General features: G+C 57.7%; 1 protein-coding gene across 1 annotated transcript; it reads right to left on the reverse strand.

Annotated features, from left to right (window-relative positions):
• Positions 1-9,505: 9,505 nt before the first annotated feature.
• Positions 9,506-13,351, reverse strand: LOC116572276 (serine/arginine repetitive matrix protein 1-like). Its single transcript, XM_032311152.1, has 3 exons — positions 13,293-13,351; positions 12,006-12,422; positions 9,506-10,958 (listed from the first exon to the last, which is right to left on the reverse strand). Exons 1-3 carry the CDS (start codon positions 13,349-13,351, stop codon positions 9,506-9,508), a joined length of 1,929 nt encoding a protein of 642 aa, XP_032167043.1.
• Between the last annotated feature and the right edge of the window lie 56,796 nt (positions 13,352-70,147).

Here is a 70,147-nt window from a genome sequence, read left to right on the forward strand (position 1 = left end):
CACGCCCACCCCACATGTGCACACTCCCGCACACACACATACACGCGTGCACACACTCACGCATGCACACACTCACACACACACTCAGAATGATCTGGGAGACGAAGCTCGAACGCCTGCTCATTTTATAGCACAGCAAGTTCTGATTTCTGCCTCCAGGTGTTCACGTTCCGAGCTGCGTCGGTGCGAGCAGGGCGGCCTCGGGGCACGCACCTGATGGCCTGCCGGTGTTTGTTGGTGTGTGCTTTGTGTGCGGGCACTTGCGGTGTGACTCTCCCAGAGCAGGGGCCTGGGGGGTATTTACTGCGTCATAGGATGGAGGGGGACAGAGTATGAAAATGATTTGTAAAATCAGAATGTAACAGTCCCTAAAAAAAGGGTTTTGGTTAAGTACAAAGTTGAATCAGAAATGGCACAAATGAAACTTTAAATTAGGCCTGAGGTTAAAATGCAGCGGTCAACCCCAGGTGTCGTATCCATAAGCTCCTGAAACGTCAAGTTTAATAACCTAATTTGATGCTTAAAAAAACAAAACAAAACAAAACTTTTATCCCAAGGCTCTACTTCCTCTGTTAAAACCGAAGAAAGGGACCTGTTACCGACCAAGTCGTTCCTGGTGGTAACTCACAGAAGCCATATAGATAGAGAAAGGCCTGACTTGATGGGATTGAAGTTTCAGTTAAACAAAACTGATACGTGACTTTAGAAAATGGGGTTTGCCAAAGCTTTTATTTTGCAAAGAGATTGATGCCTTGTCAAGGGAAATCGAGGTAAGCCGGCCTGTTCCCGGTTCCCCTGGAAACCGCAATCACGGCAGGCAGGAAGGAGACGACTTTCTCGAGTGCTTTGTGGGCTTGGCCATCGACCTGCTTTCTGAGTGCTTGTAGTGCGGTCTTAGGACGCCAAGCAGCCCAGGTGAAAAGGGTTCATTCAACCCCAAAACACCTTACAAGCCACCCGGAGGGCTCTGTCCCTGGAGGCGAGGCAGCCGTCTGTCCTGGCTCTGTCTGTGGTGCTGCCGTGGGGGCTGGGACCGGTGGCTGCTTGAGGCCCCTTGCGCGCTGGCCCTATTGTCCTGCCCCGTGGCTCTGGGGCCTTCCCTTACCTGCTGAGCCATGAAGAGCACACGTGAACTTCCAGCTATTGTGTTTGTTCCTGTGACACAAAGGGCCGTGGACGGGGAAGGTAGTGGCGGTGCAGGAGAGAATCACCACAAACCTCCTTTCTTACGGCCGGCGCGGCTGGGGCCCACGGCGCACCTGCCCTCCGCGCGGGAGGGGCGGCCTCGGAAGGGAAGGCACGCGCTCTCCATGACTCGTGACGCATGGTCGTGGCCGTGTCTTACGTGAGACGCGGGCTGGAAGTAGGTGCAGAAATTGGGGAGGCAATTTGCAAAGGTGAGAAGGTTCCTTCCGCCGCCAGTGTCTGGTCTGGCCGGGCGTGGTGTTCCCTGTGGGGTGATTTCGCATTACTGTGAAGGGCTGTTCTACAGGTTACGTGACTTTGCCTTTTTTTTTTCTTTTAAAGATTTTATTTATTTGACAGACAGAGATCACGAGTAGGCAGAGAGGCAGGCAGAGAGAGAGGAGGAAGCAGGCTCCCCGCTGAGCAGAGAGCCCGATGTGGGGCTCGATCCCAGGACCCTGAGATCATGACCTGAGCCGAAGGCAGCGGCTTTAACCCACTGAGCCACCCAGGCGCCCCCATGACTTGGCTTTATGAGAGACAGCAGGTTGGGCATGAGTGACAAGTGCCACTTTTGGGTGAGTCGTCATCACGGAACCTTCCAAATGCTGAGGACGTGGGAGCGCGCAGGGGCCAGACAGCGGGCTAACTCCTCGGTGCGCTTATTTAGAAATCAACTGATTTTAAAGGAGAAAAGTCTCAGTTAGTGAATATATTACCCCTTCTCTCCCCCAGGTGCTCCCACACATTAGGTGATACCGATGGGAAGGAAGTCGGGTCTGCTCACGGGACTGGGCATCCCCCGGGCTGGGGTCGAGGGTCGGGTCTGGCCCAGGTGAGGCAGGAGCTGGTTCTGCTCTTTCCTAGCGGCGGGGGCTGGGAACTGCGCCCGGCCCACCTGCTGGGAAGGCGCTCATGTCCGAGGAGCTGGCATTTCTGACGGGGTTTTGAAGACCCCGCAGAGCCACACAGACACGTGAGCCCGGCCCTGTCCTTTCCTCCTGAACTCTGGCGGAGCCCGCACTGCCGCCGGCCCACGGGCCTCGGTCCCACTCCCAGTGGGCAGGTCTTCCCAAGAAGATGTGCGGCTGTGGGACGCTCTGACCCTTTCCGGAAGGCGGACGCTCCGGAGGCGGTGACAGTGAGGGGACGACGGTCCCAGCAGTGAGTGCCGGACACCGGGTGGCGGCGGAAGGAAGACGTTCTTACAAAGGCTCCTCTAGCCTCTCGGAACGCGGACCCGAGCCTGTCCCCAGGACGAACTAGGTGGACAAACAGCGGAAAGTGGGGTAAGCGGCACATTCACCCGGGTTATTTCCAAGCAGCCACACAAAGGCGTGATGGAAATAATTTAGACATATGGATAAGAGCCTTCAAAATCAATAGTGCTGGGGGAGATGGAGCATATGCTGATGCAATCAAACAGAATTGAATTTCATACAAATGTTAGCAAATCCATATCGGATTATCACAGCAAAACTTCATTTTCATTGATTTATAATGTATTATTATTGCCTCCACCAAACTGCCACAGACAGCCGTTTAGCAGCTGCCGAGTGCCTTAAGGGTAAATAAAGGTTCTCACTGACGGGGAGACGCGGAGACGGTCGGGGCGCCCATAACTCACGGGGCGGCAGGTGCGACACTAACGGCTCTTGTTCCTGCCGTCCCGTCACGTCCTTCTGGGAGGCTCCGGGGAGCACGGGGCTGCTGGTTGGTCTGCGCGACTGGCCACGGCAGAGGGGAGAGATGTCGCGAAGCGTGGAAGCATGTGGCGGGGGCGTCACCGATGCAGACGGCCGGGCGCACGCACGCGTGTGTCTGCGCACACGCCCCGATCTCCGTGTCTGCCTGGGTGATGCGACAACATGAGGCGCCGGCCTTGCATTCGGAGCCCGCTTCCTGCTCCCGGGGAACCGTGCGAGTGGCCGTCTCTCGGGCGCCGGTGTTCCTTCTGGCGGCCGCGTCCCTGTGTCCGAATGGGCAGGGACGGTCTTCGGGTCGTGCAGCAGCAGCAAGGCTGTGCTCCTTGGAGCAGAGGATGTGGACAGTTACTTTGTGTCCTAACGAGCTGAGAACGAGTCGGTCGTGATGCTAAGCCTTTAGTCCTGGTGGTAAGACATGAACTAGACATCTGTGTATTAATTGGATTCCTTCTCTGAAAGTAGGTTTTCCAGTTGAAAGTGAAATAAGTGATTGTGTCTTGAAAGGTCACCTTCTTCCGATCACCTGTGTCGGTACCTCCATACTGACCGCCTACGACAAAACCCCGGGCTCACTTCTTCCCTTTCTCCTGCTTCACTGGGGGCACGAGGTTTTTTTTGCCAAAATTCCATCAGTTAAACATTCCTACTAGTATGCTTGTTATTTCTCACGTCCTGTGCCGAACGGCATTGTGGGCAGACACAGGCACAGCTCAGCTCCTGCATTCAGTAGGCGCTTAGTGCCCAGCCCTGACTGGCTCCCCCCGTGTGTGGACGCTGCTGGGAGAGGTGGTGCACACGGATGGCTGGGCCCTCGGGCGGCTGGGGTGCCCTATGCACGGACACACATTCCTGGTGCCACCTGTACCCGCAGCGGGACCAGTCACCGGGGCGACCTCGACGTGGGTTCTCATGGTGCCCCCGTGACCCAGTCCAGGTGTTGCTGGGTCAGCACGTGCTGGCTGGACGTGCGGATGTTCCATGGAACATCGTGGAGCAGATGCTCTGGGAGACCAGCCAGTCCCTCTTCCCAGCAGAGGAAACTGCAAGGGGAGACTCGTGACCCGTTCCTCCCGATTCTCCACTTCTCAGTGGGAGCACATGGCGTGGGGTGACCAGGCAGGGCCCAGGCCCAGCACGGGCGCCGCCTCTTCCCACGCCCCTCGGCCACAGTCCCGTGGCCCACCCAGGAGAGAGCACTGAAGGACACCACCGTCTCCGCCCCGTCTCAGCCAGTTCTCCCTTGGAAGAACACAGAGGCTCTCACAGCCGCGCTCACTGCCGTACTGGCCGTCTAGGGCCGAACTACTTGCCGCTGGTACCGTGGGCAGAGGGTTGGATTGCCACTCCTGGGAACTCAGGTGCTGTGCGCAACTCAACACGCTCTCCACGCAGACCCACCAGATCCGCGCTTCGAGCACACCCTCTGCCCGGGTGAGCGGGTCAGCCCATCAGGTTCTGGAGACTTGGCCGTTTTCGACTCGTGTTTGCTCAGTCTGGGGTCCTCTCCGCTCCCTCCTGCTTGTGAGTTCCCAGGAGCCCGGACTGCCTGAGAGCAGACATCGCCACTCCTGGTGGACCTCACTGCGCTCGCCATGTGCCCATTTTGTCTGTGATCGTGCACGTGTCCTTGGCCTGGCTGCCGTGAGCTACCGCCCAGCGCGTGCACGTGTGACCCGGGGCCAGAAGGAGGCTTGGGGTGTGGCTCAGTCTTGGCCCTCAGTACGCACCTCTGTGACTTTACGGATTGGGGGAGTCTGTCCTTGTGCTCCAGGTGGACGCCACCGCGCCAGGCGTGTGCCGACGGAGCTCACCTCCCCGAGCCCTGGGAGAACCGTAACCTCCACTCGGCCATGCGACTCCCTTAAATCTCGTGTCTTTGCAAGGACTGTAGTTTTTGGAGACCCCAAAGTCAAGACTTGGGTTATTTGCTTGGTTTCCATGTTTGAGGGTAAGACTTGACTCCAGCAAAGAGCACAGATCTCAAGAGATCGGTCCGAAGAGTTTCCACAATCTCGCGGGATCCGCTCAGAACAAGGATCGAACCTTCCTGCCACCCCAGAAAGTTCCCATAGGCAGCTTTCCAGCACCCCTGCCCCAAAATGCCTCCTGACTTCCGCATGGAGGCCTGGCTGGGCTGCCCTCGGGCCTCCCGGCACCACACAGGTCCTCTCCTGCTGACGTCTTCCAGAGAGCATGTTTTCGAGCACCGTCCTTGTGATTTTGTAGCTCAGTGCCTGTTCCTTTTTATTGCCAAGAAGTTTTCATTCTCTTCCCATTTTCCCCTCAGCCATGGGTGGACGTTGGGGTTGTTCACATACTTGGGTTAGAACCATCAGATCGCCGTGAGCCTCTGTGGGAACTTCACGTGGGAATAAATGTGTTCCTTTCTCCTGGGTTACTAGTCGTACGGTAATTCTTTTTTTTAAAGTTATTATTCATGTGTTAACACTTCAAGGACGGTGTATAGAAATGCCACAGTACGGTCATGCGGAAACCCCAGGTTTAACATTTCAAGGACCTGCCAGACCATTTTCCAAAGCGGTTGTGGCATTTCACCTTCTTGGGGGTTTACATAAGCCGGTCTGACGGCACGGCCACTGCCGGGGCTGCTGGGTCAGTCTGTCCCTGCGACTGGCGTGTGGAGCTGCCCCTGGCGGGCCGGCGGCCAGGGTCCCGCCAGGTCTCAGTGCGGGGATGTGAGAGGAAGCAGGACGCCATCGACAGCACCGATTCCCACCTTGTCTCAAGGCACAGACGCCTGCCCACCACCCACCCACCCCCGACCACACACAGGGCAGAGGCCCATCTGCGGTGGCGGGGGCGTCCCCGGAGTCTGAGCCCAGTGAGCGCTGGCTCTGGGGGTCTGTCCGTGGCCCGGCTGTCTCCTCTTCGGCATCGTCAGCCAGATTCCCAGGGGCTTCTCCAGCTCGGCGCCTTTGAAAGGGACCTGTTTTCTGGTCCATGAAACCTGTTCTTCCTTCAGAGTGTCCTGGGGCGATGGCTGGCGGCTCCGCGCTCCATTCCCTGCTTCTTCCTAGAAAAAGACCGTCTAGCTGGAGGCCCAGTTTCACTGCCCTCCTGGTGGCAATCCTCCCAGGCCAGGGTTTTCCCCTTGCCCTGAGGCTGACAAGGAAGCCCGGTGAGGATGTGGGCCAGCCCTAGCGGGGCACAGCGAGCGCGGTCCGCAGATGGAGGCGCTGTTCGTGGGGGCGGGTGCGGGGGGAGCTCGCGCCTGCTGCCCTGTAGCCGCGTCCACATGGGTCCACAGCCCCGCAGCCTCAGCCAGCGACCGGATGGGGCCGCCCTGTAGCCGCGTCCATGTGGGTCCACAGCCCCGCAGCCTCAGCGACCAGATGGGGCCGCCCTGTAGCCGCGTCCACGTGGGTCCACAGCCCCGCAGCCTCAGCGACCGGATGGGGCCTCCTCGTTTCAGACCCTCAGTCTTCACAGAGCAGACACGCGGGCTTGGTAACCCGTCACCGTGCAGCCCGCGCCTGAGGCTGGGAAGCCAGTGTTCCTCGTGCCCCTCGTAGCCTGACCCTTCTCACAGGACCGACTCATTGACACAGAGAACAGCCTCGGGGACCGAGGGCTGCACGGGACCAGCTTGCGGATTTGTTTAGCGTGGCTCTGGGGTTTCGTCCAGGTGATGCTCGACCAAGCACTGGACAACGGAGGCACAACATTCAACCGAGCCCAGGCACCCGCAGCCCCGGACCGGCCTAACGCCCCGCGCTGGCTGTGAGTGTGGACGGCAGGTGGCTGCACCAGCTCTGACGTGCCCTCCCCCGCCCCCGGCTTGGTAGAGCCTTGACTGGCGCCTGGTCTGCTTCGTGGGGTGAATGACAGCGGCGTCATATGAAGGCTAAAGGAGCCGTCCTCGCAGGAGACCTCGAAGTGGGACAGACAGCAGGGACTGGGGTGGGGGTTGCCCCTCCTCTGCGTGGCCCCTCCACGGACCACGGACTGCTAAGGCTGTGCCGCGTTTTCAGCGGGGGGCGGGGGGGGTGGTCCCCATTGGTAAGCTCTGCAGGACTTGTCCCGCGAGTGACCTCCCCCTTTCCACTCTGGCGGTGTCCTGAGCAAGGGCGGCGGCCCAGTCCGCGTAGCCACTCCTCCCTCTGCTTCCCCGGCCCGGTTTCTCCCCAGACGCGCGGCACGTTCCTCGCGGGGCTCGCCTCCGGCCTTCGACCTCGTCCATCTCACGCTGCCCCGTGGCACTTCAGGGTCCGATCGGATGCTGCTGCTCCGGGGCGAGGAGGGCCTGGCCGTGCGCCTGCCTGGACCCCACGGGCGGCCGGGCTCTCCGGCCTCGTCCTGCTGCCTTTGCGTCCGCTCCTCCCGGCAGTCCGGAGCCGGGCCCAGCCTGCGACTCTCATCCTTGGGGCTGGGTTTCAGGTCCTGTCTGCGTGAGCCTGGCCTCCAGGAACTCACCCTCAGACCCGGATTCAAGTACCTGCGTCATGGGGCCGTCTCCTACACGAGGCCCCTCAAGGGCCTGTTTGTTTCTCAGACACACTCGGCTGACCCCCATGGCCGGCCGTCAGCGGTTCCCGTCTCTCCGAGCTCCCGCCGGGAACGGCGTGGTGGGATCGTTGGCTCTTTCTCACACACTCGGGACCCAGGGGCACACCGGCCACACTCGGAGCTCCAGGATGGACAGATGGACGGGTCCTCACACCCTCCCCTCGGGTGCCTCTGAGGAGCGTCAGAAAACCACGTATCTCTGCACACACTGACATCTGTGGGTTTTATGGTAAATGTGATGATCGCAAGGATGTAATCCCATCATATCGTTATAGATCAGCCTCTTGACATTAAACTCCCCGACACTGTTAGAATGTATTACACAGAATCAGTAAAAACACGGGAAACAGATTCTTAACATTTGGAAGTTTGATATTATTTATTTTTCTCTTAAATTTGTGTTTCTGTTTCTCTTCCTGTTATTAGGTAGGACTCTACCTAATAACAACATCATGTTTGAGAACTTTGCTCATTACCTCATCAGAGCTCTAAGAAGAATAAGCTTAAAGTGAGAATAATTGAAAAACATGTGTGTCCCTGAAGCTCTGATTTCTTCTGGATTTTTAGTATAATTATTATAGGCACACGTCAATCAAAACAAAATAAATTACAAAATTTTGTAAGTTATTACTAATCTTTTCAAATAAATGTTAATAATTATTCAGCGTCGTAATCAGAAGTGTATTTATTAGTGGGACGGATGCAGCGTTTTCCCTACCTGTCGCTGCATTTGTGGGAGAGGGTTACTCCTCGCTGGGCGGGTGTGGGATCCGCCTTCCTCTCCACACCTGTTCTCTGTCTTCCCAGACGCAGACACCGAGCCACACCCCGAAACCCCGCGGCTGGGAGGACCTCGTTCCGGCAGCGACACTTAGTACGTGCCAGGAGTCACACGGTGACGTGGTCCAAAGATGTTTCTAATGTTCTATCTGCTAAAGGCCTGGTTCTGTCCTCCGCCTGCTGTGTGGAAGGCAAAGCTGTGGAAGCCATCAGACTCGCAGAAGGTCTGTTGTCTAGACGGCAGCACGGCGCCTGGCTCCACACCGACAACGCTGTTGTCATCGTGCCTCGGTCGGCTGAGAAGTTTGCTCTCTTACGTCTGGGGGATCCTCCGGTCGGATGGGTGAGTCGGGGGCCTTGGCGGCTGAGGGCTCACAGGTGTCCTCCCGGTGTATCTGAGGTCCGTGTTCCGCTCGCTACAGCCGTCCTGTGCTCAGAGTGGCCCGCGTCGCAGAGCCCCTGCGTGGGTTTCTGAGCACCGGCCTCTCATCACAGCAGAACCTCAGCTCTGCCGATGGTCTCAGGGGCACAGGCATCCCTTGTTCAAAGACGTTTCTCTAATGAGAACCCAGAGACGGTGGAGTGCGTGAAGATCTCCCCCGTCAGAGGAAGGGACTCGTGGTGGCCACCTCCGCACAGCCTTGCTCCTGCCGGCCGTTCGTGCATTTAGAAAACATCCGTCCAACAGCCGCTGTGAGTCAGGCAAGAAGCCGTGGCCAGAAACAGAGACGGTGTGGTTCCGAAGCTCGGAGTCTAGTGACGGGGCAGGTACAAAGACCCACAGCCGCCATCGGATGCACGGGGACCTGCGACACCGAGCCAGGGAGCCCGAGTCCTCCGGAGCCCGCGGCTCCGCCGGGACCAGCAGGAGGAGAACGAGCAGCGCCTTCCAGCCCTACAGCGCTGCTCGGGCGTGCGGGACCACGACAGGCGTGCAGAGGGCGCGGGGAGGGAGCAAGCCCGCGGGTAGCACCGGAGCAGGGCCCGAAGCAAGGGGTGGTGGTTCGGGCGGCTGGGAGCGTCCTGCACGTGGTTGGGGGAGCGGACAGCGCACAGCTGGACGGTGCTGTGGGTCTCGCAGGTTCCCGGAGGCCCAGGGATCTAAGAAGGGGCCCCGCGGCGGGGCTGGTGTTTCACTGCTGTGGCCCGGGAGGGGCCGCACTGCGACGGGTCACGCGTGGGGAGCGCCGCGTGGAGCGCAGGGGCCGCAGAGAAGGACGGGCGCGAAGGGCCTGAGGAGGGAAACGGGGGCGGGGCGGGCGGACAGCGGCAGGGCCGCCAAGGGGACGCGCGGGTCCACGGCAGACCTACCGCGGCGGGCCGGAGGGCGGTGGTGGGCGCCGCGGGGGCGACGGGGGCGACGGGGGCGGGGACTCTGCGACCTCTGCGCCCCGCGGCCGAGGCGGCGCGATGGGGGTGGGTGCGGGGGGTCGGGGGGTGCGGGGGGTCGGGGGGTGCGGGGGGTCGGGGGGGGGACGAGAGCGGAGCCGCCGGGACGGAGCCGCGGAAGGACGGGGCGGGCCGCTGGGACTTCGCCCCCGGCCGGCGCGCGGCGGCCCAGGGCAGGAGCCGGCGCCGGGGTCGGTCCGTCCACACGGGTCCGGGAGGCCCGCGCGCAGGTCAAGCTCCCGGTGCCCAGACACGTCTCCGCGCCACGGCCCGCCCCTCCCGGGAGCCTCGCCGTTTCCTCCTGCGCGCGGGGCGCGTGCGCGCGGGCGCCGGGGCGCGGTTCCGGTTCCGGTTCCGACTTCCGGTTCCGGTTCCGGGTTCCGCACGTGTTTCCGGTCGCTCGGCGCGGCCCGCACGTGACCCCGGACCGCCGCGGCTCGGTCTCCCGGGAAGCCGGGCGGGGCCCGGGGAGGCCGGTGTCGGGTGCGAAGGTCGCGGCGGACGCGGGACCCGGCGGGCGCGCTCGGCCGTCCGTGCTCCTGCGCGCGGGGCTCGGGCGCCGTCGGGTCCGGTCCGGGCGGGACCGGAGGGAACGTCGCCGCGTGAGGCCGCGGCCGCCGCGAGGACCAGCCCGGCCCGCGACCCGGGCACGGCTGCGGGGCGGAGCCGCGGTCGGCGCCCCCGGGGCGGCGGGAAGAAGGCCGTGCGGTGAGGACCGACCGGGCTTCAGCCGGACCGCGCCGCGCCGCCGCGGACGGAGTCACCGATCCGAGCCGCGCGACTCGGGACCTTCTCGCGGACTCGGGACCTTCTCGCGGACTCGGGACCTTCTCGAGGGCTCGGGACCTTCTCGCGGACTCGGGACCTTCTCGCGGACTCGGGACCTTCTCGAGGGCTCGGGACCTTCTCGCGGTCTCGGGACCTTCTCGCGGACTCGGGACCTTCTCGCGGACTCGGGACCTTCTCGCGGACTCGGGACCTTCTCGCGGACTCGGGACCTTCTCGAGGGCTCGGGACCTTCTCGCGGTCTCGGGACCTTCTCGCGGACTCGGGACCTTCTCGCGGACTCGGGACCTTCTCGCGGACTCGGGACCTTCTCGCGGACTCGGGACCTTCTCGCGGACTCGGGACCTTCTCGCGGACTCGGGACCTTCTCGCGGTCTCGGGACCTTCTCGCGGACTCGGGACCTTCTCGAGGGCTCGGGACCTTCCCGCGGACTCGGGACCTTCTCGAGGGCTCGGGACCTTCTCGAGGGCTCGGGCTCACGCTCCGACACGTGCGCGCGCTCCGCCCGCGCGGCCCCCACGAGCTTCCCGCCGTCCCGTCCACCGCGGCCGCCGCGCGGACCCTGCCCCGCGGCCGCGACCGCTCTTGTCAGGGCGGATCTTCAGAAGGACTCTTAGAAATTGTAAAGTAGATGTTTGTATTCGTTCCTTAAGATTCATCGATTATTTGTCAGAGACAGCGAGGGGAGGGAGCGTGGGCAGAAGCAGGCTCCCCACTGGGCAGGGGGCCGGGCCGGGGCTCGATCCCAGGACCCCGAGATCGTGACCCGAGCCCCGCTGCCGGAGCCGCCCAGGTGCCCGGGAACGCACATACACTGTACGTTACGGTCGGAGCGTTTCCTCACACACATCCTGCACTTCCCTACCCTTGAAACCGAGACCGTGGAGTCCAGGCTGTTTTCAGGAGCACCACGCTGTCCTTCGGGTGCCTGCTGGCCTCCGCCCGGGTCTGGCCACAGGGCTGCCTTCTGCCAGCCTCTGAGCCTTTGCTCGGCCCCAACTGCTGGCACTGCAAAGGTTGTCATCGCTGACACCGGTGTCTGTGCGGGGGGGTACGGGGGAGGCGGAGGAGGGTGCAGGGGCGGGGGTGAGTGTGGCTGGCATAGGCAGGACGCTGGGGCTGGGCACTGTGCTGGAGTCACTGGGCTGAGATGGCTGGGCCAGAACGCCCCACGGAGCCGGCAGGAGGAGAGACGCTGAGGCCCCTCCGCGGAGACTGGCAGGAGTGAGCATCTTTCCTGCCTTCCGTCCTGGCCAGAGCAGGTCATCCTGGGCCGACAACACGTAGATGTGTGAAGGTCAGAAGCGGTGCTGGGCGGCCCTGACCCACACGTCTCCCCTCTTGGAGTCACACCCGCCCTCCAAATGGCGCGTGGGTCACAGCACCCGGTTTTCATCGAGGGAAGCAGGGTCCTGGTGCAAGCGGACGTCACCTGCGTTGGTTTTGTAGAGCAAGGGCTGGTCTTCTGCAGACGCAACCAACACTCACAGCTGTTGGTTTGGAAATTTCCATGAAGGAGGATGTGTGCTGCTTTTCGAGCTGTGTGACCTTGTGGGTTTGCCGCGCCTGGGGTGCTGCCGGGTGGTGGGAAGACTCCAGGAACGGCCCCCGCACCGCTGGCGGGGAGTCACCTGAGCAGCAAACGGATGCAGGTGCTGATCCGGAGACGCTGCCCAAAGTCGGAGACGTTCCAGAGGCGCAGCGGGGGCCTGGCACAGACGCTGGGAAGAGCGCAGCCCGCGGCGACCTCAGGCAAAGGAAGACAATAGTGTGATGGAGGAGGCGGGGTGCACTTGTGTGCCGGGCACATCTGCAGGAACCTGGAAAACACTGGGGCTGTGCTTGGAATGGCTTTAAAGTCTGCCGCCTCCGTCAGGGGCGCGTGCCAGCGTGGGGGGCACTGGCAGCCGCGCAGGACGCTCTGAGAGCCCCTGGTCAAGTGTAGGTGGCACGCAGCCGTGAGGAGGGGGAGTCGGCGAGAAGATGTGGGCTGAGGGGCCTCCAGAGCTGCTGTTCCAGGAGCACGGTGGTCCTCCTGCCCGGAGAGTCTGGGGGGAGGTCGCGGAGGGGAAGCATGCGCTGGGCGCGGAAACCAAGGAGCAGCCCGCCCTCCACGCTGTTTGTTCTGAAAGTCGAGGGCTGGCTCCTGTGGGTTCTGGAAGTGCTGGGCTGCACCTGCTGGAGAAGTCGGGGTGCCAGCAGGATGTCAGCGGGAGCAGCTGGGAGAGAGGCACCCCCACTCCCGTTCCAAGAACGAGCCTTGGCCTGGACTCTGTGCTGCCTGCACACGCGGGGCCCGGCTCTAGAAGAATGAAGAGTAAAGCCAGCACCCTGGTCCGCTTCTGGGAATATGCGCCCGTGTGGCCTATTGTAGCAGTTTTACCCTTTAAACCAGAATACCCTTCGCCTTGGGGCGCTGCCACACAGACATGCTGGCTGTAGGGCAAGGTTCTAACCCCTCCTTGTGCTGCGAAGCCGAGGATCTGGCGGAGCTCTGGACCCCCTCTCAGAAGGCTCTAAATGCACAAACTGAAACGCGGGGGCAAAGGAAGGGAACAGGTTATTCTGAAACACAGTTACAAAATACGGGAAACAAATTGATGTATGCATGTATCTAATAAGAGCACCGTGCTGTGTGTGTGTGTGCACACGTGCACGTGTGTGAGTGTGTCTGTGTGCACATGCGGACGTGTGTATGTGTGTGTGCATGCATGTCTGTGTGCATGTGTGTGCGTGTGTGTGCATGCATGTATGTATATGTGTATCTGTGCACGTGTCTCTGTGTGTGCGGACGTGTGTATACATGTGTGTGTGCAAGTAGACTCTGCCCCCCGTGTGGGGCTTGAACCCCTACCTGTAGATCAGGAGTCAGGTGTTCACAGTCTGAGCCAGCCTGCTGCCCTTCCCCCCACACTCACGGTAATGGTGATTTTATAACAAGACGCAGCACCACAGCTGGGTTGGCCGCCATGAGCATTAGCGACCCTTCTGGTGACGGGGACCTGCCGCGGGGACAGACTGGCCGTTTCCTCCTCTGAACAGTCATGGGCACTGCCGTGCTTGCCCCCAGATGTTTGCCTTCTCAGCTGGAGGCCAGAGAGCACGAGACAAATCACAGCCCCGTCCCGTGGCGTCATGTGGGGTATTTGGGAAGCAGACCCCGAGAGCGTGACCAGGGGTGCAGATGAGCTGAGGGAGGAGGTGCGCGGTCAGGAGGGGTCTGTGAGCCAGGAGGACGGGAGAAACCAGCATTGTGGGGGTTCCCGGAGCAGAGCGGCCCCCGGGAGGGTCCTGTGCTTATGGCTGGGCTCCTGGTGGGAGGGCTGGGGGTGCCCCTCTGTGCTGCATGCGGCTCGTCCTCTGCTCTGGTGGTTCTGGCTCCAGGTCCTTTGGGGACCCTGGGCCACAAGCTACGAGCCCCTGGCCTGGGGACAGGAAGAGGACATGTTTAGGGAGGCCCGGGACAGCCATGGCTGCCCACTGGGGGATGTCGCCCGGCAGCGTGGTGGAAAAGGGACACATATATCTGGTTGGCTTCTCATGTGGACGTGGTCTCCAAGACCAGAGTGTCCCTGCTTTGTGTCTCTGGGGCTTGGCCTTCTGCGTGGGCTCTCGGCTCTCCACTCTCCGCTGCTGAGGCAGGAGCGGCTGTTGGAAGGACCAGTTCCATGGGGAGACGCTGGACTTGAACACACGCTTCCAACGCCACGGTCTGGCTTCTTCAGTGCAAGAATTTGGGGCCTGCCAGACACTGCTCACAGTCCTGGAGCCAGGAGGTCTGAGGTCGGGGAGAGGACCCTCCTCTGGGTACCAGACGTCTCGTGGTGACCACTGGGATGTCCTGTGACAGCGGTGAAGGGTCCCTTGGGGGTCTCCTTCGCAAGGGCTCCAATCCCATCTGCCTGGGCTCTACCCTCAAACCTCCACGGGCCGTGTCCTGACACCTCCCAGCACCTTGGGGGGCAGGTCTCAGCGCATGAACTCGGGGGGGACACGAACACAGCCGTGGAGGCCTCCCTGGGAAACCATGCACTTTATCAGTGAATGAGCTGACCCTGGGCTCAGCGGCCGGCTGTCCACGTGTCTGTGGGGTCTGTAGGGCTGTCCCATCTTTTCCCAGGAGGCAGAGGCCTGGGGTTGCGGGGAGGGAGCGCACGGTGTGCGAACCGTGAACGGTGTGCAGAAACACCCCCTCACGGCCTCTTCTCCCGCCAGCCAGGGGCTGGGGCGAAGTAACACGTTCTCTAGACGGAGGCAGCTGCTTGAAAGAACCCCAGATCCTGGAGGTCTGGAAGGGCCGGAGCACGATCTTCTGGCTGGTTTGTGGTGTTAGCTGTTATGACTGCAGGGTTGTTTGGAAACATATTTTTATTGGCTTCTGTTTTAGGAATGTTTTGGGCGAGTATCTGTCTTGTTGCAGCAGTTAAAGAATTGTTAAAAATGAGGCTTTCTTTTGCTACAAATTCCCATCTCTGGTTCCGTATCATGCAGGCCTGCAGTTGTTTCAAGATGGCTTTGGGGCTCTGTCAGGATGGGCTGGGGGAGCATAGGAAGGCCTGGGGGAGGGCAGGCGGGCCTGAAGCAGGATGTAAGAGCCTGGGTCAGGATGGCGTGGGACAGGGGCGGGACAGGAGGAGATTGGGGCGGGACAGGAGAGTCCGGGGCAGGACAGAAGGGCCTGGGGCTGGATGGGGAGGCCTGGCGTGGTGGAAAGGATCATGAGGAGCTGTCCAGATAGTGCTTTCATGGCAAGTGGCAGGCACGTAAATATTTTATGCTCTGATCTGCCGATTTTGGGGGTGTTATCTCACTGAGCCATGCCTCCCCCCCCCGCCCCGTATCAGGTTCTGGTTCCTAGAAATAACAATGTTTTAATTTGCAAATATGTAAGGGTCTATCATTTTTCCAAATGTATTCGCTGGCTTAAATTACAATTGACCAGCTTTCTTGGCAAAGCTGGAGTGGCTCAGGGACTCCTGGGTGTGAGGACATGTAGCCACGTGTGAGCTGTGCTCAGAAGCACCCAGAGTGCTGTGAGTACCCACCAGGACAGCAGTGAGGTGAGCTGATACCACGTTTTGTAGATTGCCAACCACATATTATTAACTTATATTATTGGAATTTTGAGGTATTGAAATGAAGATCTGGTGCATCTAGTTCATCAAAAAATATAGCTGTTCAGCGGGCTTCATGTACATGGCACAGACGAAATAACGAGTGTTTAGAATTTTCTTTAGCTAATTGAATGGGTATTTATATCATGAGTTGTTCCAAAAAAGGACTTGAGGTTTCATATAAAAGAACCAAACATTAAAAAACAGAATGAAGCGGTCAGTATGGGAGGAGGCAGAGGCAGACTTGGAAGGCGGGACAAGGAGGCCAGAGATGCCGTCCAGCCCCCACGCCCGAGAGCCCGGGATGCTGGTCCCGAGCTCCTGGCCGTCAGCACAAGTCCCGTGTGGTCCTTCTCAAGATTCACTAGCGTGTGAGTTACCCGCGTGAGCGGCGACTCTGTCGTCCCTGTATCGCTGCCGTCGGAAATAGGACAGTGATGACATCACCCAAGCGCCATGAGCGGCAGGGTTCCAGCGGCTGAGGGACACGCGGTGTTGGGTCCAGTGCGCAATACGTCGGTGCGGGTGAAGGACCTGTGTGCTTTCCCCAGCATCTTCCTCACGCCTCCACCTTTTATTTGCTGAAGAAACTGAATTTATTCAAGGCATACCCTAAAAGTGTCAATATTTGCATGTGAGGAATGGAAAATACCTTATTTTCTATGCAGTCATAGCATCTTAAATTTTACTCTTCACCCTTACACAATGGGAAGCCCGCAGAGGTCATCGGGAGCCATAGCGCATATTTTTAGGGAATCTTGCACTTTTGAGATAATTGTTTTCTCAGGTTGCATGTGCTATATTGGAATTATAAGAACGTCTAAATTAAATTATAACTCTGTAGCATAGGAAGTATCTCTTCATTATGTCTCCTAGGAGTGGGCACGTCGACACCCCATTAACTAATAATAATAATAGTAATGGTGATAATGGCGTGGCAATATTCGGCTTCTGTCGGGCCGCACGTTCTGCGTATACAGTAATTGTGGAGTGTGTCGTTCCTTACCTTATGTGCAGTGCTAGGAAAGAAAGGGTCATCATCATGGAATCAGAGTTAACGGCAGGAAGGGGACCTCTTTGATTGGCCCCCCAAACCCCCATATGTACCTTTTAAATGTATCTCATTATGAATTCATTTTAAGCTTCATTGAATCCCAGAAATTAATTTGACATAAATTTCATCGTGAGGCTCTGGAAACGTTAATTTCAAAGGTAATGGTGAAGTAGAATGTGTTTCTGCTGGGAACATCCTACAGGCAGATGTGGAAATACAGGTCGGATACGCCAGCCGCGGACACCCTTCTGGAGGGGCTCTGACGCGGCCAACGCTTCATTTTGCGTCTGCTTCTCACCTTCACTTCTAGAACTCGCGGTGCTTTCTGACACGGGGCCTCCTTAGCCCCGGCCACACCTGCCGGCCTGCAGGGCCGCAAGCAGAAGGGCCAGAGCAGGCGGAGGAGCCGGGCCTCCTGTACGGCCTGGGCTTTGCTCTCGGCCCTCTGCAGCCTGCGGCCGGAGGGCTGTGCTCTCCTCCGGCTCGGATCTTTCCCCCAAAGCCTCATCCTCCGTCCTCAGGCTGGCCGGCTTCCAGGCAGCTTCTCCCCGGGGCTGCCCGCTGAGCTGGGTCCTGGCGTGTGCCCAGCGCCGCGCCCCTACTCCCCGAGCCCCCGCTTCCAACACAGCCCAGCGCCCTTCCTCCTCCCCGCCCGGGCCTGCGCCGGCGCCTTCGGCCCTCCGCGCGGGACGGTAAGCGGCACGCTCCCTCCGCGCTCCTGTCGGCCTGCCCTCCCAGGCAGCTCGATCTTACAGAGGCTTCTTTGTTTCCTCACGTCCTGTCCTCCCTTCCCAGTGGTTGCCCTGGTGGTTTCCCCTGGGGGCTCAGCTTTCCTTCTCCGGGGAGCCAAAGCTGCTCAGCGTGGTGGTGGCCCGTGTAAGGCGAGCCTCCTCCAGGGCACAGAGGTGGACCGGAGCCGGGGGAGGGAGTCTTCCCCGACTCTCTGCTGGCACTGTCTTACCTGGGAACGGTCACTGGTCCCTGTCTGGTGTGGCCCAGTGTGTGGATCAGGAGGGGTGCTCCCGGTGCCGCCTGCCCAGCCGTGCCCACGGCCCTGCTCATGGACTGCTCGAGCGCAGGCAGGACGTCCCATGTGCCCTGTCACCCGCCCCCGCACCCGGGCTCCTGCCCCCTTCACCCTGAGACCCCACCCACACTACGTCCCGGGGTCTGGGACTCCTGGTACTCCTGGTACTCCTGGTACTCCTGGTACTCGTCAAGGTCGACACCCAGTCACAAGGCCCGCCTTGCTCTCCCGCGATGCGTCCACGCTGCGGCTGAGGACCAGCCAGCAGCCCATGCTGCTTTCTGGGGCTGTCTCTTCCAGAACACTCCGAAGTCCCAGAACAATTTCAAACAGGATCGTCCTCTCTCTTTTTGTGAGAGTAACGGGTGAGATTAGTAGCCGATCACTCCATAACCCCACCAAACCCCTGTCTGTGCAGCCCTGTGGGGGAGAGGTCAGGAAGCGCGAGTGGAAATAGGTGATGGCAGAGGGTGACCCGAGCGGGGACCAGCTGAGCGTCCGGCAGCCTGCCCATCACCCGCACAGCAGCCTGCTGTGGCTTTCATGTTCTCCCTTGGCGGGGTGGAGGGGGCGTGGGTGGCATGCTCTCCTAAAGGTTTGGGATATTGTAAAGGGGCAGACACAGAGCTGCGGGGTTTGATGTACTCTTGACAGTCGTTCCTGGTGTCCCCAGGAAGGTGAGCGGCTCATTGAGGCTTGTAAGGGGGAGAGGCCGGTGAGAGGGGCGGCACCTGGAGTGAGGGTCACATGCCAGGAAAGTCAGGGTAGGCCGGGCTTGGACTGAGAACTCTGGGGAGGGATAAGCAGAGGAGGAAGGCGGAGGATAGTAAGGAAAGAGCTCGGCGGAGACGGCCCCGCCCACACCGTCAGGAGCTTCTGTTTGTCTCCTGTGTGGACAGCACTCATGCTTGCAAAGAAATGGGGTCAACTCATGCAGTTCTGTTTTGTTTCCTTCAAAAACATTTCTCTTTAAACCAAAGACCTCTTTTTAGTTCAGTACCTAGAAATTTTTAATATGGCCTCAAACTAAATTCCATAGCACGGTTTGCATCTTCCTGATGCAGAATCTAACGTAAGGATATTAATTTATGAAATTTACAAAGACAGGAGCACTTCTCTTAATACATGCGGTTAAAATTTTCCCAAGTGGTGTTTATCTTTGCATTTTCATTTTGTTTCATTTTGTTTTTAATGCAGCCGATTTTAGCTGTAATGCATGCTGTTTCGAGTTTCGTTGTCCTGCTTGGAAAGCCCTTCTTCAGCCCGAAGGTATGAAAAGGCATCGGAAGTTGTGCACGCACGCGTAGGTGAAATGAACAGGGTCCCCTCGGGAGAGCTAACCTCGCCCGCCAATCCAGGGTGAACTGGTCTGGGCCCTAGAGGTGTCAGCAGAGGAGCTAGGGAGAGCCGGAGGACGATGGGCTGCGGAGCAGGGAGGGACCGTCTCAGTGGCCGAGAGGGAAGGGGCGGCACCTGGAAGAGGAAGGGGTACCAGATGGCGGGCTTGCTTGCGTGGCCATTCCGCATTCAGTCTCCGGACTTGCAGCTGTTGATGCGGAGGCTGGGGGATGGGTCCAGCTGCGGGGCTGTGGGAGGGTGGTTGAGGCCCCGGAAGTGGATGTGGAGGGTGGCCTCCCCTCACGCAGTCTCCCAAGAGCTGGGGGGGTTCGTTCTTGGTGACAGCTGGGACAGGCACACAAGAGCTGCTGTAGGCTCCCACTGCTTCTCATCAAGTGTAACTTCCAAGAGAATGACACCGAGATGATAGTTGGGTGATAATGTTACACTTGGAGACCAGATGTATCACATACATTCCAGATCCGATTTCGGCCGTGAGCTACATTGTATCAGAAACCATCAACAAAGTTTCAGCTTTATAATATGTAGCTGAGCATGTTAAGAAGGGAGCACACTGATGGACATTATCAGAGTGTATTTCTCCTACTTTTTAATATAGAAATTTTTTTTTTAGGGGAAGGAGGGTCAGAGGGTAGAACCCCAAGTAGGCTCCATGCTCAGAGCCCGCGACATGGGCTCAATTTCCTGACCCTCAGATTTGTGACCTGAGCTGAAATCAAGAGTCGGATGCTTAACCAACTGAGCCATCTAGGCACCCCAGAAAGTACCTTTTAAACTCAGTTTAATATCACAGAAGCCTAATATTCTGTAAAAAAGATTCAATAGTGTAGGAGGAATTAAGGGAAATGTTACATTAAAAAACAGATTAGTATTTGTATTTTATTCTATTTTTTGAATTCTGTATTACTTGAGTGTCTAATTGTAGACCAACCGCACATATACTCATCAAACATTTTATTACCATCCCAGGTAGAAACACCTTGAAAGGACACATCAGGTACTAAAAAAACGAGTAGAGGGAAAAGACATCTGTTCTTTAGGAAACCCCCGGATCTGCTATTTTGTGTCCTTAAGCACAATTTGCAGTACGTGGTACGTAAGTGTGGGGTGTGCTGAGCTGTGGGAGGCAGAGAGGTCGGCATCATAAAATGAGAGTGAGGAACAGTCATTAATGGTGGAAAAGCACCAGTAGGTAATTGGGTCCGTCCCCTGGGCTTACATGCCCGATTCCACGGGGTCTATTTTTAGGGTTTTATTTAGCTGACTGGGAGAGCTCTAGGAGATGGTGGGACTGCTTACTTTTCTTCTCGGAAGACAATTAAATAGCCTGCCTTTCCCAAGGAAAGGTTCCTGACGTTGGGTGCCCACTTGGCGTCAGGGTCATCCTGTCCGTGTGATTACGGCTCTGGGTCGGCACGCGAGCCTTCTGCTCGGCTCGGGTTTCTGCGCTAGAGCCCTTGCTATTATGAGCAGAAATTTCCTAGTTATTACTTATGTTAACCAAGTCGACGTCAGTATGAATCAGCTAAATTTTAGTTTTCTTTCCCCTGATTTGTTCTTAAATTGAATGATGACGCTAGGTGTCGCTGAAGCAGATGGGACTGGAAGTGGCTTCCGGCTTGGTGGCGGCCGTGGACGTGAAGCGCCATCTGGGCTGGGCACTCCCGCCTTCACGTGCCCTGAGGACCTCCTTTGCCCCTTCTAGTTCTGTGTCTTGCACACAGAGTTTTTATGTTTAAATAAACTGGCTGTATGGTCTCACACATGCCTTTCTGATTTTGGGCTAAACTTTCACCATTTGCTTTATGTCTAATCCACGTGATCCCAAATTTCATGTCACGTGCTCCCCCCACCCCCACTGGCCTTCCCTCTCCAGAGCAGGGCGGTGTTGGTGGATGTGGCCCCCCTTGGGGTGCACGAACCAATAGGCTTGGTCCCGAGTGTCCCGGGTCTCTGTTACCCTGAGAAAACGTCTCCTGTTGAACTGTACAGTCTTGAGAATTGAAATTCTTCTAATTTTTACCTCCTGAGGTCAGCAAAGAACCTGGTGTGACAGCATTTTAGTGTGTAGGCCTTTGGGTGGCCGTGCATGTGGCCACTGTGGGCAAGCTCCCTCAGGACCCCATGTCCTTGGCTGGTCAGACACCCTGCGGACCCCACGGAGCTGCTGAGGGTGGCCCCGGGGTGGCCATCAGGACTCCCTCTCAGCCCCAGCCTGCGGCCCAGGTTGCCGCTGAAAATCTCCGGGGTCGCCTGCTGTCTCTGGGTATTCCATACGGCGCGGTACGACCTCCGCAAGCACAGTGACTACATCAGGGGGTCGTGGGTTCTGTTTGACCAGCCGTGATCTTCATTCGGGCATGGGGCGGGGATGCACCATCCAGACTCATGGCTGGTGTGACGTGGAGGGTGGTCAGTGGACATGGTGCTTCATTCATTTGTTCATTCATTCATTTATGTTTAAAGATTTTATTTATTTACTTATTTGACAGAGAGAGACACAGCAAGAGAGGGAACACAAGCAGGGGGAGCGACAGAGGGGGAAGCAGGCTCCCCATGGAGCAGAGAGCCCGATGCGGGGCTTGATCCCAAGACCCTGGGATCATGACTTGAGCAGAAGGCAGAGGCTTAATGACTGAGCCCCCCCAGGCGCCCTGGACATGGTGCCATAATGTTACAAGAAGTGATTCTTGTCTCCCTTCCCCACCCCCTCAACACACACCCCTGCATCTTCACAGAAGTGAAACAAAAGCAAAACCCACACACCCAAGACGTAAAGACCGAGTCAGAAAGTTTCAGACTTTGCCCGGGCCAGTTCCTTTCTTTGCTCTGCTACGCTCGCAGGCATCCGTGCCGCGGCTCTGGAAATGCAGACGGGAGCCGAGCTCTTCCTCTTGGTTTCTAGTTACGAGGAGCCCGGATGCACACGTCACGAGCAGCTGCGGGGACCTGGGATCCGAAGATGAGGTAAGTGGAGACGGCAGGTGGGCAGGCTGCAAAGGTCTGCTACGTTTGAGGTGTTTCTCGTCTTTACGGCCTCACCCTGTGCTTTGTGCTGTGTGATGGGGGCCTTGGCAAGTGCGGCTCGCCGGGCAGGGGTCCCCGCTGAGGGGGTGAGAGGCGCCCCTGCACAGGTGAGGCGGGAGCTGGAGGAGGAGGCCGGCTGGGGAGTTACTGAGGAGAGGGAAGGCGTTGGTCTCAGGTGCTGATTTGACTGACAGGCCAGAGGAAGGGCAGACTTCAGGACGCCTGTCCTGCTCTTGGCTGGGGCACCAGGAGCGAGCCAGGCAGAGCCCAGGACTCGGCGGAGACAGCCTCGTTCAGACAAGCCGAGGGAGGCTGGGCCTCCGCGGACGTCCCATCTTCGTCCGGAAACTGGCATTTTCCCCAGGGTGTGGCGTGGGAGGTTTGCCCTTGCTGGGTACTGGGCTCACCTACCAGTGCTCCCTGAATCCTCGCTACTTGGTTTGACAACGTGTGTCCTCCCCGGAGTGTGTTTCCTGAGGGCAGATTCTGTGCCTGACCCTCTCATCTTCACCCTTAGGACCTGGCGCTCAGCAGCGGCAGCCGCCCGGCAGGACGGCAGTTCAGTGGCAGTGACTCTGAGACATGAGTCCAAGACCTGAAGTCGGGCACTGCGTGGGGCTGGAAAGTGATGACGTGTACCTGTGCTGGAAGAGGCGTGTACATCTGTGCACCCCGGGGCCTTGGGAGCCCCAGCCCTCGGTGAGGACACGGGCATTGCTTCCAGTTGCTCCCAGTGCTAGACCAGCAAACACCCACGCTGCAGGGGTGCGGAACGGACCCGTCTGGAGGAACACTGACCAGACAATAAAAATGAGTCCCGGACACGCCGGTCCAGCCCTGGTCTTCCGGCCTCCTAAAGGGCCTCGCGCTTGTGTTTCCAAACGGTCACAGGCTTCTTCATAATACTTCGCGGAGGGGGTGGGGGGTTACATCAGGGCCAAGGAGAGGAATTTGTAGCACGCATACGGCTTTCGATGTGCAACTGCTTACATTTTAAAGCCTCCATATGAAAGTGAGCACTTGGCAGAGGTACTGGGACAATTGTCGTTTCCTGCTTAACTTTCAAAGAAACCGAAGTTAAGTGTCCATATTAATGTTTGTAAAATTTTAAGTGTGATTCCCTTATTCCATAAGTGCCTAAGTGCTCGGCTGTGTACGTCTGCAGATCTCCACTCCCAGAGCGGGGGCGGGGGGGACCGCTGCGCCCCGGGGAAGAGGGAGGGGGAGGAGGCCCCCGGGACCCATGCCACCAAGACAAAGGCGTTCAGGGAGCACAAGCGTTATAATCCCAAATTGTCCATCTCAGTAGGAAACGTGTTTTTCGTGAATACAAAAAGTCCTAGGCAACACTGGATGCTGACAAAGGTGTTGGTGCTTGGCAGTGAGAGAAGACGGCATTTGTGCCAATGGCCAGTCTGTGGGGCTGGGAAGGCCCACGCAGGGAGACACATTCCTGTCCAGCGAGCAGGCAGTTCTGCACTTGGCGCTGGGGTGTGGTCTGGGCCATGCTGTGCGTCCGCGGGACAGGGGACAATTATGAAGGCCCCCAAGACCCCACCTGACTTGAGTGCTGGTTCAGCTCCGCAGACAGCAAGGGAATTCGAGCCCCCAGATCGACATGGTTACGGGCACCGACATGGTTACGGCTTCACGGCTGAAAATCTCCGGCTTGGACGCCACCACCCCGCGCGGGATCTGGTCTAGATGGGGCCTTGGGAAGGACCAATGTCATGCCAGCACTTTCAAGCCAAGCAGATGCTAATTCTAGGGCGTGGTTTTGGTTCTGATCCCGAGCAAAACGTTTGATGTAGGAAGCTGAGTACACGTCCCAGAGACTGTGGTTAGCCCCATGGAAATTCACTCATCAGGAGATCGGACTCTAATGCTTAGAACAGCACCAACTGGTCAATATTAGAAATCTTGAGACATACTTATCAGGATTAAAAAAAGTAATAATGCTAAAAATAAAACAGGGAAGGGAGACAGCACGGGGCAAATGGCTGGTGGTGTGCCGGACCCCACTGTCCCCTCCCGGCTGGCAGCCACCCGCCCATGTGCACCCACCCCTGCGGCCGGCAGCCCGCCGATGCTGTAGGAACGAGCCGACCTGTGCCTCATGCAGGCAGGCTTTGCAGAGGAGCAGGGGCTCCTTGGGGCTGACAAGGACGGTCCCCAGGCTCTAGGATGGGGCCCGTGGGACAGGAGGAGGTCTGCCCAGGAAGCACTGCTTTGGATGGTTGTGTGAGTGAGAAGAAACTTCTAATGTGCTGACTCATTAAAATGTGGGGTTAGCGATTTTGCAGCAACTAGTATTACCTGATGTTGTAGGTAAAAAGCAAAGTTCTTACCCAGAACAAGCCCGGAGAGTCATCCTCTCGAGGCCGACACTTGTGATGTAGGAATTGTCAGGCTGTCCAAACTCCAACGGTCTGTCTCCTCAAGATGCCCCAGACAGAGACATGGGGCTCCACAGGGTGCAGGTGCGACACAGCGACGTGGCTGCCTCATCTCCCCCACGCTGTCCCGTCCGGGGCCACGCACGCGCCTTCAGCAGCCACACATATGCGCAGTATTTGGAAGTGTGTGATTATTAGACATGAGGTTGTCTCTCGTGAACTGGATTCCATTTTGAACATGGAAACATTTACCCCATGGGTTTTGGAGCTCAGAAAGAAGGGTTTTGTTAGATCCATTTCTGGTGGAGATGACTGGCCATTGGGAGGTCCCCCTTATTGGCCTGGCCTGAAGTGGGTAGCACACGTCCCACATGTGGTGATGTCCTCCTGCTGGGGCTCCAGCCTGTCACACCAGAGATGCTGACTGGGGCGGGTGAACATGGCCCGGTTATGCTGTGTTCCCTGAGGGTCTGGGGGCCTGCACCCATCTCTCCTGGCTTTCAGATGATGTCTGATGTGCCTGGACACGATTCCGTGCTATGCTCACCGTTGAGAAAAATGGCCGTGACGTAAATTTAATGCAAAGGAGAGTGGCGGGCTCTGGACCCAGGGGGCCCCCCTGGGTCCAGAGCCCCTCGCGGAAGCCTGTTCAGTGCTGTTATTTCAAATGCAAAGGAGGGCATATCTGTGTCCCTGTGCTTTGTGGGAGAAATCTAAGTTTGACAACCGAAGAATAAGTGAGAAGCCTATGCAGTCTTGACACTTACGGGATCTGGTTAATACATCTCTCTCTCATGCTTCTAGAATATTTTATTTGATTTTTGCTTCCCCAAAAACATGTTAGCCAATTTCTAATACCTCATAGCATCTCTGGGTGAGGTCTTTGCTGCTTAGAGCTGGATCCGTCTCAGCTCATGCTTGCCAAGCTTTGCATACTTTTGGCTCTTAATTTCTGACCTTATTTTGCTTGTAGCAGGCACTTTTCTGCGATGCACGAACTCTCTGGTTGGTTTGAACCTTGATGGAATCAGAGACCTGCTCTCTCTGTTGCCAGCTCCTTGCTGCCACAAGACACAGGACGAAGTGATGGAAGGTTCTAAATTTTCTCCTTTTTCCATTGTGGCTTCTGCAAAGAGAGCTTTTCTCTTGGTAGGAAGGAGGCATCAGGAAGTAAGCGTGGGCCTGATGGGTCTGCCTGGTGCCCAACTCGGACGCAACTTCAGCTGTAACTTCAATGCTGGCAGTGGGCTGGGGAGGCCACACAAGCTGGGAGTTTTTAAGCTCCACATTGAACCATGTTTTCATTGAATACAATTACAAAAGAACATAATATCTCAAATTTTTGAGTCACAATCTTAGGCTTATTACTGTCAAAAAGCAATTACAAGCTATTTTTATGCAGAGCTCAAACATAAAATCAAAGACTCAGAAATGAAAGAGAAACATTTTTAACCGTGCTATCCAGTGCCTACAACATTATGTATGAGCCAAATGTGCAGCGTAGACAATACGCACACTCTGCGACCCATGGAGGGTGTTACAGAGATCAGCTGGAGGAATAATTTGGGCCAGCTGTTTGTAGTGACTTTACTTCTACGCTTGCTGGTATGTTAGAGTACAGAGCAGTCAGGAGAAAAGATTGTATTGAAATGTTTAAAGTCTTGAAATAAACCAACTTTTTCCGAACGCGGTGTTTAAAGCCAGAGAGGAGGCCGTGTCGTAATCCATCTGAACAACCTGGGTAGAAGCACAGGGATTTCTGGGATGCCGGGCTCTGTGCTTGCCCTGGCCGCCCCGTGCGCTCGGGGTCATGGGCCATGAGAGCAGGAGCGCCGGATCCAGAGAAGGCGACCGAGACGTCTGAGCACTTGAGGCCGCCCACACACAGGCGCTCGCCTGGGCGGTCAGCCAGCCGGTCGTCAGGCAGCACAGGGTATCTTCTCTGCAGAGCGGGGGCCTGTCCCTGCTGGCCCAGCAGGAGGGTCGGGAGAAGCTGGTGAGCGGGTGGGCTGAGCAGGACGGAAGGGCGGTGGCAGTCTGGTACCCGTGTTCGGACTGCAACAGTTTTAGCAGGTCTTACTTTGCTGCTGCTAAGTTCTAAAATTCCAGATGCCTGGTGGGTTTGCCTCTTAACATCTGGGTCTTCCCTGTGTCTTTGAGCTGACCTGTTACCGGGAAGGCCTCTTTCTCAAATGCTACGCTACGGTACCCACTATCTCCTCACCCCGCCTGTCAGAAGACGGGAAGAGGACGTTCCTCTGGGTTTCCATCCCCAGAATCAACTCTGTGACATGGAGCAGGCGCTCTGCTCAGTTTGGAGCAGAGGTGCGAGAGGAGAAACATCCCAGGGTGGTGGGCCCGAGTTCACGGCCTGTCGGGCAGGAGAGCACAGTCACGCATCCTGAGCCGGCAGGGGCTGGGCCTGGTCCACCACCTGTCCCGCTGCTCCCTGGGATGGGCCAGGAATGGAGTCTTTCCAAGGGAAATGTAACAGTGACTGTGGTGCACCTTGTTCCCGCAGACCCTTCACGAAGCTTCCCTGGAGTCTACTCGACGCGTCTACAAAGCCACGGCACCGTTACCCCTGCTGTGCACCCAAGATTGCACCCACGAGCCGTGGACACATCGGTGGAGGCAAACTCTGCCTTCTGGCCCTCCCTCCCTCGGGCACTGAGGAGCCCCGATGGCCCTCACGACCAGGCACATGGGCCTGTGGTTTCCACGGAGGGTTCAGAGGGCCTGTGGCCACAGGCGAAGCTGGACATGGCGTTGGGGAGCACACAGCACCGGACCTCAGCTTGGAGTCTCTGGGCTCGCCATGGGGTGAAGGTTACCCAGGATGGCCAGACCAGGGTCTCCTGGAAGCTGACGGTGACACCAGGGCTCTCCTGCACCTCTGCCACGCTCCCCGTCCTTGGTCTGTCTGTCCTGTGGGTCGGTGCAGATGAGACGTGCTGGGCCGTGGGGGTCCAGTGGGCTTGCCTCGGGTAGCGTGGCTCTGGACGTGCACTTTTAGAATTTAAGAAGTGTTTCCCTCCTGATTTTACAAAATGTTTGTAGCCCGCGATGCTGGGAAGCCGTCTTACGTGCCTGAAAGCCTTAATGAGCACAGGGCACCAGAAGACGGCTTCTGATTTTCCTGATTAGGAGCAACGGGCATGGGACCGGGAGTGAGGTCGCGGCACCTCTCGTGTGTCCTGCGTCCCTTTTGCTTTCCAAGGTGGATTTTATTCCTAAAGTTCTGGGGCTCAGGACAAGGATGGGGTCTTAGCAAACAACCCACAGACTGTCAGACCACACAGAGTGCGTGCACCTATGGCTGAGGGCCTGGACGCGCCGTGGCCCACATGTGGGAGTTTATCCCACCGCGCCTTCCCTCCAGGTCCCTCCGGGAACATGCCGGGGTGAACTCAGGAGCAGAGGCCCAGGGAGCAGCTAGAAATCCTGTGTCCCAACACCCCCACCCAAAATACAGTGCACGCGTGTGCTTCAGCCAGGAGCATGCCAGCACCGGTGTGCAGCCGCCACCACGCAGACCCGCTCCAGCGTGGCGCGAGCAGGGGACATACAGCGTGGGGCAGCCGGCTTGGCGCGTCTGTGCTCGCGGTGGCCGAGCTGTGCCCTGCGCGCGTCCGCCCGCCTTGGGTCAGGCCATTTGCCGAGCCCCGATTTCGGGTCCTTAAAAGCACCGGCAGCGCCGTTCACATGAGCAGTAACCTGCGAACGAGTATATGGATAATCACACGCGCTCCCACGAAGATCTCCGTGTTCTCAGACCAATACATTTCCTGCTTCAGTGAACCGTCCTGTTGTTAATCTGTGCGGTCTCACCCCGGGTGATGGAAATACTTGCCCTCTTGCCAGGTGCCCATTACTATTGTTTTAGGTTACATGTATAATGCATGAGAAGAACCTGTTGGTCAAACATTCCAGACAGGCCGTGCAACGCTGCCTCTGTCGGCCACGGTCACCCCAGCTGGCGGAGGGAGAGAGCCGGGGTTTGTCTTCCTTTACCCCAAGAGCTTACGGTGACGTAGCACACGCGTGATGTTCACCCACGCAGCGTGGCGAGTGTGTGGTTTCGGCGCACCCACGGGGGCGTGCGGCTGTCCCTGCACCCCTGCTGCCGCGTTCTCAGACCCGTGTCCTTCGGCAAGGCCCCAGTACACAATCTCCCAGCCCCGAGGGCCACCGTTTGCTCTCTGCCCATGCGTCGTTCCAAGAAACGGAATCACGTAACGTGTGGTCCTTCTGTGAGGGACCCCATGGCTTCGCGTCACGTGTTCCCGCTGGTGTGCGTTGTCACGCCTGCGTGCTTTGTGCCTCCCCTCTGCTGGCGCCGCTCCTTCGGAAGAACACGATATGTATGATGCACCACTTCCTTATCCACTCATGAGTCCCTGGACTTTTGGGTTGTTTTCACATTTTGGTTCTTGTGAGAAATGATTCTTGTCCTAGTTTTTCTAAGTGTTTAGAGTGAACCTGAAGGCGGCATCGTGGAATCTTGGAGCTGGGTGATCCTGTGTTCTTAGGCCGGTGAGTGGTCTGATTACCAGCCAGATGTGCTGGCGGTGGCAGGGCCTCCTGGTCAGTACTATCTTTCTTTCCTGTGACTGTTTGATCTCCCTGAAGTAATGCCAGGGCTTGAGAAGGGCCGGGTACAAAGTGCACTGGAGGTGTGGGGTCAGGCAGACACTTGATCAGGAAGCCCTGCAGAATCAGGTCATAGATCCAGAGAGCGGAGCCAAGGTCCCTTCTCTGCCCAGCCTAAGGGACAGGTGGGCTATGAACTTGGGGCTTCTGTCCATGGGTGAGCCACCGACGGCCTCCGCTTTGGGGATTGCACTTCTGGGGTCAAGGAGTGAGGTGAGTCCTAGCAACATCACCATGGCACTGTGACGTCCTCGAGGAGTCACGTGCCCTGGGATATTCCACTTCCTGTTGCCGGTTTTGACACATGTGCTGTGACGTTCAAAGTGACAGGGAGAAGACAGCTGGGGTTTCAGGGACGAAAGCACCTCCCCTGCCCTCTGAGTCTGCAAGCACCCCCTGTTCTGTCCAGCCGTGGGCTTTGCCAAGCTGTCCCCTGCCCCTTGATGTGGAAACTGAGACCCCAACACTCGGTCCTCCAGGTCAAGATCCACAGCTGTACCCATGTCTAAGGCGGACTAATATTCTCTCTCTCTCTCCCCACGGCCCCTCCGCCGGCGCACACGCCGCTGTCTCCACATCTGGGCTTCTGTGCGTGTGTGGAGTGTGGGGCCTGGCGCAGGGAGGAAGTCCTGTACGAGCTCACTTGTTCATGGAGTCGAAGAGCCTTGGGCTTCCAGAATCGGGGTGGGGGGTCCCCCGGCTGGGGTTGGGGGCAGACGCTGATACAATGTCCGTTGTAAGAGGAATGAGTTCTAGACCCCAGCGCGCAGCACGGTGGCTGTGGCGGTGACACCCACTGCACACTTGACACTCTCTAAGAGAGCGGCTCTCGAGCGCGTTCGTGCGCACCCGGCATGGGAACACCGGGGGGTGTGCCCAAGCGCCCCTGTGGTGCTTGTCTCACCGCGTGTACGTGTTTCAAACATCACATGGTGTACCGTTAACTCATATGATCTTTATTTTTTAAATGCTGGCATTTGGACTGGGAGAGGCGCGGCATGTGTGGAGACACCCAGCTTCGCAGGGTTGGCGGACTGTTCCCGTGAGGACAGACGGTGAAATTCCTCAGATGCCGTTGAGCCTTGTGGGGCTCTTACATGACGTCTGTGCTCAGACCGATCGGTGCGGCTAGCTGATGGCATTCTTTTCTAGTATCGAGGAAAAGGAGCAGGGGCTCTGAGGTGCGGAACGGGCAACTTGCCCTGTGCCTGTCGCTCCGTGAGTGTCCACCAGCACCGTGCAGACACGCTTGCTGAGGGCTCGTGGGTGTATTTTTATCGTTTTTTAATGCTCTGAGAGTTGGTAATTTGGGGGCAGTCAATCTGAACAAACCAGAAGCGTCCTTCACTGGGCCACTCATTTTAAATATGAGAAACCTTTGTGGTAACTAGCTGGTCCCTTACGTATGTAATGCGACTGGGGCTGTGGGATTGCATCAATGACGGCGAGACGAAAGCTTGTTTTGACAGGTTCACAGTGCGTCCGACACCGAGGGAAGCAGGGGAAGAAGGCTGTGGAGCCTGGCCTGGTCCTCGGGAGATGATAGCGGATACCGCAGAATTCAGACGCTGGAGGGGGCAGTTCTTCTTCCCTCTACCCTGTGCTGGCTGGACAGATCCCGGCAGGTGCCCAGGCTTCCTTTCCAAATGGAGTTTGCCACCCATCAGAGTTTTTGTTTATTTGTTTATTTTCTATTTGGACTTTTCTTTTAGTTGAAGAATAACATGCACATATAGAAAAGTGAGCAAAACATCAAAGCATCAGTCAACTGTCCAAAAGTTGAAATCCATTGAACTACCACCTAGGTGTGGAGAGGATTCTAGAAAATGTCTTCGTGGCTTGAGCGCCATCTTTGTCTTCCTGAAAGGTAAGCACTCTTGTCCCTCTACAGTCTGTTGTAGTTTCGTGGGGGCTTTGAACTTTATAAGGTGGACTGAGATCGCGTGCATTCTGTTTTGTTTGGCTTCTTTGTTCAACCTTGTGATGACCAGACTCACCTCTGTCACCTACTCACTATAGGTCATTCCCTTTCAATGCCGTGCAGCATTCCTCACATGGGAAGAGCGTGATGTTCTATTGATGGGCATTTGGGTCATTCCCCACTGTTTGCCTCTCAAGAATATGTATGGTAGGGTCGGAGCTCACAACCGAGTTACCAGGAGTGACATACAGGAGGGGACAGGGCTTTGGCCCTCAACACTTGTGCACCTGAGGAAAGGGTGTCAGAATGTTGCTGCTGCTGTCCTGGAACCAGAGCCTGCCATCAGCTGGATGGTGTGACATGGGGACAGAAGGATGAGGGCAACTTCCATGTGCAATTTGGAAAGCAGAAGGATAGACTCAGACCCAAGTGGTTTCCCACCATCTCCAAGCCTCCAACTTTGCCACACAGATGACCTTGGAGAAGTGGGACCCTTTGTTGAAGGCTCAGAGGATGAGAGAAGAGGTCAGCCGAGCTGGTGTCCAGGCTGTCCAGCTGTAGCCATGGTGACCAAGGGACCTGGCAGCACTGTGGCCTGCTTGACCAGAGTCAAAGCAACCCTGAAGACATGTCTGTCTTCTGCTTATGGATTTGGGAGCTCTCTGAGCATCGCAGGTATGACCCTTTCATTCGTGAGTGTGTTGCAAACATCTTAACGTGTGGCTTACATTTTCATGACATTAATGGCTCTGTTTGGTGGACGGTTCTTTGTTTCAGTGTCATTCAAATTCTCAGGCTTCCTCTTTGCAGACAGAGTTTCATATTCTGTTTAGGATAGCTTTTCCTATTCTGAGATAATGGGGTTTTTAAAATACAATCTTTTTGGAGGTTTTTATTCTTTGGATTTTTGTATTTGTATCTCGAATCCCTTGGAAATCGTGTGGTGTGAGGCAGGGCTCCATTTCGTTTTTCCACACGGAGACATGAATGGCCAGACCCCCTGCTGGCTTTGTCGATCACTCTTCAGCATCACACTCGCCAATAATCAATGCCTGTTTATGGGCGGGCCTGTCTCCCAGTCCTTCTCCTGATCTACTGCCCTGTCTGCCTTTCTTGTTGTTAACATCGCGTTGTCTTCTTGTTTTTAACATCACGTTGTCTTCTTGTTGTTAACATCACGTTGTCTTCTTGTTGTTAACATCACGTTGTCTTCTTGTTTTTAACATCGCGTTGTCTTCTTGTTGTTAACATCGCGTTGTCTTCTTGTTGTTAACATCGCGTTGTCTTCTTGTTGTTAACATCGCGTTGTCTTCATACCATCTCTGGATAAGATGATCTCTTCCAGAGCAGCTCTTTTCGCCTTGTTCATAGCCTTGAGTGTCCACGTACGTTTTAGAATGGGTTCGTTGTCTTCAATTCTCCATTTAGACTTTAATTGGGGTTGCATTGAACTCAGAGCAACTTGAGGAATTTGAGAATTGACATCTTCGTATAGGGAGTTTCCCCATCCACTAAGTGGGTGTATCTCCTCATTTACTTCGTTCTGTAATTTTTTCTAGGAATGGTTTGTTGGTGCCTTTCCTGGTGAATGTAAGAGTGTGCACATGTGCAGAGGTAGAGAGCATGCATTTACTAGATTTATTTCTAATCCTAGGTGGCTGCGAAGCATTTGGTACATTCGATGCTAATATAGTGTTTTTTTTTTACTAAGCTGAATCTTAGTCAATGTTCCCCATGTACCAGAAAATAAGGTGTAGTTTACAGTTGTTGTACAAGTGAAATTTGTTGTCTTGTTCTAATGTTTAAAAAGAATCTACCTCCTCCATGTTTTAACCATTCTTCCTCTCAGTTATTGAACAGGAAGAACTCACATCTATTATAATTATGGGTTTGTTCATGTGTTTGCTGGTAACAACTTCTCCTGGTTTTTTGCTTACCTGGGAACGTCTCTATTATAGCATCCTTCTTGATGCTTATCTGTGCAGGATACAGATGTCTGGGGGCCATTCTATCGTTTAGTAATTTGAAAATATCATTTCACTGTCTTCTGGTTTTAATTGTTTGTTTTGAGGAGTTAGCTGTCATTCTAATGCTTCTTCCTTTGAATATAATATGCCGTTGTTTCTCTTACTGCTTTAGGATTTTCTCTCTTTTTAAAAAGCAATTTTACATCACCTGGGTGGCTCAGTCGGGTGATTTTGGCTCAGCTCATGATCTCAGGGTCCTGAGATTGCGCCCAGCACTGGGCTCTGTGCTCAGCAGGGAGTCTCCTCGAGACTCTCTCCCTCCCTCTGCCTCTCCCTCTGTTCTCTCACACTCTCTTTCTAAAGAAAAGGGAATTTTATTATAATGTGTTCATATGTAATTTTATATTCCAACTAGTGTTCCAAGGACTTCTTGAATCTCTGGATTAACATCTTTCAGCATTTGATAGTCTTTTCTGTTCTTATCTCCCCATACAGAGCCTCTGGAATGTGTTTACTTTTACCTCTTAGATTCCAAATATACATAGGACATCCCACGCTAATCTATCCATTTCAGATTTCCTCTTTATTTTCCATTCTTTTATCTCTCCATGCTTTATCCAGGATGTTTTCTTCTGGCCAATTTTCTAGTTCACTAAGTCTCTCTTCAACTAGATCATATGACCATATCCAATCTTGTACCTGACAGTATCTGATAATATCAATCTGATATCTTATCTTCAGCTTATCTACCTTGTATCTATATCTGAATTTTAAAGGTTGTCTTCTCTATTCTTCTACAATTTTAAGCATTGCCACCCCCCCCCCCCACCCCGTCTCTTGGTCTCTGGCTGTGCAGACTGTGGATGTGGCCAGAAGTTCTCTGTGGTTCTTCCCTCCTTTCTCTGTCCTGGGAGTCAGGGCCACCCCTGACTTGCTATGACCAGTAGAACCTGGGGGAAGTGATGCTGCGTGAACTCTGAGCCTGCACCTTCACACGTCCCACCCTCATGCCGGAAACCCTCTAGCCACCGTGAGAGTAATCTGGTCAGACTGATGAAGGATGGGAGGCCATGTGGAGAAAGGCCCAGGCATGTGGGCACTTCCACTGACCTTGTCCTCCTGGAGGGGGTTCCAGACATGAAGGAAGGCCCAGCAGAGGACAAGTGAGTCTGGCTGGGACCAGGCAAGCTGCCACCTGAGGTTGTCCTGACCTGCGGGGCTAAATAAACCTGTTCTTGTTAAGTCTTGGTGTGTGAGGTGGTTTGTTGTATATTTCTCTGTTTAAATTCTCAACCATTAAAAAAAAGTCTTTAAATATACTGGTAGTGTCATTTTAATCTATTTACATTCTATACTCAGAGTCCTTGTGGGCATGGTTGTACTGCACATCTATTCTCTTACTTTTGGTCTTGACTTCTATTTTTCTGATGATTTTGCTTATGATTGGTATAATGATGGACATTGCATGAGAAAAACTTCGAAATATTTTGAGGATTATGATATCTTTTTTTAGACTACATTTGCCTCTGGGGGGCAGTTACAGATCTTGTGGGAACTTCTCCGTCCAGTTTCACAGGTCTAGAGTCTATGAAACTTGCCTTCAGTAATAGGGTTAACCCTTCAGAATCCCAACCCAGAGTGTGGGGCCTTGACCAATCTTCCCTTTCAAAGCTAGGTTCCAATTTCTAGGCAGTAGACTAGGGAGGCTGTTAGTGACCTTGTGCATGTTTGGGTCTCCCAGCTGCCCCCTGGGGACCATGCGCTGTAGGAGAAAGCAGTTCCAGACCTGTGCCCCCTTCGCCCCATGTCATTCTTCTTCTAGACCAAGCCTGGCCGGTCCTTCATAACTCTGTCCTTTCTTTCTGAACTTGGCGCAAACTTAGTTTTTTAAAAACAGATCTTCTGTCTTTTAGCATGAGAATTAGAATTATTTGGCCCTGCATTACCAGAAACAGAAATACACAGGATTTAAACAAAACAAATTTTTAAAAAAATTTTAAGCATAGAGAAGTACAAAGAAAGACATAAAAGCCATTCCTACTTCCACATGCAAATGTTAACACTTTGGTCCATGTTGGAACTCTCCAGAGAAACTTCAAATGGGATCGGTTTTCAGCACGAGGCTGAGGTGAAGAAGAGGGACATGGAGCTTGGTGCCTTGAGGATTGTGTGTCCCGCAGTGGGCAAGACACTGACTTAGGCTGTGACCGGGGCTGGATGCTGATGACGTTCATGATGGTCTTCACATAAATTTCCAGTGAGTCATAGCGTTGGATGAGGAGGAAACCCTAAAGATGCCTTCTTGTTTGTGAAATGTTCTGGGTTCCATGATTGTTTGGCTTTTAATAGAACTGTAATCTTTAAGGGATCTGTGCCTGTTGCTCAGAAACCATTAACATAGCTTCTGTTAGAGAATTACGGAGTGTTATTCCCTCATTTGGAAGGGCAAGAGGTGATGATCAAACCAGTTTACACGAATACGTTTGCTTTATCCACCGATTTACTGAGTGCCCGTGGATGCTCTGAAGGGAAAATCCATTCAAATGAATACTGATGAGGCTCGGATGTCTGGTTGCGCAGAGCACTTTGGCCCGGCATTTCTGAAGTTTCCTTTGAGATCCCAAGGATATCGTTTAGCTTAGAAATGCATTATTAATGTTCCAATTAATATAAAATTCTCTGTTGTATTTTTGGTGACTTGAGTAAGAACCGATAAATCTTACAAACTACGATGCAAATTGCAGCAAAAATACTTGAGGACATTCTCCACTCTAGAAGTACAAGCTCCCTTTACAGCTTCTTGTGCTTGGCACAGATTTCCTTACTTGCCTTTGTTACTAATGTAGATGCATGTTTTCTGAGTTCGCACTGAATCCTAAACCAGGCCCTTCCTAGGACGGAGCCCCACAGTTCCTGCTGCAAACAATGGCATTGCTCCGGCATCATCATAATTAGAAGCTGGAGGTTAATGTGGCGCCTTTAAAGACGGCTCACAGTGATGCCAAATATTTGCACAATTTCCCGGAATTTGCAAATTGTGTCCTACTTAGCATTCATAGGTGCAAAGTGAGTAACTCCTTGTGTGTGGCCACCGTGGGAGCTCCGTTTGGCGTACTTGAACCGTGGGAGCTCCGTTTGGCGTACTTGAACCAGACAGCTGAGGGTTTCACGGCAGGTGACGGGTCCTGGGATGACATTCTGGAGAATTTATCCTTCTGCATCAAGAATGAAGAAACCGGAGGAAAAGCAGGAGCTTCCTTTGCAATTCTTGGAGAAAACCGGTCTTATGGAAGCATATCTGTCTCTGAATGAGCGCTCTGGGGGTCTTGGATGAGGAGAGTGTTGCTTTTTGCACTTCTCGTTCATGTTTAATCTCTGAGGTTCCTTGCTTTCTGCCGTCAGATGCCCGAGCCTGTTTAACCGCTCTGGCTCCCGCACGTTCTGCGGCCGGCGGCACACTTTGCTCTGCCCTTGGAGAGCTGAGGGGCCCTCGAGGAGCCGGGCCCACCCCACTGCGTGTGTCTCCCCAGCCCCCACTGCCGGCCGCTGGAGGGCGGCCTGGGGAGGGGGGACCCCGACGCCCTCCCCGTCTCGTCCCCTGCCGGCGCATTCAGACCACCGCAGAGACTGGGCAGTGGGACGGGCACAGATCGCGCCCGTGGAAACATTACTTCTCATGGCACGTGGACACAGCGCGCTCAGTTCAGGGACTATTTTATTGGCGACTTTTTAGATGTTGCAAAAAGCCCAGGGCGAACTCCCGTTACAGTGTGTAAGGACACTGTGGCCTCCGCTGGGGCTCGCTGAGGGCTCACGGCCGCCCGACAGCAGCAAGGCCACGGCAGGTGCTCCTGGGGCCGTGGGAAGGGCACGGACTGTCCCGTGCGGTTGGGTGCCCCCAAGGCCACCAGGGTCTGTGGGAGTCCTGAGTCTTCCCAGAGATGCGATGATGCCACGGCCCTGCCTGTGGCTTCACGCCAATGGAGGTGTCCTCGTTGTATAGATGGGACGACTGTCCACAGAGGGCCGCCGACGGCGCATCGCTCCGTGGACCAGCCTGGAGGAACGGGGGACTGACGAATGGAGAGTTAGAGCCCTTGCCTGTGCTAGGGCGACGGGCGGCCTCCTGAGCTCCTAGGGCATTCCGTCCCGGTGGCGCCCATGCACCCTCCAGTGCCTTCTCAGCAGAACCTTTCCGAGCCCCGCTGGGCGCAGGCACAGAGACCCTGGCTGGGTGCCCGGCGGGAGGACGCAGGGCTCGCTGGCGCCGCTCAGGCTGGGTCGCTGCCCTGTTTTTCCAGCGGCGCCAAACACTAAGCCTGTCAGGTGCTGTCGGGGGGCTGATGCCCTTACCGCAGGCGCCTCTGTTTCCTCTTCTGGCTCTTGGTTTTCCAGCCCTTATGTAGGTTAAGATCCTCCAAAACCCAACCAAGCAGCCACCGGCCCTGGACTCCCAGGTCTCGGCCTCTGGTGTCTGGCATGTGTGTGGCCCCAGAGACGCTCGGAAATCGGTGCGCCCCCTGCTGGCGGCGGAGAGTCCTTCCGTTCTACCGAGCGGTCCTCGGTGGGTTTGGTTATAAAGGGATTGGACAGTGTCATGGGCGCCGCATCCGAGGGGTTGGTTCTAGGAGGTCACGTGGGCGTCTTCCGAGGCTGGCGTCCGGCTTTCTTTGGGAGAGTGCTGACGTGTGGGGACTAGTCTGTTGTCACGCACTCTCGCTTCATAACTGTGCGCGGAACGAAGGCCCCACTCCCTTACCTGTGACGAACCCGTAGCTCAGCACAGAGTGTGCCGGGAACCCCTGGAGGAGTTCTGTGGAAGAGGCCTTTTTCCTGAGTGCCAGGCTCTGTGGGGCGTGCCGTGCTCTTCCTGTCTCCCGCCGGATGCCTGGAGAGGAGCAGGGACATGCGGGAGGGGCTTGCGATGGCGTTCTCCTGGCAAGGACTCGGGCTGGGAGAGGCTAAGTCCTGAATCGCACACAGCGAGGCCACAGAAGGACAGGACAGGCCCGGATTCTCTTGTTCTGCAGTCACCATCACACTACATGGTGCCACGCGGATCTGGCTTCCAGGGCTGACGCTGGGCCAGGTGCACCAGGGGCTATCACACTCGTCCCGGACGAGCACACAGTCCCCGTGGCACCGAGCTCCTGCGTGTGCACCCATGGGTCCCTGGAGTGGGTCGCTCTCAGCTGGCTGGAGCTGAGCGTGGCTGTGACAGTGGCTTCAGTCCACACGTGCTTCCCTCTCTGGGGACTGGTGGCTGCCTGGGGAGTGGCAAACGTTCAGGACAGCAAGCCTGCTTTCTGGCCAGCATCCGCTGACACGGCTGACCCTGTGCAGCCATGGGCATGAGGTGGGTGTGGTGCTCCAGGGCACTGGGGTCGAGAGGGACCCTTCAGCCCAGTGCAGGGATGCCGGGTCCCGTTTGCCGGGAGCCAGCAGGAGGTGAGCCCTGCCGCCCGGCAAACAGCACCTTTCACCCCGTCCTCCTTGGTCACGGTGCAGTGCAGAGTCAGAGGGACCATGGAAACAGGCCGTGAGCTCGAGGGGGCATAGAATGGAATATTCTCAGATGCTCCCTGCCCACGGCTGATGCCCACTGGACACTGGCTGACGTCCGGCCTGCCGTGGAATGTGTATGCCAACAGCCCCTTAGCCCTCCGTGCCCTGACCCTGCTTTACACATCGTCACGGCTGTCAGCACGTGTCGGCGTGACGTGCCCCTGCCCACGGGCTCCCGTTCTTCCCCTGCTGCAGGGTCAGCCCACCACCGAGGACCTCGTTATGTGCACAGAGGCGTTCCTCCCTGCAGGGCCTGGTGCAGGGCCGGCACACAGCTCTTGCCCAGACACCGGGGAGGGTGGTAAGGCCGTGGTGCCTGACTGCGGGTCTGCGCCCTGCACCGAATCCAGGGCGGGCAGGGACCCTGGCATCCGGCGGAGCTGAACTCACTGACCCACTGAGACTCCAGATGCCCGGTGAGACAGCGCCCGGCCATTCGGTCACATGGAGCCAGGTTCCGGAGAAGGCTGCCTGGGTCCTGGCGCGCTTTGTGAGCTGTGTCTGAAGACAGCTCTGGGAGGCGGACCCCGGAAGGGCTTCCGTGACAGACAGAGATGTGCGGAGGACCCTGCGGCATCCTAGGGAGGCGGCCTGACCAGCTGGCGCTCACACGCATGGGACCCACATCGCCTGGTCAGGGGGTCAGCCTCATGGCCTCACCCACACCTCCCACATAACACACACTGTGGTCACTTCCGTGGACGTGAAGTGTGTTCAGATAACACACATTAAGAAAATTGGTTTCTGTCTATTGACATTCTGGTTCTCAACCCAGTGGTTTCTTATTTAACTTTCATTATTAGGAATGCTTAGCACATCAAAACAATGTTAATTATTAGCTTCAGGCAGGAAAATAATATACACAAACAGAACATGTATCATCCAGGGGATTTAACTCTCCCCAGCGATGACGGCCACCACCGGCTGAAGAAAGAAGCGTCGATATCGGGTCCTTGACCCTGGGCTCACAAGCCCATCTGGAGGTTTGCTGGATGCTGAGACGGGTAAACTTTGTCATACCCTGTGCTCTGGGCTGGGACTTTCTGGGGTCATATAGATGAAGGTCCGTGTTCTGTCCTTACCCTCGTAGGTCTCAGACAGTAACTGTCCTGACCCCGTTGCTCTCAGGGAGTGTGAGTTATCATTTATACCAGAGCGTCTCGGCGAGAACTCTGGTCTCTGGGGCACGTTGTGCCTGTTCTACGTGTTCGCTGTGGTTTCAGAATCTGCGTTTGTCCTGGGGAGATTTGAATGGAAGAGGAACTTTCAAGGCAGAACACCCACACCAGTGGGCAAACAGCCAGGCTTCCCTCGAAAGCCTCCCAAGTCTTGGAAGAGAACATCTTCCAAAAAATTTTGGAAGAAAACATTCGAAAACATCCCTATGAAACACAATAAATATTAGAAAGTTTTAAAAATAACAAAGTAAATATCTGGGGAGAGAAGCCAATGTACAGAAATCTCTGAAATGTCTCCAGTTGCTTTAGACATTTTTAAAAATCTGTTGTATTTAAATCAGTTTGGTCGACATCTCGTGCACTCTGAGTTTCGGGGGGAGAAGCCAGGGACTCCTCAGGGGCAGGGGAGCCCAGTGCTCGCTCCAGCAGGTTAAACATTGTTTAGGTTGCGGGTTTTGCCTCTAGTTGTCTAGGTTGTCGAGGCCGTGGAGTGGAGATCTGTGCCTCGCCGCCCGTCGGGGTGGCGCGGGTGCCACTCCCGGCACCTGCCCCTGGGCGCGGGGTATGGAAGGCACGGGGCACCCATGGCCAAACCAAACACACGCCGAAAGAACCAATCTGTGGGACGTGAGAGACTCGGACGCTCGGAGCTGGATAAGGCGCCCACGCGCCCAGAGCACGGCGGCCCCCGCCAGAGGTAGCTCTGTTTCCCAGATTACGTATGTTGAGAAGTTTGGGGCGAGGGTTCGCTGCCACGAGGCAATGGAGCTCATCGGGAAGCAGATCCGCAGCCGGAGTCTGGGTGTGTGGAGAGACACGGTGCCGGCGAGGCAGACGCGGCGCCTGGCTGGGGTGTCGGAGGGACCCCGGGGTCCCTGCATGAGGCCGTGGCCCTGCAGGGACGGCAGCCGCTGGATGGCAGCCGGGAGGGTGGATGGCGTGCCCCCTGGACACACATGGGGTGGGGTCTGCTTCGGCGGACTCGGTGTCCGAACCCCTGTGGCCAGTCACCAAGCGACGGTCCAACAGCGGCCGCAAAGGCTACTTTTGTTTTCGTTTTCCGTTTGGCACACGAGAAAAACTTCTCCTCTTGCCGGCTTCCACACTCACAAAGGACGCAGTGTACTTCGAGTGTCAACACCCAGAAAAGGACACCGAGCGTTTTAAAGGAGCTTCACGTGACAATTGATGCTCTAGTTATTTTCTGAATGGGTAACCGATTAGCTCCACGTTTCCCAGGATACCCCCGCACCGTGCATCGTGGCGTAATTCAAGATAACGTATCATTTTATTTTATCTCACCGAAGCACATACACAAAAGCGAACATCTCCCGACTTGGCACTCATTCCGTGTCTCGCGCGGCCGGACGGGCAGTCGGGCCGGCTGCGGTTAGTGGAGAGCGCCAGTGCGAGAAAGAGGAAGGACCGGTTCCAATTTCAGAGAATTTGTAAGTCCTTGGGGTTGGGAAGACCTCCAGTGGCTTCCTGCAAGGTCAGGATGTTGGCGTATCTGTTCCGAAGACAAGGATGTAGTCTCATGCCACGGTGTCGTCATTTTTGAAGTGGGAAGGGAAATCCATTTATCTGAATATTTTTTCTTAAAATGCCAACAAGAATGCCAATTAGGAGCCATTAAACTTGGTTTTTATACCGTGGACGCCCACTCACAAGAGACTCCCTGTGGATGATGGCCTCCTGGCTCTCAGGGCATGGCTTTGTTTCCCAGAGAACACGTTTATTCTTTATTTTCCTCTGCGTCCGTTGGACCTATAACCTTGGGGTCATGATGTTTTAAGGAGAGAGAGCATCGTTGGAGGCGATGTCTGCCAACATCATTTGAACCGTGCAGATGCCGAGCCCCACGCGGATGGAGCCCAAGGGCCGAGCCGTGTCCCTTTCTTCCCAGCGAAGCCCGGGCTCCTGGACTGAGCCACAGGTGGCCTTGCCCGTTTCCAGGCTTGGCAGCCATCGATCCAAAACATGGAGGACAGAATGGTCTCCCTGGGAAGCCCATGCTGACCATGAGCCGCATTACCGCAAGGACTGTTTTGGGCAGTTCTCTCCTTGTTTTACTGATCAGCCGGGTCCGGGTTCTTGGCTTGCTTCTCCCACCGTGCATGGCCGGCGACTGTTGCAGCCGGACCTAAGGACGGAGTGAACTGGAAGAATGTGTCACCAGCTCTGGGTCCGGTCTGGGTGGTGGGACAGGAGAGGACACAGAGAATGAGGTCTGTGCAGCAAAAAGCTGGGAACGGCGGCACGTCCACCGGTGGCACGGACTCCCACGTGCCGTGGGGTGGCCGGTTTGGAGCTGCCGCCGCCGACAGGCAGCCCTGGCTCTGCTGCGCTTGCCCGACAGCTCCGACAGGGCTCTTGACCTCTGGGCTTCGAAAGCAAGGTGGGGGCCGTGAGCTGACACATCTGGTCCTGGTGAGACGGATCCGCCCCGAGCAGGCTCTGTGGACCGGCAGCTCTCGTGCTCATGGAGGAGGCCACGCGAGGAGGCCACGTGGCCGTGTGGGGCCTGCCTGCCCCTTTCTCTACGCAGACTGTGGGGTAGACTTCACCGTTCCCGCAGAGCTTCCGAGGACACCGGCAGCTGTGTAATGAAGGAAGCTTCAAGAGAAAACTACCACTTTTGGAAGTGGTAAGAAACACTTGCTGTCAAACGTGAAAACACACAAAAGCAGGATGGAAATAGGATTGCGTCTGGACAATGGGTCAGACAGGGTCTTAAAAGGGACAGTGGTCTGAAGTGGTTGTGGCTATTTTTACCACAAGAGACGAGTTCCTTCCCCAAACCCCCAAAACCAAACAAGAAAGAGAAGGTCCATATTCTCCGGCAGCGAAGCGACCCCAAGACGTGCTGAGTTCAGGCCGCTCCCTGGAGGCCACTCTGTGACGAACCGGGAACCGGAGGTTCAAGTCAGGGGCGACGACTTGAACAGGAGGGTCAGGCCCCGGGAGAGCCGCTGTTCTGTCACGGGGAGGCCCCGCAGAGACGCCGGCCATTGGGGACGCCGAGGCACCGCGCTGGCATTCCACAGGGTCTCCGGTGGCCGCGGTGGTTGCGCTGCCTGCACCCGGGGGCCTGGCCGGGGGGGCTGCAGGACGGGGCGGGTTTGCGCACGGAAGGCACGCTCGAGAGAGGCCGGGCAGCTCCCTGGGAGCGGCCACGGGAGCTCCATTCCGGCGCCGGGTGGGAACCCAGGAGTTGCTCATTAACTAGACCTGTGACTGCAGGAGAATTGGATTGTTCTTGATTTTGCATCTTTTTAGCCAGAGGACTTTTCTCTGTACCGATAAACATTACATTAATTTTCCATCGTCCTGGTTAGTTCTAAGATACTGTGGGTCAAATAAAGTCTCCTTAACCCGGCTGGAAAAATCCCAAACTAAGCAAAACCATCAAAAAACCCCTGTGGTCTAATCAGGAAGTGATGTCAGCCACTGTGGCTTTGCTTCCAAATGTGTGAGTTTTCCTTGCCTGTGTGCCTGTGTTCACGGGAATGGCTGTGCCCCTGCGTGGGGCAGCTGTCCGGGTCCCCCGGGGGTCACTGGGCCACGGCACTCAGTGGGCTGCTGGCCCCGGCATGGGGGGGACTGGAGCTTTGGGAGGGAAGGGGCGTGTCCTCCATGACGAGGACACAGCCGCCCACAGGGCCGCCCAGCACAGGGTCAGCGTGGGACCCAGGACCGCGGGTTTCCGTTGCTGGGGAAGTGCTCTGCTGCTGGTGACACCGAGATAATCCCGGGACTCCTCCAGGGCGATAGATCAACCCGCCGGCCCCTGGGCCTTTGAAGTTGCGGAGGGTTTCAGGATCCTGGATAATCTAATCTCTGCCCAGCCTGTACGTTGTCTTTCTTCCTTGGCCTGCTGGCCGCTGGGTGCGGACGGGCTTCTCAGGCCCGGGTGTGCTTTGCCACGCCGAGCGGGCGTGGGATCGACCCTGTGAGCACCGGGCTTCCGAGAGGCCACGTCCCGGCCAGACCCAGGGGAAGGCAGTGGGCCCCGCGGCAGAGGGGAGGCGGGAGGGAGCGAAAGGGGTTTTTATTTCTGCTACCTTAGGGCGATACGCGGCAATTACTACCGCGAAGGTAATAAAGGCCTGGTAATTGCAGGTTTGTGCCCCTGGACCTGCAGTAGGAATGAAGGACTAAAGTTTACAGAGTGGCACTTAAAAAAATGTTATAGGTGATTTCTTTCCTCTTTTTTAGTGGAGTAACTTAATTAATAGTCAGGTTTGGGCCTGATGAACAAAAGAACTCTCAAAGAGGCATCTCATTAGAATAATTAAATTTTTCTATACCCTCCAATTTGCTTTTCTTAACCGTCCATTCTGTTTTTATTTTCCCTAATTATCTCCTGAAATCCTTCAGATGTGGGACCAGGAACGCGCCAGTTACAAAACGTGCGTCCCCACCAGTGTGGCTGTGATATTCCACATTCACGGAGACAAAGCGCAAGCTGTCACTTATTAACCGATGTCCCTCGGGAACCCGGGCGTCCTGCAGGGGTCCAGACACGCCTGGTCAGGCTTCACGCCCTCGATTCTCACCCCGCAGCCCCTTCTGGGGGAGGCCAGGCAGGCCAGGCAGACCCAGCCCCGGGCCAGCGGTGGGAAGGTCTGCCCCCGAAACCCCGTCACCTGGAACCCGATCCTCCTTGGACCCTCCACATTCCCCGCACTGACACTGGACTCAAATCCAGGTCAGGAGCTGGGTCGGAAGCCTGGGCTCGTGTCCCGCAGCCCGAGGGGCCGCCTAGACCACGGGGGCACGTGCTCCTGGTTTCTACTCTGCGTCCCCAGCGCAGTGACCATGCGCAGCAAGTGCTCACTAAATGCTCAGCTGAACCAAAGGCAAGGTCAGCTTTCTGAGCCGCTCCTCCTGGATGTGACTCCCAGGACGGAGAAGTCACCGTGTTCCCTGCACCTAATCGACACCGGAGTGTTACGTGTGTCTCCTGTGGTTCTTCGTGGTGGGGGTGAAAACCACTGCCATGGGGCCGGGCACGCGGCTCCCGTGTGTGTGAGGACCCGGGAGCGTCCCAGGAACTTTCTCCAGAGACTAAGTCCCAGGAAGGACTCGGGGGTGGGTGGCTCTCGTCTTCCTTCGGCAGAGGCCTGACTTCCGGGAGGAGAGGCCGAGGACGTGCTCACGCGTGCGGCGCGCATGCCCCTGGGTCGTGGCTGGTCCCCCAGGACTACGGCGGGCGTGTCAGGGCCGCCGTCATGACGATGGTTGTGGGACAGGCAGCCGGGGTGTAGAGGGGCAGCCCTAGGCCATCCGCTTACATGTGGATGTCTGTGTCGTCTCCGTGTCCCCCACTGATGTGGGAACCCCTGGGGCCCGAGGTAGGCATCCGTCCCTGGAGTGTGCCGTGCCTGGCCGGAAGCCGCACATGCCAACGCTCAGGTCCGACTGTCGATGGGCGGCCCCTCCACCTGCAGCCCGGGTGGGCGGCTGCGAGCCCTGGCCCAGTCCCCAAGGGGGTCGGGTGCGAGGAGGCCTGAGGGCAGACCCCCAGCCTCCTATCCTGGCACGGCGCGGCAGAGCACGGGTCACGCTGAGGTGGTATGAGCCGATAGCAGGAAATCTCTGTCACGCACTGGACAGGTTCCCGGAGAGGACCGGGGGGCACAAGACGCCGCCTCCCCGGAGCCCGTGTTCTCCCTCCTGCCTGGGTGAGGACGTGCCCTGCCCCGTGTCTTGAGCAGCAGCAGGGCTCGCCCCCCGCCACGGGCGCCGGGGGCTTCTCTCCCGCAGGATCCGCAGGATGCCCAGGCCAGCTCCGATGGCCCTCCCTTTTGCGCCCCGTCAGGACGGCCGTCGCACGAGAAGCAGGAATTCTGAGAGGGAGAAGAAAAGGAAGGAAACCGATGACCTTGCCCACCAAGCCATTCGGTTGTGCTCTCTTTCCGTGACTTTGCGGGACTTCCCGTGTCGTGGCATGCCGCCTTCCGAGCATCCTAAGAAGCAGTTTGGTCCGAACCCGGGCTGCACCGTGGTCTCATGCTCGACCGTGTAAGTGACGGTGGCACACGGCTCTGCCTAACACGGAACTGCCCGGCTCAGCCTGGTGGCCGCAGCGCCCCGCCCAGTGGGTATGCGGGGACCGAGGTCGGAGCTCACGCCCCAAATTGCACGAGGGTTGCCCGCGACGGCCACGCGGCTGGGAGAATCCATCAGAGCAGGTTTCTCAACACGGAGTCCCCCACCTTCCTGCTGGGACCCACGCACGGGGACGACAACGGACGCTCACGCAGACCCACACAGACAGATGGACATCACAGACACGCACACCTGTACGGGACATCAGTGGACGCACAAACTCACGTGCACGTGGACGCACGCACGCCACCCTCACCACACACACGTGCCCCTCCCAGCAGGGAAGTCGGCAAGCGCGCGCTGGGATGGTTGTCTCCGTTGTTGGGGACGAAACTCACCTTTCATCATGACAAGTGGATTTTGCAGAGTGCTGTGCTGTTTGCAGAGATCTGTCGTCTCCTCGGGGGCGGAGAAGGGAGGGCCGTCGCGCTGGTCCTGGGGGTCTCGTGCGTCTTCCTCCGTCCCAGCGGAGGCGCCCAGTGACGTGAAGGGGTTTTCCCAATGCCAGGACTTCTGTCCTCTGGATCCTTACTTGTCCTTGAATGTCTCACTAGGGACAGAGAGACATGAAGGGTTTTTTCTTTAATTTGGCAGTGAGAGTGAGGACATGTCAGGATGCAGAGGGTGATTTTAAGACCACACAGAAATCCACTGACGGAAAGAGAGGAAGTCTGCACGTCCTCATTTTAACCCGGACTTTTCTGATCGCACTGCTCTGCTCTTTACAATCTTACTAAAAACGGTTACATTAAACCAGAAATTAATAGTCCATTTTTCAAATTCTCCACAGACTCCTTTTTGAGCCAGAAGTGGTGTTTGAATTTATGTACGTGTGTTCAGGATTCACCAAGGGCAGATTATTGGGTAAAATGTTTCTGGAATAAACACATGCAGCTGCTCCCAGGGATGGGAGAGGCGCGCTGGGAGCGGGAGCGGGAGAGGCCACGCGGCCAACACGGCGAGTACGCCTGCCTCCCGACAGCGCGGGCCGGTCCAGCCACAAGCATGTCCTGGACCTGCAGCATGAATTCTCTAGGGAGAGACCATCCACGCTGGCTCTTACAGAAACACCAACTTCCACTATCCTAACTCTGGACTTCCAGATTGCATACGCTGATGAAATCAAAACTTGGACAATAATTTTCCTTTCTGAGGTTGAGGGTTATGGACCGTCCAGTCATGACGGCCCTGCATCAGACACACGGTGGTCGGATTGGTCAGTGAGTCACGCTCCCGGGTAAGGAATGGTGAGGCCGTGGGGCAGGAGCACTCGGCTGGCCACCACCGCTGGTCCTGGGGGCCTCATGCGGCCCCACCTCTGCTGGCCCTGCTGTTCTCAGAGCCCTGCTCCCCTGTCCTCACCCCGGACTCTGGCCATGCGTGTCTTTCACACCAGCCTTTCTGGTGGTTTCTGTGCCAGGATGCCTCCTCCCTGCCCCTGGCGGTGCCAGTGCCGCTGGCTGTCCCTGCACTGCGATCTTTGGGGTCCCAGCCACAGAGGCACCTGTGGGGCAGGACCAGCCAGTGCCAAGCAGGGCCTTACCTGCCGGGCATGGCGTCGTGTTTGTGCGGGTGCAGCTCAGGTCCCAGCTGAGTGTGCCGGCGGGCGCGTGGACGTCTTGCCCTGAGCAGGGAGGAGCACCTCAGCTCTGGGGCTTCTTCTGTCCCCCAGAAGCTTGTGGTCCACGTCTCTATGCACGTGTGACCAGAGCTCAGCTTCCTCGCAGGGCCTGGAGCCTTTCTGAGCCTTGACGCGGTCATCCCGCCTTGCCCTCCTGGAGTCTGATGGGGGAGATGCCGTTGGCGCTGCTGGTCACGGATGAGGGTTAAGCAGGGAAGGGTGGTCAGACACCGCCCGTCGGAGTCCTGGGTAAGGACCCCCTCTCCCTTCGCGGTGAGCACCGCCGTGCTGTGGGGGTGCGGCCGTTGCCAGGACTAGGTTCAAGGCTCCTCCACGGAGGGCTGGTGGTGGGGTGCGGGCAGGTTCCCCGCAGGGAACGGCCGCAGACAGACCGCATCACTCTTCTCCACGTGGGCGCCTTCCTCTCGTGCTCCGCTCGGTGAGCTCCCGGAGCCTCCGCATCACAGCCCGTCCGCCCCTCAGACTGCCAGGCTGAGGGCTGGGAGCCCCTCGCTGCCCACCAGCCCGGGGTCTGCCCCAGCTTGAACTAAACGGTGAGAGCATGACGGTGGCCACGTGCAGACCTGGCGGCAGGTCCCCCGGGGACGAAGAGCCGGAATCCCACAGGTGGTCACACTCCCGGGTGCATGCGGCCTCTTCAATGGTCTTGCTTGTTTCCACGTGATGCCAGGAGTGGACGGTGGCTGGAGGTCCGTGAGCCTGGGACGCAGACGAGGCGGGGAGGAAAGAGATGGGGGCGGCGGGCACAGCTGCCACCTGGGGGCTCTGAAGGCTGGTGCTGCCCCCAGGGCTGGCGCGGGTGTCATGGCAGAGCCTTGAGGGCTGAGGTTCCACGGGGCCACGGGGGGGATTCTGCCATGTTAGTGCCAGTCGGGGGAACATACTGTGCATTTTGGGAAGATTTCAGGGAAAAGCTCCTGTCAGGAGGGGTTAGGAGCGGCATGAGGACTAGAACAACGGGTCCCTCCTGGACCCCAGAACCCCGCCCTCTGCCGCCTGCCCTCTTGCTCTCATCGACTCCCGTGTGGTGGGCATGTGGGGCCACCGCCCCCGATCCCCCTCCACGGCGTGTACCCCTGTCGGCCTCTTCAGAAATGTCCTGTGTTTCTGCATCTGACTTGTTAAAATGTAGGCAATTTTTGCTGCTTTGAGGCTGTTGAAATGAAAGGACTCAACCTGCAAAGTGATTTGAACATATGTCCATGACAAGCGAGAAAGCAATTATTTAACTTATTTGCTCTAAAGTTTCCCCCACCGCATTTGTGCAGAGGACCATTTCTGGAGCCGCCCCCAGATATCCTGGGGCACCCACAGCACCTCCCTTTGTCTGCAGAAATCCCAAGGGGACTGAGAGCAAGGTGAGAAGTCGTTTAAAAATCCTGGCTTACATCCATGTGGGGCATTTAACCCGACCAAACTCGCATTTGTTTGGAAGCCGAGTTTGGTGGTATTTGTGCCTGAATATCCATCCCTGTTAACAGCTTCTCGTCAGAAGTTGAGCCGGGTCTCCCTGTGACGCCGGAGAAGCTCCCTCTGATCGATGGCCTCCACCTTCTCCAACCAAGACTGGGGATGGGCCACGTGCAGGGTCTTTCTTCTCGGGAGACCCTATGGGACTGCGTCTGATGGGGACCGTGGGCAGAGACGTGTCCCTCGACACGGCCCAGCTGCCCATGTGCTCTTGGCGCTCTGGGCCTGCGGGTCCCTGGGAAGCGGAATCTGACTCCCGTCGGGAAGACAGGGGAGCCCGGGTGAGCTTCTCCTCTGTCATCGCGCGCGTGACACTAAGGTCACATCTGGGTTGTTTGCTACGTGGAGTTTCTGGGTTTACTACCTTTCCCATTTAGTGTCTGTTGGTGGCTGTCCCCAAAGTGTATGGTCTTGGTTTCGAGACACAGGACATAAAGAGACAGACACGGAGCCCAGGGCGAGAACAGACTTACCCACTAGGACTAAAAATGAGGAGGAAGTGGAGTCCCGTGAACATGCCCGTGAAGGGCTTCTGACGTTCTGACGCTCCCTCGGGAGGGAGCCGCGCTTGGTCGGGATCCTGGGCCCTGTGCGGCCTCCTCCGTGCGGCCCCATCTGCGTCCTGCTGTTGGCCCCGGGCCCACACGTCGCAGTGTGTCAGTTGTACCGTGACGGCGCCGGGGGGGGGGGGGCGGTGCAGGAACGTCGTGTCAGAGCGCTGTGAGCACGGTGTGACCTGCGCAGCGCCTTGTCTTGGCTTTTGAAGAAGGAAAACCCGTGCGGGAGTTATTCCCGGGTGGGGAGGCCCACGAGGGCTCGGAGGCTCTGCGTCCCCCTCGGGCTCACTTCCCACCGGCTCACACCCCTCTGAACTTCCTGCCTTGGCGTCCATCCTTTCTTAGTATTCCGAACACTCGCTTCTTAACAGGCACATTTGCAAACGGAAGGAAGCCCAGGGGGGAACAGGGAGGGGGACCCGCTGTTTGCCGGTGATCCCTGGTCCAGACACGGCAGCCCCTGCTCTGCGCTGAGCTGCCACTCCCTGCGCGGCCTGAAGGCCTCCTCTGTGCCTCCGAGGGCCAGTGCGGACGCCGTGTGCACGTGTGTGTGTGCACGCACACCTCCCCCGTGGCTTTAACGGTCACTGCGGGAGCTCCTTGAACTCTGCTTCCGACCTGGAGTCGAAACTGTTTTAATTCCCGTGACTTGCTCTGCACCTCAGAGGAAACGTCATTCTCCGGCGGCACTTTTTCAAGAGGACTTTCTTCGTGGGACATCCTACGGGCTCAGACACCGGCAGGCTGGGCTGCTCACGATCACCTTTAATGCGAAACAACTGCGCGGCTTTGTGGGAATCGTGTTTTCGCTGAGATTGGGGAACGGTGCTTCACCCCCCGAGGGAGCGGAGGGCCGCGTGCACCACAGACGTGTGGGTGCCTGCACCGGACACCTGGCTTTGGGGACAGAAAGCACCTTGGCCACAGCTCCTGGTTCCTGATCGGTCCCAGAGAAGAGAAGCAGAGTCCAGGAGACACAGGACAGCCTGGTGGGGGCATCAGAGACGGGCAGAGGGACGGGGTGTCGCCCCACGTGCTGCCTCTCCTCCCCGCCGGGGAGGGAGAATGGGGTAAGTCGCAGGGGCCTCAGGGGCCTGCCACATAGGGCTGGTGCAGCTCTGAGACCCCCCCCCGCCCCCGGTTCCCTTCCCCAAGCTGAGGAGCGGGAGGGGCAGGCGCGGCTCCTGAGCAGAGAGAGGAACACGAACCGATCGGCTAACTGCAGACGGTTCTGCTAACTTCATTTCAAAAAGTACTTAAAAAGAAATTCCCCAGCAAGAGCCCCCACCGCATTCTCAGTCATGAGTTGACTTGTCAGGCTCAGAGTCCGGGAAGGCTTTTGTGGGCGCCGCAGGCCGGCTCCGTCCCTGGGGCCCATGATGCCCCGCACACGCGTGCCCTCCGCCTCCGCCTGCACGGCGGCTCCCTGTGTCCGGGAGCCGCGCGTCTGGACGGCCAGGAGCACGACGGGGGGCCGCGTGTTCCCTTTCAGAGAGCGCCTCCGTGGCTGTCAGCGACTCTAAGTTTGTGCAAAAGAACGGAACAGAGAGCTCCTGACGGCAGCCGCCTTCCTGCTCGCCCCAAGCCGGGCGCGCGCGTGTGCTGGCGCCCGCCTGCGCCTGGACGCGGGCTTCACGCGGCTCCCAACGCACGCTCCCATCACCATTGCCTGGCAGAGGGCTTCGGAGGCTCAGGTGACATCTTGTGATTCAGAAAACAGCCTTTGGTTCGAGGAGGACTCAGCTTTTAACGATCCTTCTAAAGACGAAACGGCAACAGCGCGGACGAGTGTCTTCATCCTCACCACCCGTGTCACCGGCGTCCTGCCGGGCTCTGCGGACCCCTGCTGTATGGCATAGTCGAGAGTTGCCGAGGACAAATCTCCAGCGTTCTCACGAGAGAGCATCTTGTCATCATGTGTGCAGACGGCGGCCACCTCCCGGACCGACGCACACGGAGCCAGCAGGCCGCATGCCGGGAGCCGCGGCAGCGTTGTACGCCTGTTATGACCCAGTTTCAAGAAGGACACCTCGTTTTTATTTTGATTTCTCATTGGTCTGGCTGTTCCCTTCGCGGCTTCTGTGTGCGGGTTTGCTGGGCAGCGGCCGCCTGCCGGACCCGACACGCCTCCCGGTCATGGCCGGGTCCTCGGAACCGCTACCGGAGAGGCAAAGCTCTGTTACAACATAGCGCCTCACCCGCACCACAGTGTGAACTTTCAGTTATGGTCCAAATTTTTTTTTTTAAGATTTTATTTACTTCTTTGAGAGAGAGAGAGAGAGAGCGAGCGCGCGCAAGCACAGGCAGGGGGACAGGGAGGAGAGGGAGAAGCCGACTCCCGCAGAGCAGGGCGTCCGATGCAGGACTCTATCCCAGGACCCTGGGTTCACGACTGAGCCTCCCAGGTGCCTCGTCGGTCCCATACGTTGAGGGAAACGTGTCCAGCACCGCGGCCCTCTGTGCCCCTGCACATTGCCACGCTGGCTGTTGGCCGAGAAGCGGTGGGCAGAGCCATGCATGAAACCAGAGACGCACGTTTGGGAAAATGGGACAAATTTGAAAACCGTCTACAGAGAAGCTTCCTGCTTGCTGAATAGTTATTTTCTGAGTTTTTCCTTCGAAGTGTAGCCACTAACTTAGTTTCCAAAAATCACAACTGGGTTACAGGGAAACACGTTAACTCTGCCTTAAGTCAAAAGGCAAATGATTGCCAATTTTCGACGTCGTGTTGGCAAGCGTGGAGCTCATGAGTGGATGCCTCCATGGGGCAAGTTCTGCTTCTCAGATTTCTTCCAGGACGTTCTCCCAGCACGGGGGGTGTTGTCAGAGGCCGTACACTTCGGTGGTACTAACCTGCTAAATTTGAGTGAACGGTTTTGAATCCTTCTAAAACTTGACCCGTCCCACTGGATCTCATATGCGTATTTTATGATGCTTTAATTTCTATCAGTTGGAGTCCACCGGCAACTAATAGTTGAGAATATTTCTTTTTCTCTGAATTTTTTGAGCTTCAGAATCTAATGTGTAAGCTTATGTCGGCAACTATTTCGGCTCTCTGTCAGGCCAAGCGGCAGCTCTAAGGGCGGGCTGTGAATATGGGTATCACCGATGAGAGAGAGACGCGTCTTCATCTCCCGCCATCCGTCGGGAAAACACGTAGAGCGTGGCCCTCTGTGATGTGAGCAGAATGCATCTCCGACCCAAGCCCCAGCCATGGCCTCGAGGAAGGCGTCTTTTGTCCCGGCCATTGGGAGCATGAGGCGGGGGCAGCAAGCGGCTCCCAGCGGTTGCCAGGGCCGAGGAGGGACGTGGCGGCCACGTCTGGGTGGACTCTGCGGAGGCACTTAATCTGCAGGCCGAGGGCTGCTAAGCCTCTTTCCTTTTCTTTGCCGCCTCTCCAGCTAACGGTGCTTCACACTGACTTCATGTCACCGGGGGAGGCGAGGGAACAGTTGTGGACAGTGATACCGGAACGCGCGGCGCACAAAAACAAAGGCCAGGACAAAAGCGCGATTCCTTGATCCATCCAGCAGAAGATTTGCTCTACCCGGCCCGAAAAGTGCAGGACCCTGGCCTACAGAGCAGTCGCGGGGGCCCTTGCTACCACGACAGCCCGCGTGCGTGTGTCTGTGTGCGACACAGGGCCGGCGAGCTGGCTGGACACGACAGGTTTCGGCCCCGCTGCTCCAGACGCCGGAGTTCTCTGTGATGTTACGTAAAATGAGATCTCGGGTGCGGGAATGAAGAATGTGGCTCAGAAACAGCTCCCGGCTGGTGCTTGGAGGTTGGGAATTTCCTCCTGCTGCAGCGGGGGCCGCCTCGCCGACGTAGCTTGGCTTCCTCCCGCGCCCAGACTGTCGCAGTGTGCAGGGGACGGCACAGCGGGCCGGCCGCCGGCCGAGCGCAGCAGCTCCGGACACCAGGCCCCGCGCTGATGTAATACTGCGCGTCCGACTGCGTGGACCGCGCTGGTGTAATAGTGCGCGCGCCCGACTGCGTGGACTGCGCCGGTGTAATAGTGCGCGCGCCCGACTGCGTGGACCGCGCCGGTGTAATAGTGCGCGCCCGACTGCGTGGACCGCGCCGGTGTAATAGTGCGCGTGTCCGACTGCGTGGACCGCGCCGATGTAATAGTGCGCGTCCGACTGCGTGGACCGCGCTGATGTAATTGTGCGCGCGTCCGACTGCGTGGACCGCGCTGATGTAATAGTGCACGCCCGACTGCGTGGACCTGGCTCCCACCACGGTCACGTCCTTGCTCTAGCTGCGCTTTGCGGGAGCGGGGGGCCCGGGGGTGTGGGGTCCAGGTGGTCCCAGGGGGCCTCTCTGGGCCTGTCAGCCTCCTCGCCGGGGTCCCTACTCCCCGCCTCCCGCCTCTCCATTTGTGCTCAGTACGCCCCCGTCCAGAAGGCGCTTGGCGCACCGTGCCATCTGCAATCAGCCTGTGCCCGGAGAACCCTGCTCCGCGGAAACTTCCCGACCTCCTGGCTGGAAACTGTTCTGCTCAGAAATCACAGTCTCTTCTTCCCACCATCGGCCGCGGCCAGCATTCATTCAGGCACCTCCTGTTTCAGGCCCCAGATTCTCCAAGAGCAAGAACCAGAGGTTTTCTGATTCCTCTCTCCGGTCCTGACTGGTAGCCCCCATGTGCTGTGGCTCAGGGCACGCGGGACGCACCAGCTGGTGTGGAAGGCGCCCCAGGCGCGCTCCGAAGAGGAGGGCCGGGGCCTTTGATGGAGGTCGGCCCTGCAGGGCTCCTTCGCCACGGGGGGACGGAGTGGAGAGTTTGGAAAGCCGGGTTCAGCTCCAGGCCCTTGGCTCCCTTCGGTACAGCCTCAGGGAATGAGCAGATTCCTTTGCACTGAGACAGAGTCAGGACTTGACCCCAAGCTGCTCTGGGTGTTTCTGCTGTCTCCGCATTTGCACCTGACACATCCACGTCCACGAAGCCCTGTGAGTGCCGCCTTCTCTCCCCCAGGCTCTGGCGGGATGGGGGGTGGGGGGCATGCCTGCCGGCCCCTAGAGGCACTTTGGGGAAGTTACCCTGGCCATTTCCCCTCTTCCTGAGCACAAAATGGCTTTCTTTGTGCAAGTAGACACTTTTAGGCCATTAATCCATAATTCAGACTGAGAAAAGACCTCACTGTGGGGAGAGCGGAGCTTCCTGTGCCTGCAGCCAGGGGTCAGGTGGTGGGTCGGCTCTCGCCCCGCGGTGGGGAGGACGCCTGCTTGAGAAAGCGCCCCACTCCTTCCGCCTTCTTTCCTCCAGAACGGCAGTCGGGGCCCTGGGAGGAGCTCGTGGTGCCAGGCGTCCCGACGGGACGGGGGCCTCCCTGGTTTCCTGGGACCTAGAGTCTGGTGATGGCAATCGCTGGGACATGGGCGCAGCACAGCAGGCGAGTGCCCAGAGGAAGAACAACAGGGCCGGGGTGGTCTGGGGAGCGCGGCCCGTCCCGGCAGGCGCGTCTCAGACCAGACATCCAGGGGCAGCTGTGACGTCTCACATCCGCACACCCGACACCGTGGAAAGGGAATTCGTAGGATGGAGTTTTGGGTCGTCCCTGTGAGTTGATTCAGAGCACTTCTCTAGGGCAAGAGGGAGGTGGTGAGACGCGGGCAGGACACTGGCCGCGGGCGGGGCTGAGGCCAGGCAGGGGGTCGCTGCACACCGCAGGGCAGACGCTCCCCCACCCCGGCGTCCTTAGAGGCTTCCCGTGGCTCCTTATCAGTTCTGAAAACTAGAATCTGCTAATCGAAATTTTCTTTTTCCTTTATATGTAATGCCTTCGTTATTGTTATTCTCAAAAAAAGGAAGAGTGTTTTAAAGACCTTTCGGTCGTCAGTTTGGATGTGATGAATATCGATCGGGTATCAGTCGGCAGGAAGACAAGCTCGCCGGGAGCCGCACGACTTCTGGAGAGCAGAGGGTCCCCCCAGGGGATGCACTGCTGCTGGAAGTTGTGGGGGAAATTCTGGTCCATGCAATCAGCTGGCGGCCGCTTGCAAGGGCGGTCTGAGAATTTTTTTTATGATTTTTTCAGAGAAAAGAGCCCCAGGAGTGGCTATGTCATGGGCTGCCAGAGGAGACCCACCCTGTTCCCAAGCAGCCCCAGGGCCGCGGGAGCAAGACGGCACAGCACGCTGGGGTGAGCTGGGTGTGCGCCTCCTGCCCCAGACAGAGGCTGCAGCCCGTCACCTGCGGCCCCTGCCACCCCCCCCCATTATGCACCTAACGGTCAGTTGGCCTGCTGGGGACAGTCTCTCTGCCATCACGGCCGACTCTCACGGGCACAGCAAGGCACTGAGATGTGGGGACGGAGGGACAAAGTCACCCACACACGGACGCGGGCTCACCCTGCCAGACAGGAACTCACCAACAGGAGCTCGCACACACACACAACCTCACACACAGATAGCTCACTTGCACACACAAACTTACACGCACACATGAACTCACACGCACATGAACTCACATGCACACACAAACTCACATGCACATAAACTCACATGCACACATGAACTCACATGCACACACGACCTCACACGCACATAAACTCACACATGAACTCGCATGCGCACACGAACTCACATGCACATAAACTCACACGCACACATGAACTCACACGCACACATGAACTCACACACACATGAACTAACACGCACATGAACTCACACACACATGAACTCACACGCACATAAACTCACATGCACACACGAACTCACACGCACACATGAACTCACACACGCACACGAACTCACACGCACATGAACTCACACGCACACACGAACTCACTCGCACACACGAACTCACGCACACACACACACCTCACTGAGGAGATACGCTTGCTCATTGCTCTTTTTACGTCTTCAGGAAAGGTTAAAACTTGTTCTTCACAATTTGAGTTTCGGTTCAATTCTTGTCATAGTTTTTCGATATAAGTTTGAGCCTTACCACTTCTCTTTCATGCCCTAGTTATTCGGTGTCTAGAAAAGCAACACCTTTTAGGGAACCTTTCTCAACGTTTTCTGATTTTAATGGAGGCTGTCGTAACGGCCGTCCGCGTTGGCGGTGGGAGCGGCTGCTGCGGGACCTGCAGACGTCTCCCTGAGGTGTGGGAATGTCTGTCACCCCATCAGCCAACGGTATGCTGGGTGACACGGGGTGACCTGCCCAGGCATCATGGGCCCATGTGGCTGGAGGACGGCTTCCTGTGGAGCTGGTAGGACCACACCACCGGGCTGTTAGGGCTCTGGGAGAATGAGCCAAGGCCACAGGACAGAAGGCCATGGAGCTGGCGGCAGGAGGGTGGCTGGTTGTCGAGTCTGAGGCTGCTCCGCGGCTGGAGACACCCAGGGCAGGGCCTTTCGTCTGCAGCCTCCCAGCTCCGAAGGCCTGTGTGCCCCGTCCAGCCCCTCCCAGGCTGCCCTACACCGGTGCACTGCGATCCCAAGCCCCTCCCTTGTGAGCTCAGGAAAAACCTGGGGCTTGGGTCTCCACCACTGGATCCCACAGATCTGAATCGGAACTCATTTTGTCCAGACACGAGGTTGGCTTATTTTGGGTCATTAAGAGGATGACTGAGGTTTACAGTAAGAAATCTTTAATGTGTAACTTGACACTTTCAGCTCACGCGACCGTGAACTGGGAATACTATGGGGAATCTGACTAAACACTAGATCATCTAGGTCAGTGATGGGCACATCCCGCCCGCGTTTGCGTGGCCTACAAACCGGAAGTGATTTTCACAGTGTTTTAATGGATGAAAAAAGTCAGAAGATGAATCGAATTTCTGGGCAAGTGAAAATCATATGAAGTTCACTTTTCAGCGTCCATATATAAAGCTTTATCGGCACACGGTGGCCGCTGTTTGCCTTGTCGGCACAGTAGGGAAGCTGTGACTGAGACGTCTGGCTCCCGAGGCTGGAGCGGCTCGGTCTGGCCCTTCCCAGGGAAAGTTTTGAGTGAACTTACGTCCAGATGCTTAGCCAGAACGCATCATAAATTACTGTGACTGGGAATTTCATTCTCGGCCACCTGTAAATGCGCCCCGGGCAATAAAGATGTCGACCAGGTGACGCAGAAGGTAACACACTAGCACGTTCTTTGCAGAGTCGAAGGACATTTCCTCCGACAGGCACTTCCGCGTGTCTTCTGCGCCCACGACGTGGTCTGTGAATGCGCGAGGTTTCTGGCCGCTCTGATCGCTAGTGAGAAATGCAGCAATGCCGTCCTTCCGTCCACTTCCCGACAGTGTGGACATGTCCACACGGTCACTTACGAAGCTGTCCCCAACTGATGGGAAACGAACACCTCAGACTCACGCAGCTCAGCGTTTATGTCTCGATAAAAATAACGAAGGTAAGAGGATGAGCGAAGTCCCTGCTTACGGGAGTGATCAATCCAACTTCGCTCCCTCACGGCAGCCTCTCCCGTTGTTGCTCCTCAACAAGCATTTGCCGCTGAGGCTCACAGAAACTCTGGACTTTGTCCAAGCTCTCCAGGGCAGTTGAAGGTCAAGGCTGGGATTCCGAATTCAAACGCATCTGCTTTTGTCAGTTATCTCATGCTGCTGCTCCCAGACAATTTTACGTTCCTACAGCTTTTTGAGACAAACATCGAGCATCGCAAGGGTTGTTGTTTCTGGTTTTTTATTGGTCTCTGCGATAGAAAGAGGCTGTCCTGTATGAAGCTGAGGAGCTCACTTCTGCTATCACTTCTGATGTGACTGTGCGGTCTCTGATCTCATCCCGTACCAGAGCCCACGCCGACCCGTCAGACATGATCATCTTCAAGGACGAAGCTTCCCGGGAGCCTGGTCTACGGACAGACACGCCCAGGACGGAAAGCTGCGGCTTCGCAGAATCCCGGCCCAGCGCCCCGCACGCTGCGCGGCCGTGAAGACGGTAGTGACTCGGGTGGGGGGCGGGAGGTGGGGAGAAAAGCAGGCCCCTCGGGAGGCTGAGGGAGTCAGCTTCCTGTCCTGTGAAGGTGCTGGCCACCGCGCCAAGGAGGGCTCTAAAGGCCGATGATAATGAGACACAGGCCGCACGGGTTTGGAAAAAGGGAGACCCCGTCTTGCCGTGCCGGCCACTGTCTGATCCGGGGGGCGCCACCCAGGGGCTGACCGTCAGGCCTTAGCTGGTTCTGAACCTAGTGGGACGTGTTTGTGAGAAAGAGGACTCTGGACCCCAGCAGGTACTTAGAACCTCTGCAGAGTTCCTCCCCATGACGTACCCCTAGCCCTGCCCTTTGTAGGGATAGTTTGCCAAGGTGTCCCCGCCTGATCAGAAGCGCCAACAGCCCAGCTGCCCGCACGGCGTTCTCGAAGTGAGAGGGCGAGCCAGTGCGTGGTTCACAGACCCCCCTGGCGCGTTCTTGGCTTGGTCAGCAAGAACAGGACCTGCTCCCCGCTCTATCCCCGGGGTCGCACAAGGGGCAGCACAGCATCTAGGATTGCCCTGTGTCGGTGTTGTCCTGCCGGCAGAACACGCGGACAGAGCCGTGGCCCGCCCAAGCCGCCGCGTGAAACTCGCTGCCACAGTACCCGAAGCGGAGAGAACCGCAGTAGAGTTTCCTAAATGACAAAGGTGGTGTCACTCTTTCTTCCCTCTCCTGACCAGGTCTGCACATATTTTGGGTTTTTAACCATTAACTATCAACAGACGAGGAAGACGCTTGTTCAAGGTAGTGAGTTATTACTAAGCAGGTGCAGCGTGCCAGCCCGCCATTACAGGGACGGAAAGCGCTGGGCTCTTTGGCTGAGCTCCGGCTGGGGTCAGTGCGCCGGGCTGGGGCCGAGGGCCACATCTGGCCACCTGCTATGTGACCTTGAGGATGTCGTTTGTCTCTGGGGTCCCCCTGCCTGTCTGTGACATTAAGAACACCACAGAGGCTCCGAGAGCAAGGAGGGCACCGGCCCCCAGGCCTGCCCCCACCCACGGTCGCTTAATCGACTTTGACGCTCCCTCCGCCTATGAGGACACGGACTGAACCGCCTGGAGACGGACAGAGTAACCGCCCCTGTCATCGGTCTGCAGCTGAGAGGGCCCTTTACTCGATGAACAGTGGGGATCCTTAGGGGAGACTAGGTGAAGCATTGATACCCCAGCTCCAGTAAGGTTCATTTTTTTTAATCTATTTTTTCCTTTAAAAATTTTCTCTCCATGGACGGCCCCAAAGTGACAGCACATGCGGATGGGCAGTGCGGGAGAGATGCGTGAGACGAGGGAATGTGCGCGTCGGGACAGTGGATCGTGAGTGTGCGCACGTTTGTGAACATGTGAGCGTGTGTAAGCGTGTGCGAGCGTGTGAGTGTGCGAGCACAAGAGTATGAGCCTGTGCACAGGAGCACGGGAGTGTGGCTGTGCGTGTGAGTCCGTGTGAGTGAGTGAGCGTGCAAGAGCGTGTGTTCACGCACCGGGAGCTGGCCTGGGCTGGCGCGTGGGGTCAGCCGGCCTCCCAGAAACGACTGAGCGCTGCGGTGGGGTGGGCCCTGGGCGTGGGGACTGAGCGGGACGTGAAAGGAAGGGGCTGGGTCGCGCCCCCGGATCAGACAGTGGCCGGCACGGCAAGACGGGGTCTCCCTTTTTCCAAACCCGTGCGGCCTGTGTCTCATTATCATCGGCCTTTAGAGCCCTCCTTGGCGCGGTGGCCAGCACCTTCACAGGACAGGAAGCTGACTCCCTCAGCCTCCCGAGGGGCCTGCTTTTCTCCCCACCTCCCGCCCCCCACCCGAGCCACTACCGTCTTCACGGCCGCGCAGCGTGCGGGGCGCTGGGCCGGGATTCTGCGAAGCCGCAGCTTTCCGTCCCGGGCGTGTCTGTCCGTAGACCAGGCTCCCGGGAAGCTTCGTCCTTGAAGATGATCATGTCTGACGGGTCGGCGTGGGCTCTGGTACGGGATGAGATCAGAGACCGCACAGTCACATCAGAAGTGATAGCAGAAGTGAGCTCCTCAGCTTCATACAGGACAGCCTCTTTCTATCGCAGAGACCAATAAAAAACCAGAAACAACAACCCTTGCGATGCTCGATGTTTGTCTCAAAAAGCTGTAGGAACGTAAAATTGTCTGGGAGCAGCAGCACTCTGTACTAGCAGTGAGGCCGGGGACGCTGAGGCCCGGGGACCTGTGTGCATCCCACTGGCTCTTCCTGTGGAGCACAGACGGAGTGGGCGCCGGCACTGTCCCCCCGATCTGGACGCTGCAGACGGACATGGGCAGGAAGGGGCCGGAGTGAACCGGGCACCCCCGAGGGGACGTGCACCACCTCCCCTGTGGGGACACGGAGCCCTCGGGAAACCTCGCAGGGGCCTGTGCCCTTTTCCCACTTCCTTGGTGCGTCGCCGGGGCAGATCCAGCATGTGCTGGGCTTTCCCTTGACGGCGTGAAAGGAAACATCACAAGACCCGAGACTCTTATTTGCACAATGATCTTACTCACTTCCTTGCTTGACTCGGTTACGAAAATCTGACAGTCGGTAGCTGAGCCGCGTCCACGGATGGGGGAGCAGCCCTCAGGCCTCGGTGCACGGGAGACACGGCCCACGAGCCGGGCATCTGCCAGGCTCTGCGGGGACTGTCTCCAAACACGGGGGGAGGTGACCTTACAAAGCTGCAAGTGGACGGCGAGTCTGCGGCCTCACTGCGTTCAGACTTGCGCCTCCAGCTCTTCGGACTGTGACGCAGGCTGAATGACCGCGTTTCTTCCCGGCTGAGCTTGTGAAAGGCAAGTACCCTTTGCGGCGGCAAACCGGAGTGGTGAACATCACTGCTTTCCCGCTGCTTTTCTCAGAAGAAAGGAATTAGTGAAAGCAGGTACCTTGTTAGGAACAGATTAGGCATAAAAGGAAAGTACAAAGCATTGGGATAAAAAGCCCTCACGTCACTGAGATGCTTCAACTTAGCCTCTGGGACAAGTGCCTCTTAGGTCATTTCAGACGGAGGCCCCTTCTTGGGACCCTCTGTGGATCAGGAAATCAAACAACACCCATTGTCCTGTGCCTTTAGCCACACTTGTGCTAACTCGGGTTAATTGGGACTTGTGCTCCTGTGCACTGGGGGACTTTGTGCACGGGCTTGGAGAGGGCTGCCGGGCTTTGCAGAGTGCAAACCGGGACGTGACGTTGCCGGTGGCGGCCCTGCTCTCCTGCAGAATGACACAGAGAGCAACCAAAGGGCTTCTGGGAAGGCCTGACGCTCAGCAGAGTTTCCCTAAACACTGAACGTGGAGTCACCCTGCGGCCTCACAGCCCTGCTCCCCGGGGACCCCTGAGATGAGTGAGCGCATTGTCCGTGTAAGGCGAGCGTGAGGTCGCGGCAGGGTGTGGTGCACCAGGCCTGCAGGGAGAGACAGCCGACGCGCCGTGTCCCTCAGCTGAAGAGCCGACAGGCGACGCGTGCTCCATGCACGACCGCGGGGCCACGAAAGGAGGGAGACGTCCACATGGGCTCCAACCTGCACGGACTTCACCTGCGTCCCGCGCAGGGAAACTCCACACTGAGCCGACAGCATTTATGTGAAACCACAGAAGAGGAAATGTCCGCACAGAGCATAGGTCAGGGCTGCCCGGCTGGGTGGCGAGAACAAGCCAGCGTTAGCCCTTTGCGGAGGCCGTGTGCTTGTGAGACTCTGGAAAGACACTGAATTGGGTGCATTAAGCTCGACTTTATGGCGTGTACATCGTATCTCAATAAAACTGTTAGGAACAAGAAAGCGAGTTGGACGAAGCCGAGAGCACCTTCCTCTGCCGAAGCTCTTTGCTCCCACAGCTGCTTCTAGGTGGAAGCACCCCTGCACGTGGGGTCTTCCTTGCAGCTGTGTGCAGGGGCCGCGGGCAGAGGGTCCGCTGCAGGCTCTGGAATGGGTCTTCCTGGGCCTTCCCCATGGCTGCCTGCAGAGGGCTTCGCGCTGTGGACGGTCTGGGGACAGCTTGCCTCTAGCCCCGTTGATAGGCTTGTCCTTGAGATCGTGGGGCCCCATGTCCCACGGCGGGACGGCTGGCTGACTCACGCCGCGGGACAACGTATGCAGGCTGAGACAGGTGGGACCCGTGACATCACCTGCAGGACAGAACCGTGGCAGAAGGACAGAGTCAGAGTGGAGTGGCCGAGGTCACAGGGGCCCCTGCGCTGCAGATCCTGTCAGGCGGTGCTGCTGGCCGTGTTGGGGTCGCGGGTGCGGCGGAGGCCTTGGCTCCCTCTCCTTAATGCCCCCACCTTTGGGAGCACGCGGGACTTCAGGCGTCTATGTTGAGATGGTCTTACAGAAGGACGGCATGAGCAGGGCCCTAAGTGGGACTGTGCGCCCGTCACCCCTGAAGACAGCTGGGGTGTAGTCTGTGCCGGCGCTACCCGTGTCCCCACATTGGCTCGTTGGCATCGGCCGGTCGCCGTGACGCTGATTTTTCTGAGCAGTAGGGGAAGGAGCGGTCGCGAGTACACGGGCGCAGAACGAGCAGGTCAGCGCAGGCCTGTGCCCGGGCCCTGTCCAGGCCGGCCGTGTGCCGCCTCCACGAGTCCCGCCGGGATCTGCGGAGTGAGGCCCGGAGTCCTGGCTCCTTGCCCTCGGAGCCCATGTGGCTTCCTGGGAAACGAGTGACCAGCCTGCTGGGAGCTTCACGTGAGTGTGGGCAGAGGCCTGACACCCGCTGTCCCAGTGACACGTCTGGACGGCGATCAGCGCCCATCTCCCGAAGAGGGAGGGTCCTCGCTGCCTCACCAGCGCCGGACGCGGATCCGGTACTCGGTGTGGCCGGACTCGCCCACATTGCACTGCAGGAGGCGCAGCCTCCGACCCGGTGCCTCTGGGTCCTGGGCCTCGGACCTGGCTGCTGGGTCTTGGAGAGCATGTGTGCGGGAAGAAGGAGCCAGCACTTTCCGGTTTGTTCCTTCTGTTTCAGGCTGGGGGTGCTCAGCCTGTCGTTACGCCCCGAGAGACCCCTCCGGGCTTGGTGGGTCCCGTTCGTTCCCCTATGAGAACCAACTCGGCTGGGCGCTAGCCGGCTGTCCCAACCCTCGGGCGATTGCGGGCCCTTGCCCCCGACTCAACAAGCGCAGGGTAATGACGCGCACCCCGCGGGCAGGACGGCGCCCCTGCAGACACAGAGCACTTCCCACCAGGGCGTCTGCGTGCGGCTGAGTGCGCAGGAGACCAGGACTGACGGAACCGGGCCCGTCCCCGTCGCTCCGCTGTCCCCCACCTCGCGCTGCAGGCCCCCCGCGGGGGCTGCGTCCTCACCGCCCCCCCCACGGCTGAGTGAGCCCACGGCAGTGCAGGAGTCGCAACAGGTTTTCCCAAAAAGTCACATCCCCTTTCTCGCGCGCTCGCAAGCCTCACGTCCCGTGTGTGTGAAATGAAGACGGAGTGTGATTACCGCGGCTCCCTGGGGCTGCTTTAAAGGGAGGCGAAATGCGGCGGCAGACGTCGCGTCGCGGGGTCGGGGACACTCCGCAGCCACAGGCGGAGCCGCACTTGCACCTCAGGGTCTTCTCGGGATTGTCGCGCGGCTCGGGCCGCATCTGCTAAGAGCAGGACGGAGGCCACGACCTCTGGGAGCCCTGGCTCGCTGGCGGCTCCCGCGCCAGAGACTTCTTCACAAGCCACGATGTCCCTCGTCATTCACCACGTGGCGGGATTCATGGCAGGGGCATGACCCGTGAGACGTCATGGCCACGTTGCCCTCCTGTCAAAGAGCAAGGGAACAGGATTCCGGTGAGACACAGTTACTTTCAGAAAGCTAGAAAGTATCTTCCAGCCCCAAGCGGACTTTTGAATTTTACAGTTCTTGCATTTTAAAATTCTGTTTTTTTTTAAGACTTTATTTATCCATTTGACAGAGATCACAAGCAGGCAGAGAGGCAGGCAGAGAGAGGAGGAAGCAGGATCCCCACTGAGCAGAGAACCCGATGCGGGGCTCGATCCCAGGACCCTGAGATCATGACCTGAGCCCAAGGCAGAGGCTTGACCCACTGAGCCACCCAGGCGCCTCGCATTTAAAAATTCTGAACTATAATGGTTTCGTTAACAAGAAGTGGCTTTCTGGAAACAGAATGGGATTTGTTTTGACTGAAGAAGGCGTTTGTTGTGTGCAGGTGGGAACACCCAGCTCCTGGGCCGACCTCCGGGGCATAAGTGGATGGAAGGGCTGTTTTCCACAGGGAGGTGGCTGTCTGTCGGCGCCCAGGGAGGCAGCAGAGCCCGGCACACGCCTCGGACGGGACAGGCCTGGGCGGCCGGGCTGCCGACTCCGAGGGGCCCTCACAGCTCCTCCTCCTTGTCTCCGGCTCCCCACGTGCAGCAGAGGTAAACGCTGCTGCCCTAAACTTACGCCGCGTCTGTCACCTGCTGTGCCCGTCGTTGGATGGCCTCTGGGAGTGGCACGGGAGGAACGCGCCGGAGAGGATCTTGCGCTGGGATTTCGGATGTCAGCCTCCTGGAGGGAGTGGCCTTCTTGGTGCACGTGGGCTCTGCACGGCCAGTTCACGGCACCGTGCAGGGGACGTGCTGCAGGATGTCACGACCATGCTGGAGCCCCGGCCCTACTCCCCACAGTGGGCGCCGGGACGCACTTCCCTCCGGTGAAGGGGCTTCACCAGTCCTGAGTGCTGTTTTGCTGGCTTGCGGCCGTGCTCTGGGCTTGGGGCCTGCGGCCTCGGATGTGGCCCCCTTAGCCGCCTTCTGGCTGTGACAGGAAGCCACCCTCTGCGGACCTGGCGGACAAGGCCTCTGCATCTTGCCTCGCCATCAGGGCCCCCGAGGACGCGCCACCCTAGCTGCCTGCCCACGGCTGGACTTCTGCCGACGCCCGTGACTCGGACGTGTGCGTGAGGGACCGTGTCCCATGGGGAGCCCAGCTGGAAAGCCCCACTCATTCCTGCTCCCGGCTGCTGAAAGACCCCGCAACACCCCACGAGATCGTGTCTGTGCCCTGATTATCCCGCCGTCTTGTGTCGTGGACGGATACGTCATTCCTGCTGCGAAGTCACCGACATGGAGGAGTGAGGGCCCAGGCCCCTTGCAGGACAGACTGCTGGTGTTTCTCAGGGAGGAGAAGACAGCAGGGCCTGGGGAGAAGTGGGAACCCCCAGCGGAGGACCGCGAGCTGCAGGTCGGGAGGGGCCGTGAATGGCGGCTTCTGTGTCCAACCGGAACCGCTTCAACAGCGTCCGAGAAAGTCAGGGAACAAGGGCGCATTGGTCTGTGCAGGCGGTGAGCTGCGTGCGGGCCGCCCTGACCGGGCCCTCGCTGGCACCCCGAGCTGAGGGTGTCGGGGGCGGAGGACAGAAGCCGCTGAGCGGGTGAGTGGGGGCCCGGCACGCTGGATACAGGCGCGGCGGGGACGCTGGTGTTTCAGAAGTTCCGGGACGCACGTCTGAGAGTCTGGCCGTGGTGACTGCCTTCGGAACGGACCGGACCCAGGACCCCACCCGCTGGCCCCGCTGGGCCGTCCCCGCGCGCCTTGGATCTGTAGCGGGACTCGGGGACGCCAGGTGTCTTCGTCTCTCTCATGGGGGCTGCGGGATTCTGGCTCACGTCTTCCGAGGTGAGAAGACCAGAGGGCTCGTCCGGCGTGATGCTTCCAGACGAAGGCTTTGGGGTTTTTACAAGGTCGACGTAGGAGGAGCTGCCTCTGGGCCGACATTAGCTGACCTTTCCTGGTTGCCTTTGGCCACATTGTCCCCCGACTCCTCACTGTCCTGCAGTCCCGGCATCAGGGAACCGCACCGCGTGCCTGGGAAGAGCTGAGAAGGAGCGTGGCACGAGCGTGCAGGGCTCTGCGGGAGGGGGTTGTCTGGTGGGGCCCCTCCTGGCTGCGGGGCGGCCTGCGGCGGGGTCAGCAAGCCGCGTGTCTGCATGGCCGTGGCGCTGCCCTCAAGCCGCCCTGGGCCGTGTGGACCCCGTTCTAGCCCTGCCCCCACCTTCTCCAGAGCCCGCCCCACGCCGGCTGCTGAATCGCGACTACCCCATCTCGTCGGATTTTGACACAGACCCTCGGAGGTTCCCGCCACCGCCACGGGCCACGGACGCCTCTCTCCCTTTGCGAGCAGCCCCCACCACGAACGGGGCTCTGCCTGGAGGGTTCAGCGGCTCTCGGCCGGGAGCACAGAACGCCCTCATCCCACAACGTACACCGTACGTATTTTTCTCTTTTTAATTAAATTTAGATTTCAATTACAAGCTGATCTTTTAAATTTTATTTTAAAAAATATTTTATTCATTTATTTCACAGAGAAAGAGACAGCGAGAGAGCACACAAGCAGGGGGAGCCGGTGAGGGAGAAGCAGGCTTCCCGCTGAGCAGGAAGCCCGATGCGGGGCTCGATTCTGGGACTCCAGGACCATGACCTGAGCCGAAGGCAGAGGCTTCACCGACGGAGCCGCCCAGACCCCACAAGCTGATCTCTGACAAGTACCTCGCTTGTCACTCAGCGGTTTTACTGTGTGTTTTACCAGACTCACCTGGGAGACGCGCGGCCCATGGCGTGAGGGTGGCTGCCCGCTGTCCGCTGACGGTCCCTGAACCTGGCACACTCCCGTCTCCTCCACGAGCACCAGCCACAGTATCACACCTTGTGCCCGTGCGTCAGGCTTTCCCGCTGCTGTTCACTTATTCACTTTGTGCTTAGGTATCTGGGTTCACGGTGTGGCTGCGGACACACGCCTCTGGTCCACATGGGCGGGTGCGTCCGTCGAACTCGGGGTCACGCTGGTCTGTGCTCTGGCTCTGGGGTTGTTCCAGGATCTAATGTCTGTTTCAGGAGCATTGTCCCAAGACTGAATTTATCATCATCTTTCCCCATAAACACTTTCCTCTTAAGGAAAAATAACTGCTATTTGTTGGATGAAAATAGGGCCCGCCACATGGTCGTCACGGTGACTCCTGGGTAGCACATCTAGGTGCAGGGGAACCGCCCCCCGTCTCAGCTCCCGTGCCCTCGGGAGCCCACAGACAATGTGCCAGACCGGGGGCAGGGGCGGGGGCGTGCAGCCCGCCGCCAGTGCCTGGGCCGGGGTCTCGTGGAGGCAGCGTGGAAGGACGGGCCCCACGGTCCTGCACACGGGGTGCTCCGTGCCGTGTGCTGACGGAGCAGAGGAACGGGCCGTGGGTGGGGGGTCAGCCTCGGGGCTGGAGCGGGCGGCCCGGGACCCTCTCTGGGGACACAGCTGCGCGAAGACAGACGTGGTCTGAGGCAGGAGCGAGTGTTGGGTGGTCTGGACGCGGGTCAGCGTTCCCAGTGGGAGGTGAGGGCAGGCTGGAGGGCAGGCGAGTGGGGGCAGAGTGTGTCCCACGAGAGGCCCCACCACACGCCGCAGCTCCTTGGAGACAAGGGACTGCGGTTTCTGGAAGTCAGCCCTGGGAGACAGTGGCCAGGGCAGCCCTTCCTGCTGGGAGCCCTCCTCACCGCTTCTAGACCCAGAGGGTGCTCAGCTCCGCCACCGGGACTGCGGCACGGGAGCTCTCGGTCACAGATATTTAGGCCACTTGTCGGTTAGGACATCAGCACAGCAGTTCGGTGAGCAGACCTGGGACCCAGGCTCCTGGGTCCAAATCTTGGCTTTGCCTCTTGACATACAGCCTTGGGCAAATGGCTTAACTGTGTGTCTGTTTCCTCACATGCGAAACGGGGACCATCCCGGTGCCCAGGTCACAGGGCCACAGTGAAGCCTGGGGGTGAGGGGACCATCACAGTGCCCGGGGACACGGGGCCATCGCGAGGACCGTGGATGTCTTACTCGGAGAGCTGAGGTGGCTGCAACGCACTGAGTAGCGTCGCTGGCTGTGGTGCGTCTGTTGTGATTTCTGGAGGTCACGACACCCTGGGGAAGGGACACGGGGAGACAGGGCAGGCCCCACATTGTGCACACACGGCTCCCCGCACGCAGTCATCAAAACCACCTCTGCATGTGACCGGGCTTTCCTCGTGGCTGTGAACCGGCCCCTGCAAAGGGGTGTGGGGCTGGGCCGTGTGTGCTGCGGTGCGGGGCTGGCGGGTCCCCACGACACACGCTACCGAGGGACGGAGGGGAACGAGGGAGAAACGTGCTTGTTGCTCTCCCCGTGTTTGAGGAAAACAGACCGGACTTCCTGTTTCCCTCCCGCTCCCCTGCTCCCTCATACTCACTCACACGTCTCTGGACTCAGAACCACGCGTCCAAGGGACTCGGAAGCACAGTTCATTCTCCGAATTAGTGTTTCCTGTTGTCCGCCGAGGCAAAGATAGCAGAGGGTCTAAGTGACCCAGGCCCCTCCTGGGCATCTGCTGTGGCCTTGGCCATGGGCTGTCCTGGTCTCCCATTGGAGAACCATCTAGATAGGTGGGGTGTGAAGCAACGTCCTGACACCCTTGCTCTCCAGCTAGAGCAGAACCCTAGCGAGGCACCAGAGTGTGGTGATGCAGAAAGCCCTCCTTCTCCCCGGTGTGCTGCCAACACAGGACAGCCGGATAGAACCTGTCAGCCCCGGAGAGCAGTGCAGCTGTGAAAGTCGTGGGCCGCGCTCAGAGTTCTCTGCTGTGGCCTCTGCTGTGGTCTTGTACACCCCTGACTGCTCCTGGCATTTTAGGGAAAAGGCAAGTCTGAGACCCACTTGCCTGCCAGGCTCACTAGACTTGGTTGGCATCGAGACACAGCGTGTCCGAGCCGTGTGCCGGGGGGTGGGGAGTCTCTTCTGAACCCGCCTTCCATTAGGAAGCCACAGGGTCAAGTGAAGAGAGAACTTGCTTTGAAGCTCTGAAACTGGTGACAGTATCTGTCTGCTGGGCAGTCCTGGACACGATTCTTAACCTGTCCAAGTCTCAGCTTCTTTATTTTGAAGGAGGAAAATAATGGACAGATTATGGTTAGCCAGTGCCAATGCCCAGTGTCCTGGGTCTGATGAGAACCACAGGCACTTTTATCATTACTGTCATGGCATCGAGAAACTGTGTCCTTTGTTGCCCGGACGTTCCCCGAGCACGCGTGCCTCCTTGAGCCCTCGGTGACCCCCGAAGCAAAGACCAGCGAGCAGGGCGGTGAGCCGGGCAGGGGGCTCCGCCCCTGGGGACGCTCTCTGGAGCCGCCGGTGGGTCCGGTGAGGTAACAGTTAGACGTGTTTACATTCTATGCGAATTCCGGATAGTGAACAAACCCATTTGGGCAACTTGATATTAAAAGGGGTAATCTTTATAGGGATCGTCTTCCAGAGGAAGATGAGGTCAAGACTGGAATGCTTGGGCAGGAGGCTGGGGGCCGTGGGGCCCCGGGCGGTCACTGCGGTCGTACATGATTCCCGGGCTGTGCCCGCCGGGCCACCCGTGAGCTGCAGGCCCAACAGCAGAGCAGCGGCCCTGGGACGGGGGGCAGGTCCCGCTCACGTTTATTAAATCTGGGGAGAGGCTCCATCCATCACGGCAGGAGATTTAAGTGTTTGCTGGGCGAGGGGGAGCCCCGTGAGCGCGCTTTGAAGTCGCTTCACTGAAGGTAAACACCGGAGGGTAATAGCTCTTGCCTCCAACGAGGAGCCCTCCGAGAAGCGGGGCGGGGGTGAGGGGGGCGGGCAGGACGTCTGAGAAGGGAGAGCAGTCAAGGGGCCCTCAGGACAGCGATGTGCACATTTACCGTCCTTTGGTATGTGAACCAGATTTTTAAAATGGAATTCTTTGTCTTTGGAGATCCTGGGGCAGCGGCAGGCAGGTGGGGACCCGCGTGGGCAGGGACGCTGCGTCCCCAGTCCGAGAAGGTGGCTTGGTGGG

Source organism: Mustela erminea, chromosome 13 (assembly GCF_009829155.1).
Source record: "Mustela erminea isolate mMusErm1 chromosome 13, mMusErm1.Pri, whole genome shotgun sequence".
NCBI classification, from domain to species: domain Eukaryota; kingdom Metazoa; phylum Chordata; class Mammalia; order Carnivora; family Mustelidae; genus Mustela; species Mustela erminea.

Bases quoted from the DNA above. Each gene is read 5' to 3' on its own strand.
- LOC116572276 (XM_032311152.1), bottom strand. From the start codon at position 13,351: ATGCTCATGGCGGCCAACCCAGCTGTGGTGCTGCGTCTTGTTATAAAA. The intron at 12,423-13,292 runs GTGAGTGTGGGG...ACCTCCCCCCAG, and splicing joins GTTATAAAATCACCATTACC to ACTCTCCGGGCAGGAGGACC. The intron at 10,959-12,005 runs GTGACTCCCCGC...CGCCCTGACAAG, and splicing joins TGCATCCGTTTGCTGCTCAG to AGCGGTCGCGGCCGCGGGGC.